Source organism: Primulina tabacum, chromosome 8 (genome assembly GCF_025594145.1).
Source record: "Primulina tabacum isolate GXHZ01 chromosome 8, ASM2559414v2, whole genome shotgun sequence".
Lineage (NCBI taxonomy): Eukaryota > Viridiplantae > Streptophyta > Magnoliopsida > Lamiales > Gesneriaceae > Primulina > Primulina tabacum.
Genome location: NC_134557.1, coordinates 13,316,977 through 13,389,065, shown reverse-complemented (window position 1 = coordinate 13,389,065; position 72,089 = coordinate 13,316,977). Strand labels below are relative to the sequence as shown.

At 37.0% G+C, this 72,089-nt stretch overlaps 2 protein-coding genes and 1 pseudogene across 4 annotated transcripts; 2 read left to right on the top strand and 1 right to left on the bottom strand.

Moving 5' to 3' along the window:
* The first annotated feature begins 22,155 nt into the window (after positions 1 to 22,155).
* LOC142554589 (uncharacterized) lies at positions 22,156 to 22,476 on the top strand. The gene has a single exon (XM_075665251.1). The coding sequence runs from the start codon at positions 22,156 to 22,158 to the stop codon at positions 22,474 to 22,476; it is 321 nt and encodes a 106-aa protein (XP_075521366.1).
* A 5,205-nt stretch (positions 22,477 to 27,681) lies between these two features.
* LOC142554588 (protein trichome birefringence-like 6) lies at positions 27,682 to 30,694 on the top strand (annotated as a pseudogene).
* Positions 30,695 to 30,855: 161 nt separating this feature from the next.
* LOC142553777 (histone-lysine N-methyltransferase EZA1) lies at positions 30,856 to 50,784 on the bottom strand. 3 transcript variants are annotated; one of them, XM_075664276.1, is made up of 17 exons: positions 50,663 to 50,784; positions 50,062 to 50,163; positions 49,317 to 49,615; positions 48,385 to 48,546; positions 43,034 to 43,118; positions 42,681 to 42,836; positions 42,498 to 42,545; positions 42,345 to 42,416; positions 42,012 to 42,178; positions 34,414 to 34,567; positions 33,428 to 33,648; positions 32,487 to 32,618; positions 31,884 to 31,971; positions 31,753 to 31,800; positions 31,547 to 31,675; positions 31,324 to 31,401; positions 30,856 to 31,252 (listed from the first exon to the last, which is right to left on the bottom strand). In XM_075664276.1, the coding sequence occupies exons 1-17, from the start codon at positions 50,663 to 50,665 to the stop codon at positions 31,061 to 31,063; spliced, it is 2,136 nt and encodes a 711-aa protein (XP_075520391.1). In that variant the 5' UTR covers positions 50,666 to 50,784; the 3' UTR covers positions 30,856 to 31,060. The 3 variants fall into 3 exon arrangements, with proteins under 3 accessions (XP_075520391.1, XP_075520390.1, XP_075520389.1); XM_075664275.1 differs by having other exon boundaries at positions 50,077 to 50,163; positions 50,539 to 50,665; XM_075664274.1 differs by having other exon boundaries at positions 50,539 to 50,664.
* Between the last annotated feature and the right edge of the window lie 21,305 nt (positions 50,785 to 72,089).

The following is a 72,089-nucleotide window of genomic DNA, read 5'->3' as shown; positions in this document are numbered from 1 at the left end:
GGCCACTTTTGGCTCGTATTCCCTAATGATTTAAACAAAACCCAAAACATGAAAGTTATAGCCTTATATCTTATATTTCTAACGGAAGTGCCCTCACATCAATTGGATCAATATACAAAACATTATACTAAAAACCACAACTACTGCCACATTTTTCATACCGTTTCTGCACTTCCATTTCCTATTTGGCTCAAGATCAACTTTCTATTCTACCCATTCATTTCTATAATCATCACCAACTATGAACATAATACCAAAACAATAACCATAAACAATGACCATATAATAACCATTCCAATAAACATATTTCCTAAACACCCAACCAAAAATAATATTATAAACAATAAAATGCTAAAAGGTTGAGATATTACCGTCACTATATACCGTGAAGTTGTTGTCATCCTCGGGAAGAATTAGTACTGGTGTAGATGCGAGCTTGGTTTAAGGGTTTCAAAACTTTTCTCGTATGCTTCATTCCAAATAATTTTTTAATTCTTCTGAGTAAGTCTGGTAAGAGGAATGGCTATCGAAGAAAATCCTTCCAAAATTTTTTTATAGTAGCCAGTTAAACCCAAAAAACGTCTTACCTCGGTTACTGTTTTTGGTTGAGGCCAGTCCTTGATCGCCTCTACTTTATTAGGGTCCACTGACACCCCTAATTCAAATATTATATGTCCTAAGAACGCCACACTTTTTAGCCAAAACTCACACTTCTTGAATTTGGCATAGAGTTCCTTTTCTCGCAGTGTTTGCAAAGTGAGACGCATATGATCTATATGTTTTTCTTCACTTGGTGAGTATACCAGAATATCATCTATGAAAACAAACACAAACTTATCAAGGTATGGTTTGAGTACACGGTTCATAAGGTCCATGAATGTTGTAGGAGCATTTGTTAAACCAAAAGGAATTACCGTGAATTCGTAGTGTCCATATCTTGTTCTAAATGTGGTTTTAGGGATATCTTCTGCTTTGACTTTCAGCTGATAATAACCTGACCTTAGATCGAGCTTTGAGAAAACCTTGGCTCCTTTCATTTGATCAAGAAGGTCATCTATAATCAATGCATAGCCTCATGCTTTCGTCCTTTCTCTTTACGAACAGCACTGGGCTCCCCACGGGGATGCACTGGCAGTCTACTATGGCATGTTTTTTAGCTAACCAATCAATTCCAAGAATGATGTCAAACTCAATCATATTGAGTTGAATCAATTCTGCCTCAAAAATCTGTTTACTGATACCAATTTTACAGTTTCGATACACCTTGTGGGTTTCAATTGTTTTACTTGTAGGTGTTGCCACTTTTAACGGTTCACTAAGAATTTTATGCTCAAGTTTTAGCTTCTTAGAAAATCTTCTAGACACAAACGAGTGTGTAGCACCACAATCAAACAAAGTATATGCAGGTATTTCATTGAGTAAAACAGTACCTGCCACCACCTCGTTGGTGTTATCAACTTCTTCCTGGGTTATTGTATACACCTGAGCATTAGTCTTGTTTTCATTTTGTTTGTTGGGTCCCATCCTTTTGTCTTTGTTGTCAGGATAATCTTTAATCCGATGACCCACCTTACCACATCTGAAACAAGCGCCCATTTTCCTATAACATTCCCCAATGTTATTCTGTCGACAAGTAGCGCACCACTTCCCTTCACGGCGTTTGATATCAGTTTCCGTGCTCATTGCCGCGCCCATCAAATCTGCAAAATTTCTTGGCCTGAATACCGCCAAAATCGATTGAATCCGGCTATTCATTCTTTTCTTAAAACGGTGCATTTTCAATGTCTCATCAGACATGATCGTTGGAACATAGGTTCCCAAATCATTGAACCTTGAGGTGTATTCTATCACCGTCATGTCTGGTGTCTGTTTAAAGTTCTCAAATTCGCTAAACTTTTGCATCCGAAATTCCACTGGGTAATATTGCTTCAAAAATTCTCTCCTGAAGGTTTGCCATGTGATCTGCTCCACCTCAACCAAAGATGGTGACACTGTTTCCCACCACTTTCATGCTCGATCTTCTAGAAACGGGGTTACGACCTCCACTCTAAGTCCTTTAGGTACTTCCAATAAGTGCAGCTGAGCTTCAACATTCTTAAGCCAGTTATGACTGACTTTTGGGTCTGGATTTCCATCAAACGTTGGGATTCAATTCTTCCTGAGGGATTCGTAATCATACTTGATTCCTCATGGTTGTGGTTCTGGTGGCGGCTGGATGGCATTGGCAATGAGATTCACCATTCCTTGCAAAGTGGCGGCTACAATGGTAGCTATTGCCATCATGTCCTCTCGACTAAGATTCACCCTTGGTAGTGATTGTGGATTTTTGTTCTCGTTTTGATTAACTCCTCGGGGGTTTCGATTGTGTCTAGGTGGTATAATCAAAGAAATATCTTCAATAATTTTCAAAATTCATACAATCAGTATTTTTAAAGAAAATGATAAGTCTAATGGTTCTAGATACAGTCGCTGCCTAACTAGGGATTACTCTACTCTTCTATTACTTTGTCGTCTCCTATTGCTTCGTTAATTTCTTCTTCTTCAATGGGGTTTCCTCCTTGATTATCTTCGATTTCTCCCATGAGTTCTTCCATGTTGATCATATCATTCTGTAGTTGATCAATATGGTTTTGCAACAATGTGTTGTGGTCGTCGAGATTGTTTACTTGGTCCTGAAGTTATTGTATGGTTGATTGGTTTGCTGCCTCATTGAGTTCATTTTCTTCTATCCTTACTTGAAATCGGTAAATCACCTTGTTAAGCTTGTTCTCTCGACCCTGTGCTGCTAAAAACCTTCCTTGAATTGTCTTCAACTCTCTTTTTGTGCTATCGTGCTGACGTTTAGATTCTAGGTGATAAGCAGCATAGCGCCTAACGTCATCTCGCAGTCTTTTCTCTTCTTCTCTAGCCTCACAAAGATCCTCCATCATTGTGGGGACCCAGACGCTAACTCATTTTCTTAACTCATCGTTGAGACTTAAATGGATCAATTAAATAAACTAGGTCGAGTTTTTTTTAAAAAAAAACTGTTGAACACTTCATACACAAATGTTCAAAATACTACAACAAGTTATGTCCCATCTTATTCAATTTACAAGATCAAGTTCAATATCTACAACATGATCAAAGGTACAAAACTTTTTCAAAAGAAAGTCATAACCAACTAGTGTTTAACAACTACATGTCAAGTGTATAACAACCAGTTTACATCTAATCCCGGATCACCACTCTAATCTCGATCCTTCATGCTCTTCTCGACCCTGATCCTGTCCCACCTATTGTCATGCACACATACAAACACAACAACAGTCGAATAACTCCGGTGAGAAACATATTTTCAAGTATAAAAAATGTATACATGTATTTCATACAAGCATATACAAAAGCATACAACATTTGTAACATAATATGTATCGTAATCTACGAAAACATAAATTGATACAAAGCTGTAAATCAAACTCTTTAACTCTTACTCTTTGACTCGACTCTTATCTAGGGATCCCGGTGTGAATAAGAACGTAACAAGTCTCCCATCTACTCCTCCCTTCTAGATGGTGGTACGTTCTTTTTCCCGGACTTCGGTACACTATATCGAATATCTACAATAGGAGCCGATCTTCTCCTAAGCACATCGATATAAACCAAACGTCCAGTGACTTGGCACCTCTGCCAAAGACTCATAATACATGCTTTTCTATAACTCAATAGACTAAGCATAATAATATCAAGAATTTCAAACACATTAAAGCAATAACAATTTAGTTTGTGGTTTTGGGAAACTCAAGTTATCTCTTACTCGAGTTATCTTTCCTGGTTTAACATTGATTTATACCTTTCTTTTTGTAGTTCTCGGTTGACGCAACAAATATCAATCTGGCTTTATTCGTTCAGTCTTCGAAGCTTTCAATACCAAATCGTGAACGACATTATCGGGAAGTACAATATCAATATACAACTCAAAGCAAGTCTTGATTTGATCAATCTCAATCAAAAGACATTTCGACGGCATAACATCGCAATCTCGATATATCCGGAAACTCAAACATCAACAGATACAAATCACAACTCATAATCAATACAATTACAACCCACAATTACCAAATCTGTACAATCTCATTCAACATAGACTGAAAATTGATAACAATTGAAAAAACTGTACGTTCTTCGATCTGGTTTCGATTACAGGCTTACCATAATCTCAAGAACACATAATCTAAATCAAATTATGATTTCTCCAATACCAAATTTTCGAACCACGCAAGAAAGTTATAAAACTTACATCCTTTCGAAGTTATTGACGAGAGGAGCACGGAACTAAACTCGTATTGAAAATCGAACGGTTCGGATCTTGCACAATCAAAATTTCTACAAGATGAAGAGTTTGAGAATTCAACCATGGAAAGTATCGGTTCTTGCTCTGAAATTCTAAATTCAAATGAAGAAGTTTACATCCTAACATGTATGGCAAGACATGTGGCTCGTTATTCATTCAGCACGTCTCGCGCATATGCGCGTCCAATACTCGCGCATATGCGCGAGACCTACGGTCTCAGCGCTTGTAAATTCCTCTGCTCGCGCATATGCGCGCCTAGTCTCGCGCATATGGGTAAGGTCTTCTGCCTCGACATTAGCAGCTCGCGCATATGCGCGCCTCATTTCCGCGAATGTGCGCGAGGTCTGCTGGATTCCACACTCACATATCCCATGTTTTCCCAACTCTTTCTCGGAGTTGTCCTTTCATAATCACATCAATTAAATAATCTCGATTAAATAATATAATTTTTGGGCATTACAATTCTCCCCCTCTGAGGCATGATTTCGTCCTCTAAATTGCAAGCAATCAAATCACATAAGATAAGAAGACATAACAGAAGCTAAATAAGAACTCTCATTAGTGAAAAAACTCCGTAAATTTCTGTCTAATGTCTGATTCAGTCTCCCAAGTAGCTTCTTCAATGTCATGACGACTCCACTGAACTTTCACAAGAGGAATAGTCTTCGTTTTGAGTTGCTTTTCTTTACGATCTAGAATCTGAAGTGGTTTCTCAAAATAACTCAGAGTTTCATCGAGTTCTGCCTCGTCAGGCTGAAGAACATGAGAAGCATCAGGAAGATATTTCCGTAGCATAGACACATGAAAGACGTCATGCATTCCAGATAGAGAAGGAGGAATAGCGAGTCGATATGCACGATTACCTCTCTTCTCCAGAATCTCATAAGGACCAATATAACGTGGAGACAACTTCCCTCGCTTGCCAAATCTGACAACGCCTCTGAAAGGAGAAATATTTAGAAATAGTCTATCTCCTTGCTCAAATTCTAAAGGTCAACGTCGAATATTTGCATACTTGACTTGTCTATCCTGAGCTGTCTTCATTCTCTGCTGAATCAGCTTTACTTTTTCATTCATATCTCGAATCATGTCAGCCCAAGTTCAGGTACCTCGGATATCTCATCCCAATAGAGAGGGGATCTACACTTCTTACCGTACAACGCTTCAAACGGAGTCATATCTATACTCGTCTGATAGCTATTGTTGTACGAGAATTCACCAAGTGGTAAGGAATCTTGCCAACTAGTGCCAAAGTATAGCACTACAGCTCTAAGCATATCCTCCAATGTCTGGATTATCCTTTCTGATTGTCTGTCTATCTGAGGATGATATGCAGTACTCAAATGTAATTTCGTACCTAGAGCTTGTTGCAAACTGTGTCAAAAGTGTGAAGTAAATCAAGGGTCACGATCTGATACAATGGACTTTGGCACGCCATGCAATCTAACCACTTCTCTGACATAAATCTATGCCATCTGGTCGTGTCTGTACGTCATTTTGTAAGGAATAAAACATGCTGATTTGGTCAATCTGTCAATAACGACCCAAATCGCATCACAACCTCGGGAGGATCGTGGTAACTTCGTAATAAAATCCATGGAAATGTGATCCCATTTCCATTCTGGAATAGATAAGCTAAGCAACAGACCTCCTGGTTTCTTCCTTTCTGCTTTCACCTGTTGGCAATTCAAACATATGGATACAAAATCTGCAATATCTGATTTCATCTGTTTCCACCAAAACTGTTTCTTCAGATCATTGTAAATTTTTCTACCACCAGGATGAATACTAAAACGACTACATTGTGATTCGGTCAAAATCAGTTGTCTCAAGTCTGAAACATATGGCACAACAAGACGATTATTCACATATAACACATTATCACAAACCTGATATTCTGATCGATGTCCTGATCTAACCATCGCAATCGAATTCTGAATATTCTGATCAAATTTCTGTGTTTCTTTAATTCTTAAAATCAGTTCTGGTTCAACTTGAATAGTACAAAGTCTCAGAGGTTGATAATCTGTCTCAAATACTAGTCCATAAAAACAACAATATTCAATAAAATTCGAGACACCAATTGTCGATAGGGATAAAGAACATACCTTTCGACTCAGTGTATCAGCTGCTGCATTTGATTTCCCAGATAATATTTGATTTCACAATCAAAATCTTTCAATAAATCAAGCCATCTACGTTGCCTCATATTCAGTTCTGACTGTGAAAATAGATATTTCAAACTCTTGTGATCAGAATAAATTTCAAATTTCTCACCATATAGATAGTGTCGCCAGATTTTCAATGCAAATACGATGGCAGCCAATTCAAGATCATGAATCGGGTAGCGAGTCTCATGTGGTTTCAATTGTCTCGAGGCATAAGCAATAACATGTCCTCGCTGCATCAAAACACAACCTAGTCCTCTGTGAGAAGTATCACAATAAACAACAAAATCACAAGTACCTGACAGAATAATCAACACCAAAGCACTGGTTAATCTCTTTTTCAACTCCAGGAAACTAGATTTACACGCCTCTGACCAAACGAAATGGGCATTCTTCTGGGTAAGCTGACTAATCGGCTTAGCAATACTGGAGAAATCTTTAATGAATCGACGATAGTAGCTTGCTAAACCCATAAAACTGCGTATCTCTGGTACTGATGTCGGTCTAGGCCAACTGATCACAGCCTCAACTTTGCTAGAATCAACAGAAATACCATCTCCAGATATAAAGTGCCCCAAAAATACAACTTGTTTCGGCAAAAACTCACATTTCGATAGCTTTGCATACAATTTCTCATTTCTCAGAGTCTTCAATACAATTCTCAAATGCTCAGCATGATCAATCAAATTCTTTGAATAAATCAGAATATCGTCAATAAAGATAATCACAAAGTCATCAAGATATTTCTGAAATATACGGTTCATCAAACCCATAAATACAGCTGGAGAATTCATTAAACCAAACGGCATGACTATAAATTCATAGTGTACATACCTGGTTCTGAAAGCTATCTTCGATATATCAGAATCTCTGACTCTCAACTGATGATATCCAGATCTCAGATCGATCTTGGAATAAACAGAAAAACCCTGCAACTGATCAAATAGATCGTCAATACGAGGCAAAGGATATTTATTCTTTATCGTAGCCTTGTTCAATTGCCGATAATCAATGCAGAGTCTCATGGAACCGTATTTCTTTCTGACAAACAGTACTGGAGCGCCCAAAGGAGAAACACTTGGTCTGATGTAACCCTTAGCTAGTAAATCTTCTAGCTGATCTTTCAATTCAATTGGTGTCATTCTGTATGGAGTTTTAGAAATATGTACTGTACCTGGTATCAGTTCAATTCTGAAGTCTATTTCTCGGACTGCAGGCAAACCCGGAATCTCATCTGAAAAGACGTCAGCAAACTCACATACCACTGGCAAATCTGCCAATGAAGGGCTCGAATTCAGTACATCTACTGAATACACAAGGAATCCCTCTGCTCCTTTCTGTAATAATCGAGTCATAGACAAATCAGATATCAAAGGAATTCGAGCTCTAGAACCCTTACCGTAAAATTTCCATTCATCGGCCATTTTAGGTCTGAATCTTACAATTTTTTGGAAACTATCCACGGTAGCTTTGTACTTGGTCAGCATATCAATACCAATAACGCAGTCAAAATTAGACAAACCGAGTACAATACAATCTAACTCTATCTCATTACCATCATACTGCAGCATACAATGTCTAACAGACTTCACTGATATAAGACCTCTCCCCAAAGTGAAGAGACAGATACTACAGTAGATAATGACTCAACAGGCAAATCATGTATCAATGCAAATCGCTCAGAGATAAAAGTATGAGATGCACCAATATCTATCAATACATAAGCAGGGTAACCACAAAGAGAACAATTACCTGCAACCACATTATCAGGTGCTTCCTAGGCCTGTTCCTCAGTCAATGCAAACACTCTGGCCTACTGTCTCGGAGGTTGGCTAACAGTTTGGCTTCCTCCTGGCCTTGGTTGTGACTGGGTAGATGGTGGCTGGAAAGAGTGAACAGTAGATGATCGTCTATCAGCCTGAGCCACTGATCCAAATGATTCTCCTCCCTGGGATTGTTGAGATTCTCGATGTGGACAGACTCTGGCAAAATGTCTCGACTGTCGACATATATTGCAACTACCAAGCACTCCTTGGGCATTGCTCTGTTAGGTGTCTTCCTCCATATGTTCTGCAATAGAACCCTGTATAACTCTGGCTAGAACCGGTCAGTCGTGAGCCACTGGAACTAGATGAACTACTCCCAGACTTCTTAAATTGTTTCCCTCGGGCTTTCAGAATATCTTTCTTCCCACTGCTGCTACCACCACTATCAAATCTGGAAGGTGGTTGGTGGAACTGGGCTGAAGGTTGTTGTTGTTTCTGTGTTGGAGCGACATATGAAGTTCCTCGCTGTCTGATCAAGCCCGCTTCAGCTCTTTTTGCTCTGTTCAAGACATCAGAAAAATTATTTGATCGCCTTGCATTTACCAGTGTACAAATATCTGGATTCAACCCATTGATGAATTGATCAGCCACTGCTTCATCATTATCAGCAACATGAGGAGCAAAACGTAGCAAGGTATAGAATTTGGCCACATATTCTTCAATATTCAGATGACCTTGTCTCAAGTTGTCAAACTCTGCACCCTTGTCCTTTCTGTACGATACTGGGAAGAATCGTTGATAAAATTTAGTTTTAAAGATCTTTTGGTGTGTGCCGTGTATTTTTCTAGTATATTTGGTGTGTGCCTTGTATTTTTTTGCAAGGGGAGAGTTTTATTTGTTTGTGGGTGTGTGGCCGTGACAATGAAGTGGTTGGGGTAGCTTTTAGCTTTTAAATAATGCTTAGAATCCTAATTAAATTTTAATTGCTAGTTTAGGCCCATTAACAACTTAATTAAGCCTACTTAGCCCATTAGTAATTAAATAAAATATGTAAAATAATTTTGGTTAAATAAGTTTGTGAATTTATTAGCCGGGTTGCCAAAACGTTTGCATTTTTGTTGAAAACCAACACCGATAAAAATTACGTCCCGGCATATAAAATCACTGCAAAAATCCCATATTTTCAAAAATAAGAAAAATTTTCACCCATACTTTAAATAATAAAAAACAATTATTTAATAAAAAATAATTATTTAATAAAAATATTTTCTATTTTTCAGCCCTCGGTCTCCGTTTCTCGATCGCAACTCAAATAACCTTTAAAAATACATTTTAATGCAACCATGAAGAAAAATATATTTTAAACATACAAATATGCACAACATAATTAATTAATGCAATTAGAAAAATTTAATTAAAATACAAAGGAATTTAATAATTGCATGCATGTGGTTTGCGTGGACCTTGTAAATTTTCGGGGCGTTACACTAAGCATAATAATCTCAAGAATTGCAAACACATTAAAGCAATAACAATTTAGTATGTGGTTTTGGGAAACTCAAGTTATCTCTTACTCGAGTTATCTTTCCCGGTTTAACATTGATTTATATCTTTCTTTTCGTAGTTCTCGGTAGACGCAACAAATCTCAATCTGGATTTATTCGTTCAGTCTTCGAAGCCTTCAATACCAAATCTGGAACGACATTATCGAGAAGTACAATATCAATATACAACTCAAAGCAAGTCTTGATTTGATCAATCTCAATCTAATGACGTTTCGACGGCATAACAGCGCAATCTCGATATATCCGGCAACTCAAACATCAACAGATACAAATCAAAACTCATAATCAATACAATTACAGCCCACAATTACCAAATCTGTACAATCTCATTCAACATAGGCTGAAAATTGATAACAATTGCATAAACTGTCCGTTCTTCGATCTGGTTTCGATTACAGGCTTACCATAATCTCAAGAACACATAATCTAAATCAAATTATGATTTCTCCTATACCAAATTTTCGAACCACACAAGAAAGTAATAAAACTTACATCATTTCAAAGTTCTTGACGAGAGGAGCACGGAACTAAACTCGTATTGACAATCGAACGGACGGATCTTTCACAATCAAAATTTCTACAAGATGAAGAGTTTGAGAATTCAACCATGGAAAGTATCGGTTATTTCTCTGAAATTTTGAATTCAAATGAAGAATTTTACGTCCTAACATGCATGGCAAGACATGTGGCTCGTTATTCATTCAGCACGTCTCACGCATATGCGCGTCCAATACTCGCGCATATGCGTGAGACCTACTGTCTCAACGCTTGTAAATTTCTCTGCTCGCGCATATGCGCGCCTCGTCTCGTGCATATGCGCGAGTCTCTCTGTCTCGGCACTCAGACATTTCACATGCTCGCGCATATGCGCGTCTAGTCTCGTGCATATACGCGAGGTATTCTTCCTCGGCATTAGCTGCTCGCGCATATGCAGGCCTCATTTCCGCGCATGTGTGCGAGGTCTGCTGGATTCCACACTCACATATCCCATGTTTTCCCAATTTTTTCTCGGAGTTGTCCTTTCATAATCACATCAATTCATCAATTAAATAATCTCGGATTAAATAATATAATCTCGGGCATTACAATCATGCATACGTTATTCCCATCTAACTGATAGTTATCCCTTTGAAGTTTGTTATTTTTCTTTAAAATTTTAATTTCTGCTTACTTTTCCTGGAGCTATTTTTGGAGTTCGATTATAACGCTTTGAGGATACATTTTTTTTATTTCCTATAAAAAAACATTTTTATTAAAATACTCATCAATTTTTAAATATGCAATAATTTAAAGATAATAGAAATTTTTAGAAATAAGTTTTTACATTTAATAATTTTTCCTTTTTTTTTATTACAATCATAATGCTAATCTAGTCTAGTCTATCATATCTCCGTCGTTCCTATCACTGTCGTCGTCAACCACTTTCATTGGCGCTTCCTCCTCTTCTTCCATGTTTTCTACCACTAGATGCAAGTAGTTATTCTGATCCTGAAGCCTATCCATGGTGCTGTGGAGCTTGGAAATGTATCGTTCTTGCTTGGTGTTGAACTCTTCTTGACATTAACGCACCCGAGTAGTGCGTCCTCTCTCTGTCTCTACTCTCTCTAGCAAATCCATGTTCAGTGAAGCCAGACGCGCAATGCGAGCTGAATCAGTAGATATCTGAAGAAGTTGGCTCTCAGCCAAGTCCAGATGGTGAGTGAGTCGTTGTACGTCTGTCTCCAGTACGTTCCTAATCTTGCTAAGCTCCTGCTTTTCTAAATTCTCCCTGGCAAGTTGCGTCTTCAAAGTTGCAATCTCTCTAGCTTGATTATCTATTGTGAGCTAGCGCATACGAAGGGCAGCCTAAGCACGAGTACATGGAGCAGCCATTTCCTAGGGTAAAATCGAGGTAAAATATCAGAACAGTATGAAGGGTAGAAAGGCACAATAAAAGCAAAGTTGTCGTGGAAAATTTGATGCTAAAAATTTGCGGAACGATCGGAGGAATAGATTTTGAGTTTCTTGAAAGTTTAGGGAACATATGAAAGTTGCATTCAGGCTGGGATGCATTAGGATTTTGCCAAAATTTGACTTCGCCAAATTTTGTCTATCAAAATCCCAGCGGGATTATGAACCTGACGGCTCTGATACAACTTAAATGTCACGCCCTGGGACCGAAGCGTCGGTGATATCCAGCATTGTTTAACAATTACTTGAAAACAATAAGCCTTGTATCGAAAAGCCAAATAAACCATTCTTTTTCATAATTATGACATTGTCTTTACAATGACAATAGAACAACAATTACATCAGAGTTTTGCGGAAAATAAACAAAAGAAAAGGTAAAAATATTGATTCTTGATCTTGTCCATCGATTACCATCCCCAGAAAGCTTCTTGTTCCTCCTCATTCAGTTGCTCTTCATTCTTATCTGAAAGTTGTAAGGGGTGAGTGTTTTGGGAAACACTCAGCAAGTGGGGGTCGATCGATCTCCAAAGATACATATAGAACTTAATTTTCTTGAAACATATTTTTAACAAACTTTCAAAACATTTTACTTTTAACTTATCATAACATAACCGAATAAAAAATGAGACAAAGGTTATTAGACGAATCAGAGCAGTTTAGAAGCAAATCAGAACAATTCAGAACAAACACAACACTGTTACTCATCTCATTTCTATGGTCAAATTGTCCCCAATATGTTAGTCTTCTAAGGGGTGAGGCCAGAACACGGTTTTATACCCACTGATGGGGGCCAGACAGAACACGATTTTATACCCACCGATGGGAGCCAGAACACGGTTTTATACCCACCAATGGGGGCCTGAATAGAATTACAATTATCATTCCATTTCAAATCGATTTGGAACATTGTATCACATAATTCAGATTTATCAATCAGATCTTATCAGATTGTTGAACGAATACAGCGGAATCAAAGAACGTCGAAAAACAGAACGAACAAACCAGAAAGAAACGTACCATCGATTGAAATTTTAAAAAGGAAAGACTGAAATTTTTGAAAATAAGGACACACATACATGCATGTCATGGTATATATATTCAAGTTTAAATTACAAACAAATACGTAACGAAAACCCATTTACAGAAATGCGTAGGTATGCTTCGAAATTTGCAGATTGTTGAACGAAGTTTTTTCCGAAGTTTGGACAGTACTTCGGCGTGTTGCTTGAGCAATTTATGCCGTCAATCCAGCAGCACCTCGACGTATTTGCTTGAGCACTCAAACTGCACAAAGTTGGTTCTTATTTCTCCCTTGCCTTGGCCGAAATTTGGTTGCTTTATGGAGGGGAGTAGCCGAAATTTTGTATGGCTTTTTGGTGTGTTTTTCCTTCACATTTTGAGTGCCATTTATAGAGGAAATCTTTGTCCCTTCACCTCCCCCATGACTTTGTCCCTTCATCTCCCCCATGGCCGCCCCTTGCTCCCCAAGAAATGAAATGAATGTAGTCAAGACTATCTCAAGCACCAAAGGTCACATAGAGTTTCTAAATGGTCATTTCTTGCATAATTAATTTGTCCAATCCCTTATCTCCTCCTTTAGCTCCCTTTTTGATCCTTTTAGGACAAGCATGGTTGAGCTTCATTGAGTTGTAAGATTGATTCCTTGAGCTGGGGTTTTACTTCTCCGACGACGATTCTTCGATTGATGCGATTTCCTATAGCATAGTTTTCCGTTGAGCTAATCCCCGAGCTTCAGAGCTACTTCCTCGAATCAAGTTAGCTGAAAATTTAAGTAAATATTTGAGTTTTATAGTTAGAATGAATGTTTTGAGCTTAGTTTAAACTTAGTTTCGAGTTTTTATTTATTACATGATTTGCTTCGGAAATTTCGGGTTCTCACATATTTTTATGTATCTATGCTCTGCAAGTACATGTCAAATCCTTCACATGTAATGAATTTTGAGCCACTGCAGCTGACTCAGAACCTGTCTTATGAGGATAGGCCTACTCAAATTTTGAGCAGACAGGTGAGAAGGCTGCAGAATAAGGTGATAAAGATGGTCAAAGTCAAGTGGCTGAATCACTCGGAGGAAGAAGCTACTTGGGAGACCGAGACTGATATTAGGATTCGTTATCCGAAGTTTTTCATTGAGTCTTAATTTTGAGGACGGTATTTTATTTAAGAGAGGAAGAATTATGACGCCCGAAAATCAGCTCACGTAGACCGCACAACTTCATCATTTGGCGTAGAGGCATGTTTCAAAGCAAGTGACTCATACATAAATATGCCTGATCAGACTAAACCACAGTACTGGGCTGACAGAGAAGATCCACTGTCACATACATTAGATCCCTGTTCATAATTTAACGGGTGGATTGGTCTCAGGTCATACTATACCGCTTTCCAATCCTGATCTAAACTCGTTCATAATTTAACGGGGTGGATTGGTCCCTGGTCATACTTTACCGCTTTCCAATCTCATACATAATTTGGTCACAAGACATTTAGCATACCTCAAAAACTTAAAAGTATTTTTTTTGCACGTCGAACATACTTACTTGGTGTTGAGGGATTCGTTGGATCTCGCTTGGGCCACTGCTGCACATACTAACATGAATTCCAACACTTAACTTGCATAACTTAGACGTAGGTAGCTCGTGCTCACCACCGAAGTAAATAAATAGCTTATGACATTCTAGATCACTCGGGACTTGACCTTGTTTAATTGTCGTACTAAACCATAACATAAAACCCCAAAATAATCACTAAATGTTTTCCCAAAAATGGAGTACACGGACCCCGTGCACCCCTCCAGATACGGGTCCGTGTAGTTACTGTATCTTCACTCTACTGAAATAACTCAGGCACGGACCCCGTGTAAGGGTCCGTCTACAGGTCCGTGTAGGCTCTGGAAAATGACACTTCGAAGGAAACAAAGGCACGGACTCCGTGTAAGGGTCCGTGTAGGGGTCCGGCTAGCCTCGGGTGAAAACAAACCTGCGGAAATTTTTATATTGTGCTTATTTCTCTCAACTCAATTGAATGGACTAAGAATCAATACCTCGAGACCCATCCTAGGACACTACGGTATTGACTCCCACCCGTACCAACAACCCAACCGACCCCAATATAGAATGCAACAACAAAACGACACAAAATCCGAGATTCGACACCATTACTCTTCCTAAGGTTTCTATTACTTCCCAAGCCATCCCCGACTCGAAACGAAACCTCGAATTGTTCCTAGACACATCCAACATCATGTCTAAACGTAGTAGTGATGGCCTAGCGATATCCAACAAAGGCTGCAACTCAAACACTTCAAGGACACATCAATAACATATTTTTCAGAAAAACTCAGATTGAGCAGTCCCACGAAAACGATCATAACTTACTCAATTTGTATCCAAATATTTCGAATTTACTGTAAAATCGAAGGTATCAAAAATTTCTACGTTTCACATGTTGAAAATTTTTCCAGAAAAGCGATCGAAAAAATCGCAGTATTTAAGATAACAATAAATTTCTAGTTTTAGATCTAAAAACGTTTCAAAAATCAATCCAACAATTTTCTGCTCAAACTTTGCACATCACACATGGATTTTTACGCATAATAAAAAACACAACACATAATATGACGAGATCGACGCAGGAAAAATAGAATATACATGCTTTTAAATTTTTAACGTTACCGAACGACGACACCGAAGCGGGAAGGATGCGAGAGACGATCCGGGACGAACGTGGCGCGATTTTCTTTGAAGAAAACTCAACGAAATCTTGCTGGAAAATCAGAGGGAGGGGGTGGCTGCTCTATGGTAGAGGAACCCTAGGTTTTGCTCTTAAAATAAAAATCTGAATTGTGGAATAGAATGTGTGTGTGTATAAAAGTGTGTGTGTGCGTGAAGTTTGATAGTAATTAGGGGAATAAAATTGTTTAATTAAAAATAAAGTTGTTGATTAAAAGTTAATCCTCCCTACCTACACCAAATCCCATAATTTAAAATAAGATGCACACTAACTAACTTTTAAAAGTAGTAAAATCATAAGATCACTTAATAATTAAATTAGACCTTTACAATATTAAAACTAGGTAAATTAATTAAATGCCCCAATCTAACTTAAAATAAAATATCACATTTAAAATTGTCAAAATCATCACCGGTCTCTTTTCCTCGATCCCGTATCGAATAATCGCCTGAAACATGAAACTCAAGAAAACATTTAACGTGCATCACATATACATAAATAATCAAAATAATGCGATTTAAATAGATCATGCATCGCTATAAATAATTTTAAACTTAAATAAATAATTTAACTATTAAATAAATACATGGGTTATACGTGTACTTATTTTAGGTTTTACATAGATGAGCCTTAATTGACCTAATTTACCTAAAATTAATAGGCCTAATTTACCCTAAACTCAAAAACCTAATTTTAAACATCTATATTTTGAAATAAATAAAGCATAAACCTAGGATTCTTCAGCCTAGCAGCAGCCGCACCACACACACTGATTTTTCAAAAATTCAGAGCAAGATTTTTGAAGCCTATACGTTCCTCGATTGCTCCCCATCACTACCTTGCGCTGACGACTTAATTTCGAGATTTTAAACGCAAAAGCATGTTTTAAAACTTTTTTTTTGTACCATTCAAATCATAATATGTGTGTTTTATGTCTTGAAACGTAAAAATTATATTGAACAAATTATTTAAAGTTGAATTATTCTTTTTCAAAGTTTTTGACGTCATTATGCTTGTCGAGTCGTTCTACGATTTCCAAGGGATGTGCTGCCATTAAGGGACGTTTAAGGGTTGAAAAAAGAGTCGTTTAAGTGTGATACGATGGGTGGACTGAATTTAGAGGAGCCATGCATGGAAGGGGTTGAAAACTAGGGTTTTTGAGGGTTTGGTGTTGGGATCATGGGATAGCTGGACCACAGCCGCACCAGGGCTCGACTAGGCGTAGTCCTGGCCCTGTCATGGCTGTGTCCAGAAGCAAGGAGGCGTCTGGAAGGTGGCTCGAAGGGTAAGAAGTAAATCGCAACCCTAGGATTGAAGTTAACGGTTTGTTTTGGAGAGGCACGGTCTAGGGCTGATTCAGGAGGGTTCGGGCTAGTTCAGACTGGTCAGGACAGTCCTAGGAGGGTGCTAGTGGTTTGGTCTACGTCGGGGCTTGGGCTGGACGCAGGTTGCTAGGAGTTAGTAACTCGCAATGGGTTTTTTCTTGGGAAAGTGGTGATCGGCGATGGCTAGGGGAGTAGCGTGGGCTGGCCGTGGGTTCATGAGGTCTGGATCGTGGCTCGCAGGGGTAGCCTAGGGTCAAAAAATCAAGTCTCAAATTTGGGAAAAAGTTATTAAGTTTAGAGTAAAATCGAGTTATGAAACGAAATTGCGGTTTAGCGATTAAGTTGAATAGATAGAAGGTCACGAGTTTACGTCTAAGAAAATTATTATAATTAAAAAATAAGGTTATATGATGGTCCGGATAGGCTCGAGTCAAGAAACGTAGGAAAAAGTTAAAACCGGGAAGTTCGGGGTCCAAGGGTAAAATGATCATTTTATGTCCCCGGGTAGTTCAAACGTCCTGGAAGTCTCCTGATGTGTCATAACACATGTTATATGATTTTTAAAATGTTTCTGGTGAATTTATGATATTTTTACGATAAATGCTACAGTTGAGTGATTTTCTCGAAAATGCTTATTTTATGATTTTGGAGGATAAGATATTTTATAAATAAAAAAGAAAGAGAAAAATATTTTGAAGAATGTGAATTGACTATGACACAGAGGATTTGTGGGGGGATCTTTCTCAAGAATGGGTGGTGAACTTATTTTTTGGCCACGGCCCTATGACGAGAGTTGCTGACTCCCCAAGTACTTGGTGTATAAGATTGATCAATCGAACAGAGGATAAAGAAAAAAGGATAAAAGATAGTCACTTTCAAGGATCAAAATTCACTAAAATGATTTATGATGAGGGAATGCTTTATGATGTTATGTGCTTAAATGAGTTACTGTGACGCCCGAAAAATCAGTTCACGTAAATCACATGCATACAAATTATTTAAATTGCTTAATTATTTTATTTAATTGATTTTAAATGCTTAAATGATGCATATTATATGATTGAAGATTTGATTACATGATTTCGTGGAAATTAAAGATTTTTTCCGAACATTCGATAATAGGCTGAAGAAAAGAGACCGAAGACGACCAAGATAAAAATATTTTTCGTTAAATGTTTTTAAAGCTCAATAATATGATAAAATATGATTAAATTTTTTTAAAAATACTGGAGTCCAAATTATTTTACGAGACAAGCTCGATTTTATCTGAAAAGTCAATTTTAGCCAAACGAATTACTTTTAAAGCCCAAAAATTATAATTTTTGAAAACAAATTTTTGTAAAATTTTATTTTACAATTAAATAGGTCTTAATGAGCCTAATTTACCTAAGATTATTGGGCTTAATTATTCCTAAACTTAAAAGCCTAAAACCCTAACTTTTCAACAACTAATTTTCGAAAATTAAAAAGCAAACAAGGGTCCTAAAAGACTCATAGCAGCCGTTCAAAAGCACACTGAAATTTTCGAGAATTTGGGAGCATAATTCAAAGGTCGTTCGTCTCCCGTTCGTCCCCCTTCGCAACCCACGCCAACGATCTAATATTCGAGCATTTTAGACACAAAGGCACGCTACTAAACCTTTCTTTGGCACCATTCAAATCATATTATGCATGATTTAAGTGTTTTAGCATGAAAATATTTTTGAGTACAAATCGCTTAACGTTTTGATTATTATTTCCAAATTTTTGATGATTCTATGCATATATAAACGTGATATGAATTCCAACGGGTACACTACCAATATAAAATGTTAAAGGGCTAGAAAAAGTGTCGTTTAGGCACGAAACGATGTCTGGACAGTAGCGTGAGGGCAGTGCTTGGTTAGCTTGATGAACCTAGGGTTTCCTCATGGGTTTTAAACCAAGTCACGCACAGGCCCTGGCCAAGCCCTGGTGGTTCACCGTCCTCAACATAAACGGATCCCCCACAAATCATATATCATATCTTTTGTCACAGTCAATTCACATCCCTCAAAATATTTTTCTTTTTCTTTAAAAATCATAAAATAAGACAGCTTTCCAAAAATAACATTTTTGACAATATAATTTGCACAGCTTTACCATAAATCGTAAAAATACATATTATCATCAAAATCATCATAATAAATCATAAAATATCTTTTTACAAGCATTATGATCCTTCGGGACGCTGCCAAGCGTTTTAGTATTTTCCTAAGTGTAAAAAGACCGTTTTGCCCCTAGACGTAAAAATTCTCAAATTTATCTTTTTCTCACTTTTAAAGACATGGTGTTATTCTAAATAATTAATTAAGCTTACATGAATTTTCTCATAATTTTATTTGGCTTAAATCGATGCCTTTTAATTTAATCTTTAAATAAGACTTATTAACGCGTTTTAATCCCGAATTAAACCAAACCTTACTATAAAATTCCCAAATTTAAAACTTAGGCTTTTAATAATTATTTAAGCTTAAACCTAATTTTCCATAATTTTATAAAGCATAAAACTATGTGTTTCAATTAATTCGTTAATTAACGTTTTGTGCGGCGATTAAATCCCGGAAAATTCCGAAACTCGTTATTTTGATCTCAAATTTTAAACATAGAATTTTTAATATTTATTCTACTCTTCCAAGTTATGATCCACACCCGTGGACCCATGGATTCAATTTTTTGTTCTAAAATTCGAAATATTGACACTTAATCGAAACCATCGAGCCATCTCCCAAAATACTCGAGCCACGCCCGAGCCACCTTGAGCCAAATCCTAGCCAACCCACCTAGGGACGCTCCTGACCAAGCCCAGCCCAAAGAACCAGCCCCTAGCTCACCCAATCACCCCTGGAACTTGGCCAAAAATCTGCATGCTGTGTGTGAGTGTCCTTGGCAAACTCTAGAATTCCTAACCCAACTAGGACTCTCCCAGCCGAGCCACCACCGAGCCCACACGACCCTCACCATCCCTGGACCTCGCTCCACCCTTGCCCAGACCAGCCCCGATCCCCTAACCCACGCACAAAGCTTCTGTACCCAAGAAACCACATGCGCGCGTTCTTGTTTCCCTTGCGCCAACCCCTTCCAGTCGAGCCAGCGGCTAACCCAGCCACTCCAACCCCTGGCACAGACCTTGCCCATCATCCTTAGACCCTATAGGACCTACCTTACTCGCCCAAGCCCCAGCAGCAGCCCTCTCCCGAAGCCCCTGCTGTGCGCCGCGCATAGGGGAAGAGTCCCACTTCACGTGGACTCTTCCCCAGCCCCTAGCTCGAACCCTAGCCGCCCTAGGACCCAAATCAGACCTAGACCATGACCCTTAGGACCCAACCCCAAGCCCTGGTCGAGCCCCAAGCCCCCATGCAACACGACGAGTCACTTGAACCACCCAAGCATACACACACCTTTTTAAAAACTCACGGACCTTCTTATTAGCTTTTGCCCCACGGTTTCCAGGCTCTATTTCTCAATTATTTATCATGTTTTGTAATATTTTAATCATATAACATCCTACCTTGGCAGCATATCGTTGGATTCAAAAACGTTTTTCATAAAAGCGTAAAAACGTCGTATAAACGTTTTACCGTAAAATTTATCGAATACCTATTTTATTCAATCATAAACAATTAAAACACACATATTATGATTTGTATGATGTTTGAAAGGGTTTAGAAAACGTGTCTTTGCGTTTATAACGCTCGATTATTCGATCTTCGGCAAGGGTGCGACGTTGGACGACCGGACGACGAAGAACTCCTAGCCTTTTTCTTCTCCTTATTTTCAAAAATTGCAAGTGTGTGCAAGGGTGAATTTTCGGCTGATAACAAAGGAGTTGTGGTGTTTTCAAAGCCTAGGATACTTATTTATAATTTAATTCACAAGTTAATGGGCTTTGGTTTTGGGCTTGCATGATTAAGGATAATTGGGCCTTCTTTAAATCATTAAATTGAGCCTAATAACACTTAATTAATTAAAACATAAAAGTTTATAAATTAGTTTCCATAAAATAATATTTTTGATCTTTTAAAACACACTGATTGCCCAAAACCGGCTTCCCGGGAAAAATCGAGCTCGATTCGTAAAATAATTCGAACTCCAACATTTTTAGAAAATTTAAATCATTTTTAATCATATTAGGAAGTCTTGCCATTAATTAATAAAAATACATATCCTCGTCTTGGTCGTCTCTGGTCTTCTTTTCCCTGCCTATTATCGAATATTCGGATAAAATCCTTATTTTCATTAAATCATGTCATATAATCATTTAACCATGCAATTCTACATTTAATCATATAATAAACATCATGCTAACATTTAAAATCAATTAAATAAAACAATTAAGCAATTAAAATAATTTTGCATACATACGGTTTACGTTGACTGATTTTTCGGACGTTACACATACAACAAATTGTGGATTTGTTTTTTCAATCTCGGTTACTATGTCTCGTGCATAATATATTTACTATTCATGATGATTGATTTGGTCTGTTCAAGGCATGTGCGTGTTATTTTTTAAATTATTCTTGTACTGCTTGTGGTGCCTCTTACGTGATGCACACAATATTTATAATTTTAAATTGTTTAAAATTAAAGGACTTGACAATTTAAAATGTTTAAATTGATTAAGAGTTTTATAAAATAAGAGTTATTCTATAAATTGTATATTAGTGGTTTAAAATGTTTAAATTCACTATTATTATAAAATAAGAGTTATTTTATAAATGAAATACATTTTTGTAAAATAATGAGTGGGAGCGGGTAATATGACAATATTAACCTTTGTTCTCCACCATTAGAACACCGTGAGTTTTTTGTAGCACTTTTCGAGATGTTTTTTTATCATGTCCTACCTACGGAGGGTGTCTACAAATTACAATAGCAAGGTTGTTTTTCATGAGATAAGATTTTAAAATGTATTTTAGTTTTGACCTACCATACGGAGGCAGTTACTAAATTAAGTTTTAAAATCTGATACAGTGGGTTACATTCAAAATAGTTAATTATCTTTTTGACTAAAATTTATAAGAAATTAAAAGATGCTAGAAATATAAGATATTTTAGATAGCATTTATTAATTGAGAAAGTCTTATTATAATTAGCAATTTTTGACCTATCCTACGACGGCATTTAATTGTGGTGATTATAATTCTTTAAGACTTCAAGTAACATGTTTTGTGTATTATCATGTGCTTTTATGCATTCTATTTACTTTGTCTTTAAATTATTTTATGATATTTATGCAACTGCATATTGAAATATTTCTCACTTTTTCAGAAAATATGTCAAATCCTATTATTCTTCTTCTTGCATCGCAAGTTTTGACTGGTGAAAATTTTTCTAAATGGAAAAGCAACATGAATATCCTCTTGATCAATGAAAGTTACCATTTTGTCCTCAAGGAGGATTGTCCTCCAGTGCCTCCAGCTAATGCTTCAAGGACTATGTCACAAGCATATAACAATTGGATTGTTGCAAACAACAAGGCACGTTGCTACCTGTTAGCAGCAATGAATGAAATGCTTAGAGCTAAGCATGAAGCCTTTGATACTGCTAAAGAGATTATGGAATCTCTACAACAAATGTTTGGACTTCCATCTTAACAAGCACGCTATGAAGCTGTGAAAGCAGTTATGAACTGCAAGATGAAGAACGGTTCTTCAGTTCGTGAGCATGTGTTGAAAATGATTAATCATTTCAATGATGTTGATATCAATGGTGCGAACATTGATGAAAAAACTCAAGTTGGCATGATCCTAGAGACAATTTCTCCTGCTTTTCTCCAATTTAGGACAAACTATGTTATGAATCATAGGGCATGTAATGTGACAGAACTCCTAAATGAGCTGCAAAGTTATGAATCTCTGATAGATGATAACAATGGCAAGGAAAATGTTGCCGAAGCTAATGTGTATGTGGGAAAGGCTTCTTCTTCTAAGAATAAAAATAAGAAAAATGTGGGAAAGTTTAAGGGCAAGAAAAAGATTCAAAAGAAGAATTGGAAGGGTGCTGAACCCAAACCAAATGGAAAATGTTTCCATTGCAACATGGATGGCCATTGGAAAAAGGAACTGTAAGAAATACCTTGATGAGCTAAAACAAAAGAAGAGACAAAGTAAATTAGATTTACTAATCATGGAAACATGCTTTGTTGAGAATGATTTCTCAAGCTAGATAATTGATTCAGGAGCGTCTAACCATGTTTTTATTTCTTTGCAGATTCTAGAGTCGTCCATGGATCTTGATGAGGGAGCTTTCATGATGAGAGTAGGCAATGGGGAAAGATTATCAGCGACGGCAGTTGGGACAGTGCGACTGTCATTTAAGAATAATAAATATTTGATTTTGAACAATGTTTATTTTATTCCTGGTTTCCAACGCAATTTGATTTCAGTTTCGAAGTTGCATGAACAATTTATTTATGTTTATTTTGATATTGATTTTGTTTCAATTAGTAAGAATGGTATGAATATTTGTTCTGGTTATGTTGAGAATGATCTATTTTTTATTAAGCCAATTTCACATAATTTACTTCAAACTGAATGTTCGAAGTCGCTGAACCAACCCCTAAGAGAAGAAAAATTTCTGATGAAAATAATGATACATATTTGTGGCATTTAAGGCTTGGTCATATCAATGTAGAAAGGATAGAAAGACTAGTAAAGGATGGTCCTTTGAAAGAGTTAAAACTTAGTACTCTACCGGTCTGTGAATCCTGTCTTGAAGGAAAGATGACCAAAATACAATTTTTGGCAAAAGGTGAAAGAGCTAAAACACCTCTAGATATTATACATTCCGATGTATGTGGACCTTTGAATGTCAAAGCAAGAGGATGTTATGAATATTTCATCACTTTCATTGATGACTATTCAAGATACGGATATGCATATTTAATGCAAAGAAAGTTCGAAACTTTTGAAAAGTTCAAACAATTCCGTGCTGAAGTAGAAAATCAACTCGACAAATCAATCAAGACTCTTCGATAAGATCAAGGAGGAGAATAAATGGATTATGAATTCAAGAACCACTTGATTGAAAATGGAATATTGTCACAGCTCATGGCACCTGGAACACCACAACAAAATGGTGTAGCCGAAAGAAAAAATCGAACTTTGCTCGAGATGATGAGATCAATGTTAAGTTATTCTTCTCTGCCTAACTCATTTTGGGGTTATGCACTAGATACAACAGTATACATTTTGAATATCGTTCCATCTAAGTCAAACCCTAAAACTCCCCTAGATTTTGGAATGGTCACAAACCTAGTTTGAGACACATCCGCATGTATGGGTGTCCTGCACATGTGCTAAGGGGAAAGATTGAAAAATTGGAACCTCGCTCAGAAGTGTGTATTTTTGTAGGCTATCCCAAGGGGACAAGAGGAGGTCTGTTTTATAATGCTACTGAAAACAAAGTGTTTGTATCGACAAATGATACTTTTCTTGAGCATAAATTCATTGCAGATTTCAAACCCAGAAGTAAAGTAGTTCTGGAAGAGTTGTTGGCTGATGAGATTAGCCCCATACCAACAAAATTTTTTGAAAAAGAAAGGATGGAGACCAATACTCAAGGTCCAACGCCCCCGCCTCCACCACGACATAGTGAAAGGAAAATAAGATTGCCTATTCGCTATCGTGAAATAGGTGAAGCACAAGTTGCAGTCACTGATGGAGGTGACGATGATCCATTGACATATAAGATGGCAATGGTTTATGTTGATCAAGAAAAATGGCAAGAAGCCATGAAACTCGAAATGGACTCTATGTACTTGAATTCGGTCTAGATACTTGTAGATCAACTTGAAGGTATTAAGTCTATTGGTAGCAAATGGATCTACAAGAAAAGGAGAGGGCCCGATGGGAAAGTCGAGACTTTCAAGGCTAGATTAGTGGCGAAGGGTTTACCAAAAAAGAAGGAGCGGACTATGAGGATACTTTCTGTGGGGACCCGGACGCTAATCAATTCTTAATCGTCATCAGGATCAATTTACTAATCAAGTAATTAGGGTCATAAAATTTTTCTTTTTAATGCGGAATGTAGTGAAATCAAACTAATATACAACTCAGTATAAAATAAAGTACAAGTCATGTACCGTCTACAAATCAGTAACAACTAAGGTTCAACATCTAGTTATCAAGTGTCAAAACCCTATATACATCAAAGTCCGAAGTCTCCACTCTATCACGATCTCTCCTCATCTCCTGGACCCTGATCCTGTCCCACCTGTTGTCATGTACACATACAAACAAGACAACAGCCGGATAATTCGGTGAGAATATAACCCCAGTGTAAATCAACGAACATGCAATCATATAAAAGATGTACAAGCATTTAACATATATCAATGCCATATATCAAAATCTGAAAGCATAATCAGGATAAAATCGTAAATCACATTCGTGACTCCATGACTCAGACTAGACTCAATCCTAGTCTAGGGATCCCGGTTTCCAGATGTGGTGTTCCTATATCGAATTCCGTAATAGAAGGAACTCTGATTCTATTTACTCGATATAACCAAATATGGTGTTCCTATATCGAATTCCGTAATAGAAGAAATTCTGATTCTATTTACTCGATATAACCAAACATCCGGTGTCTTGACCTAACCGTCACAGACTGTGGCACTATCGCCAATATACTATCTTGTGACATCGTGCAATGCGCCCGTGGCGATCCCACCACTATCAGGCACTTCAGTCACAAGATCACTCGACTAATACCTGCTTTCTATATATCCATAGCACAAGCATATCAAGTCAAATCAATATACATAAGCATAAGAAGTATGTGATTTAGGAAAACTCAAGTATATCCTACTCGAGTCGATCTCCTCAGTACCACATTGACTTGTACCTTTCGTTTGTAGTCTCGGGCTGCAGAAATATCAGTTCTGAACTCAAGACTGTCTCTGTAAATCTGAAATGACATATTGAGAATCATAATATCAATATTCAATTCCCAATTCAACACTGAATCTAATTAATCTGGATTTAATTCAAATCAAGGCATAACGGCACAATCTCAGTATCCCCGTCAATACCATATCAACATACATCAATTACAAATCATAACTCATATCCGATACAATCTATAATCCAGTCATAATCCAAATCTGTCCGATTTCAAATCAATATAATCAGAAAATCATAACAATTCCATAATTAGTCCGTTTTTCAATCTGACTTCGATTCTATGATGTCTAACATGTCAAGAACATCATATATGAATCATATCAAATTCCTACAACATCATAATTTCAAATGATACCAAAACGTAACAAAACTTACGTCCAGTTGTAGCCTACGTCGATAGGAACATAGTACTGAAGTCGAATTACAATTCGGACGGACGGATTGTACACAATCGCGACTCCACGATTCCAAAACAAATTTTACAACGTTTCCTTCGATTTCCTTTTTTCCTGAGGCTTAAGGAGACATGTGTGTGTGTGTGCGTGTATATATATATATATATATCTACGTTACATGCATTAAGGCAAGTGGCTCGCTTCTTTGCAACCCACGTCTCGCGCATATGCGCGTACATCATTCGCGCATATGCGCGAGACCTACTGGTCTCGGCATCCTGTATTAGGCAGCTCGCGCATATGCGCGAGACCCTCTGGAGTTGTGTTTGAACCTTCACACAGCTCGCGCATATGCGCGCCTTCCTGTCGCGCATATGCGCGAGACCCTCTGCCCATTTCGCGCATGTGCGCGTCTCATGTCACGCATATGCGCCGATGGTACTGTCCTCGCACATACATTTTCACATGTTACCTCAAATCGTGTCTTGGTTAATCCCCTCGTAATCATATCAAATTATAAATCAATAATTACAGATTACTAGGATTAAATTTTTGGGCATTACACTTTCTCTCCAGTTGCCATGCTAAAATCTATTCGGGTTTTCTTATCCATTGCTGCTCATTATGATTATGAGATATGGCAAATGGACGTTAAGACGGCTTTTCTGAACGGTCGTCTTGAGGAAACCATTTATATGGTACAACCAAAAGGTTTCGTAGTTAAAGGCCAAGAGTAGAAAGTCTACCAGCTGCAAAGATCTATTTATGGACTTAAGCAGGCTTCTAGATCATGGAACATAAAATTTTATGAAGCTATAAAATCTTATGGTTTTCAACAAAATATAGGTGAACCTTGTGTATACAAGAAAATCAAAGGACAAAAGGTGGTCTTCTTAGTTCTTTATGTAGATGATATTTTGCTCATTGGGAATGATGTGGAAATTTTATCTAGCATAAAAAATTGGCTAGCCAGCAAATTCCAAATGAAAGATTTGGGATAAGCAAGTTACATTCTTGGGATTAAGATTATTCGAGATCGGAAAAATAAACTTGTGGCATTGTCTCAAGCATCATACATTGACAAGGTACTTGTCAGATTTGCGATGCAAAACCCCAAGGAAGGAAACTTGCCTTCTAGACATGGAGTTCATTTCTCAAAAGAGCAGTGTCCCAGAACATCGCAAGAAGAAGAGACAATGAGACGGATTTCCTATGCATTAGCAGTTGGTAGTCTCATATATGCAATGTTGTGTACAAGACCTGACATATGCTTTGCAGTGGGAGTGGTTAGTCGATATTAGTCAAATCCAGGATTAGATCATTGGGTAGTAGTGAAGCATATACTCAAATATCTGAGAAGGACAAGAAACTATATGCTAGCATATTCTATTGGGGATTTAATTCCTGTTGGATATACAGATTCTGATTTCCAATCAGATAGGGACTCTAGAAAGTCTACTTCCGGTGCGGTGTTCACTTTAGGAAATGGTGCCGTTATATGGTTAAGCAAACTTGTGTTGCTGATTCAACTATGGAGGCCGAGTATGTAGCAGCTTGTGAAGCGGCAAAAGAAGCAGTTTGGTTTCGTGAGTTCTTCAGAGATCTGGAAGTTGTTCCAAACCTGTATGAACCAATCAAGCTCTATTGTGATAATAGTGGAGCGGTGGCCAATGCCAAAGAACCTAGAAACCACCGCAGAGGAAAGCACATGGAGCGAAAGTTTCACTTGATAAGAGACATTATCAAGAGAGGAGATGTATCAGTTCAAAAGATCGCTTCTGCTAACAATGTAGCTGATCCATTTACTAAGACATTGCCTGCTCGAAGTTTTGAACAACATCCTGAAGGGATGAGACTCAAAAACATGTCTCATTTGCTTTAAGAGCAAGTGAGAGATTGTTGGGATTTGTGCCCAAAAAACAAATGATTTTAATTCATGTGAGAAATATTTCAATATTGTTTTTGCATGCATGTTATTTGATGCTTTATAAATATCTGAAATACCAAGATTATTATTATGTGATTTTAAATATTTCTATATAAGTGTTATATACATGAGGATAATATTTAAAATATAATGATCTAAATATGTCCTCAATTAGAAATTAAAGTTGGGATCATTAATTTAAAATTGTTAGCGTAGTTTATTTTAGAATGATCTTATCCGGATTATTATTAATGAGATTATTATGAAAACACTTTATATAATTTGATTATATAGGATTGGAGCATGATTAATTTTGAATCTTTTTAAATTTCCGTACCAAATTGAGATTTCAATATTAATCAATGATGATCATATATGAGTCAATCTTAATTCTGAGTAATTAATAAACACCTATTTATGATATTGTGTTTTTTGACATATCGAGTAATGAAACAAATTATATGGTGTCAAAGTTCTTGGTACATTGGAAACACAATAAAATAAATAGCTGAGAATATTAATATATAAGACGAAATCCATTCCTTCGTAAAAGAAGATAGATAAATGGTTCCCTTAAGTGTTGATTCGGGACTTGAATAATAAGAGCGCTCAATTTATGATTAGATCATAAACATATTATTCATTAGAGAATCAATGGGACTTAGGGAAAAAGATATAATTAAATATGTTAAGCGGAAATTACTTAACTTTAATTATGGACAATTTATGGAGGATTAATTCACATGTAGTGATTATATCAATGGACTATTCATTTTTGTTAAGTAATTTTATATCTATTTTTTCAAGAGTGCAATTCATATAGTGGAATAACTTTGGAATTAATAAAATTAATATATGTAAATTAAAGATTTTAATTTATTATCAATTTTATTGGAGCTTGAAATTATAGGTCCATAGTTCCCCATGCCATCTTCGATATACATCGAACACTTATTTATTAACTTCAAATTTTTGAATTTTAAGTCATTGCTCAATTTCAATTTGTTTGGAAAATCGTATATCGATACATTTATCTCATCTCAATCAATTAATTTTGAATTAATTGAACACAGATCACAAAATGATTTGATATTTTCTCTTTGAAATATATATTAGATAAATATTTGAGAAATTTTTTTGAATTATGGTGGAGATGAGATCTTCTCCACTAATCATGGTGATCCTTGTGATTTTTTGTTTGAAATTCGGTTTGAGAAACCAACAATACCCCATCTGATGGGCAACATACGTTAAGCCGAAATAGGATTGAGGAGAAGAATGAGGTAGGTTGTGACACTACAAATGGGAAGTGGGTTATTGATGAAAACTATCCCTTGTATACACATGCGAGCTGTCCCTTTATAGACGAAGGGTTCAATTGTCAGGCTAATAATGGAAGGGCAGACAAAAGAGTACATGAAATGGAGGTGGCAGCCTCGAGATTGTGACATTCCTAGGTATTGTTCATTACGCGATAAAACTTGGTGTTTTTGACATTGCATTTCAAGATTGAATGGGAAAGTTCTGACATCCGAAGGAAAATCCAAAAACTTTTAGGTTCAATGCAACCAAAATGCTGGAATTAATCAGGGGAAAGAGGGTAGTGTTTGTTGGCGATTCAATAAACAGGAATAAGTGGGAATCCATTCTTTGTTTATTAATGGGTGCAGTCAAACATCCGAAGAAGGTATATGAAACCCATGGGCGCAAAATAACCAAAGAGGGGGAATTATTTTTTCATGTTTGAGGTAAAATCTCCCCAGATTTCTGGAGCTTGTTTTCTTGAATCATTATCAATGAAATTCCTTTCTGGATACAAATGTACGGTGGAATTTTTTGTTAGCTGTTTCTTGTTTCGTGAGAGTGCGCCAAGAACAGGTGTGAGGCCAGTGCAGAAATTGCGTATCGATAGGATTAACAAAGGGTGTCATCGAGATGGAGAAGGGATGATTTTCTGGTATTTAACACTGGACATTATTGGTCTCGTCACAAGACAGGCTGGGTCAGCTTCTTTCTCATCCTATTCAAATCCATCATATATTTGCTTCTGTCTTCAACTTTTATTCTTGAATACAAACAGGATTAATTACTACCAGGAAGGGGACCAGATCCATCCTCAACTCCATGTTAATAAGGCTTTTCACAGAGCTTTGTCGACATGGGCTTCATGGGTCGATAACTACATTAATCCAGGCAAAACACGCATAGCTGCCCCTTCTCATTTCAGGTACACTGCTGATATGTATTGAAAAAATATGTCTATCTGTATCGCTTTAACAGAATATTCATGACTACTGGAGGTTTGCGGAACGCTGGTGGTCACTGCAAAGTAGATTTTCATCCCATGACTGGCACTTTTAGCTCTCGGTATTCTGAAAAAGATTTGATGGTGAAGGAAATAATGAGGCAGATGATGAACCCTGTTACCTTATTAAATATAACAGGTTTATCAGATTTTAGACCAGATGGTCACTCATCCATTTACGGAAAAAAATCTTCAAATGGCATCCAACATTGCAGCCATTGGTGCCTTCCTCGTGTCTCATATAGCTGGAATGAGTTATTATACTATCATTTAGAACACAGGATAGTTTAGTAAATTAGAAATCTACGTTCTTTCATTCTGTTTTGCCTGCTGATGCTAATTTGATTTGCTACCACATTAACGAACAAGTTCACACCTGCATTTGTTCACCTATCTCTCACCACAAAAAAATATTATTTTTTGGAAAATGCTTCCAATGAGATTTTTATTTCATTGTATCAAATTGTCAGCTCAGTTTCTTGGCATTATGGCTAAATACATATATGAGTACTTCAAAGGAACAAGTCATGACATATTATCCCGTGACTCAAACTTAATCTCAATAATTCACTATACGATCTAATATATAACAGGTGAAAAAGTACAGTGGTTCTGGGTATCATATGTAGTAAAGATAACTGGACCTCAACCAGATTGGTGCTTTTTTGGTCGACCCTGAGTTACAGGTGAACCATCTCTCTTTGAACCCTCGGGCTTCCGAGCCCATGCAGGTGCTTGATCCGGACCATAACGATAATCATAAAAGAGCTCTTCACCAGCTTCAATACGCTCGTTGGCAAAAATGCCGACACGGTGATCACCAGCCACCAACATTACCTGTTGAGACCATAATGTATCAGCTCATTGAAAGCAGTAGAGCTATTAAAAAAAAGAAACATAATCACTACCTTGGCGTAACAGTTGGGTGTTGATGAATGGTTAGCAAATTTCAACTTATCTCCTTTGCGGTAAGCATCAAGAACATACTGAAACACGAGAACAATTCATACCTTTTGCATCGTTTGAGGATAACAGTCAATATATGGCAATTGCAGTGGCTCATTCACTACGTCAATTGCAATAAAAATTTTAAGGAATGGTTTTTAGTCTAAAACTGGAGATTTTACTTGCCTGATCATTCAAGTCAAAAAGGAAAGAGGAATTTGCACGATCATAGATTTTTCCCCGCTTATCTGCTTCTCGATGGGAGATCAACTCACCAGTATATTCTCCAAGGTAATCATTTTTATTGACAGAATTCTGGAATTACTTTTCCAGCGTTAGCATAACAATTTGACACAAGAAAAATCTAGGCAGGAAAAAAATCTCCCTCTTACCTTTAAAAATGCTCCCCATCCAGCAACATCTGACTTAGCCAGTAGGATCTGTGACGGGGAAAAAAGAAGTGAACGAGGCTACCGAATTTTGGAATTAGTGAAGAAATACAGTGAATTAGAAAATCTGTTACCCTTTGCTGCTGCCTCAGAAAGAGTCTCATGTTTCCACACTGACCATCTCCTTGTTTTGGCGGCTCACCTAATGAACCATCACCACAGCTGCACAATGTTGAAATTACTTTCAACATAATCAATGTTGAGCGTAATAAAATGCCAAATTAGTGCGTGCGCGCGCATTTTTTCTTTATGTTATTTTCTCCGGAGGTATGCGGGGGCTGGGGGTGTGTAATAATAGGACACTGAAAATTTTTGAGCTAATATCTAATGGAGATCTTTGGCTGTCCACAAGGACTTCAAAGATCAACCCATCATGAAGAGAAAAGTTTGCAAAAAATCCATTCCAAGTTGGTTATGGAAGTAAAGGATTTTCATAAAAGAACAGGAAAATTTTCAAGGCTCGGCAATGCATTTAATATAAAACCTAAACAGCCGGAAACTCTGGTGACAAGTCAAGAAACAGTGGAGATATCAACATCAAGAACTTTCCAAAAATTTAAAAATGATCTCTTGGCCTCATCTTTCTTTTTCCTTGAATTTAAGTTCGGCACTAAGCCTATACACCAAAAAATATCTGTCAACGCAATAAAAAGCGAGTGAACAAAAAGATAAAATACCTAACCCAGCAATTTCGGCAAACATCGGGGTCACATTCGCGTCCAGCTGCAAAACAAGGACATTGCCGGCTTTTGCATTGACTTTTAGCACAATGACATCCTCTAAATCTATTTTTACACCCTTTTGAGCACCTGAGAATAAAAGGATACACATTATTCTTTAACCTTGTCAAAATAGAGTGGATAAATGTGTCGCTAGATTGGTTTTAAGCTAATTAACATTTTAAAAAAATTCACAGATAGCTAGAGCTCTTTGAATACATGAATGGAGAACAAGCTTATTCTTCTAGCTTTAAAACTGCATATCCTTTAAAATGCATTGCTCTACATCATGTTGTCAAATTAATGGAGTAATAACTCCAAAATATACAGATTTATCCATGGCTAAAAGAATTTTGAACTAAAGTGGTGTCAACTTCAAAAGATTAATGAAATCACAAGGAACTATATAAAGCACCATGACTAGCATGCGTGCAATTTTTAGCAGCAATGAAAAGAACCAAGTAATTTATGCACTTCTTTACTCGAGGAAAAATTATATCTTGATGATATTTTTGTTGAAATATCGTAACTTTCTAGTTTTATACTTATTTTGAAGTAAGAAATGAATTCTCCTAACACAGAACTCCTTTTGTTCTAGATGCTGACAGTAACTCTTGCTCTTGTACGAAGGTATTAATTTCAAAGAGAGAACTAAAGATGAATTGACTGGAAAACAATGTTCAATATCCTAGGAACTAGCCAAACTATTGGTCCAGGCATTCTCCAGTTTTGTAAAATTCGACTTCATTCTATGCATCGAGCTCAAACTACATGCAATCAAATCTACAGAAAACAGCTTTACGATTTATTTTTCTGTTTCCTGAAATTGTCTCTGATCTTCATGTATGAACTAAGTATTCCAAAGATAGACGTATGAACAAAAGATGAACTTGACACACCCACAGTATTTTTCACAGCAAGTTCCGATTTGTAAACAAGGGCACTGCTTTCCACACAAGGATTGGCATCCGCATGGAACATATTGCTTATAAGGCTCATCTTTCCCTTCTGCTATCCTTCTCCACAGGGATGGATGGCCAGCAGACTTCCAAGAGGATTTAACTTTGCGGGCTCTGCCTCTTTTACGACATATTCTTGTTTTGACAGGAAACTCTGGCTCCTGGTAAAAAGTTGGTAAAATGTGGCAATTGCGTCTGAAATTTTTAACCATCCACTCACACATTTGCAGAATACAAATGGAAAAAGAACACTAGATGGAATTTCTTTTTGTCTGAAAAGAAAGGTTTCAGACTAATGATAGATGTTAAAACAAGAAATCCTAATTGGCTGTATCACACTGAAAATAAAAATACCTCAATGATTGAATGAAGGTTTAGATATAGGTAAATTCTAAAATAGTCACAACTACTTATCAGATGGATCGCAGAATAATTTCACATTGAACTTTGTATTCCATGAAACATAATTCTTATAGGACTAAATACCTATGGGTGGTTCTTGTGAAAAAATTGAGGGACATTCAGCTGAAAGCATACACCAAAATATCAATTTAAGAGAATTACTTCCGTCTGAGAATTTATCTAATAAGTGATCCACGCAGCAGAATTTTGACTAGATTGTACCATGAAACACAATCTTCAAATAGTTTAAATATTCAGCAAGGCTCCATAATTGGAAAACATACAAAGATAGTGGTGGAAAACTCATGACTGAAGGAATAACTTATGCGAGACAAGTAATACCAGTGGCATCTAGTAAACAACTAATAAATTATTATTTTGGTTCAGTTTTTACGAGAAAATTAATTCCTATGGCATGTGGTATGCTAATAGATATATTTTGGTTCAGTTTAATTTTAACTTTTGTATAAATGCAAAAAGTTGAATCATATAACTGTTCGGTCAGGGGATAAGCTAGTACAAACCGAATTATCCATGTGCGCTTTGCCTACATCTTTAGAAAAGTGGCTCATCACAGATGAAGATCCACGAGGTACAACCACTCCATCACCGTACATATAAGTGGATACTTCTTTGCAAGTTTTCAGCCCAGGGAGCAAATTCCTGGCTATAAGGCAACTGTAAAACGGACGTCACAATTAGCTTAACAAGGTAGAGTTTGCACAATTGTTGTAATTGGAAAATTTCCAGAACTTAAGGAAAAACCAAAAGAAAGAATGTTATTATCGTGCCAGAGTCTTGTGGACAATGTTATAGTTCAGGCCTACCAATTACTATTGCTTCTATTCAAATGACCGTGCCTTTATCACCACGGTGTGAACTTGTAACGTCCCAAAAATTTGAAGGTCCGCGTAAACCGCATGCATGCAAGTTGTCAAATTTCTTATGTATTTTATTAAATTGTTTTAATGCATTAAATGCATGTTTGTTTAATGAATTTGTGTTTTAATTCATGGCTTATTAAAGTTTCATGCATAAGGGTTTTTAAGTTCCATTTCGCGCTCGAACAAGTAACGGAGACCGGGGATAGTTGGGAAAAATATTTTTATTAAATAATTAATTTCAATTATTTAATATATGGTGTATTTAAGTATAATTTTTGAAAATGAGTCTTGGTTGGGTATTTTTACTCGCCGGGTCATATTTTTAACCGATATGCAAATTTTAACTACTCGGAGGACATTTTCAGGGCTCGGGCAAATATTTTCAAAACCGTACCTAAATGAAATAATTTTCGGTAGTGTTATTGGGCTTGATGAGATTATTTTATTGCTTAATGGGCCTAAAATCCTTTTAACCCCTTTAATTTTAATTAAGGGTCCATTATACACTAATTATTAAATTAAACCCACCATCCAAAAACCCTAATCTCCTACCCATATGTTGGCCACCCCTCCTCTCCATTTTCCAGTAGCAAGTTTCGAAAATCCAGCAGCTTCCTCCTTAGGTGTTCTCAAGCTTTTTTCAAAGAAATTGTTCTCCGCCTCTCCGGTGCACGTTCTACGCAAATGTCTTCAGGTTTTCGAGCGTATAAACGCAAAGGCACGCCCTATACCTCGTTTTTCTCATCATTCACATCAATATATACTGGTTTATATGTTTTTGCATGAGGAACCATCGATCTAGCACGTTGTGTAAAGTTTTATACGGTTTTTGACATGAAATATGCGTTTTCCTTGCATGTAACTCACGTTTTTGTGTATTTCTGGTAAGGGGCTGCCTGGACCGTCGTGTGGGGACTCATTTACAGCAGGTTTTCATTGTGTCAAGTGGAGGATTCAGTTCGGGCAAGGGCTAGACGAAGGGGCCGATCATTTGGGTCACATGTTGCACATATCGGCTAGATCGAGTAGAGGGGAGGAGAGCAGCCGTGTGTGTCTTGTTCCGGGTGCTGGTTTGGGTCATGAGGGTTCCATGTCAGGGCTGGGGATGGTCCTTGGTCGGCTGGTAGGGAGGCTAAGCGCAGATCGAAACTTGACGGCATGTTAGGTCAGGTTAAGGCTAGATCGTGCGCTCCTTGAGGAACCGAGGGATTCACATGCATGGGACTGTTTCCTAGGGCTAGGTCGGTCTAGAAGTGTCTAGTCAGGTCCTAGGGGGGTCTGCTCCGAGGCTGGTCCAAGCCAGTCAGGTACAGGGTTGAGCGTTTAGCTTGTTAGTGTGAGTAGGGTTCGGTCCTCTAGGGTGCAAGAAATTTCCAGCAGCTGAGGAGTCTTTTCCAGGGGTCCTAGGTGGTCGGAAATAAGAGGTTTAAGGGCTGGTCATGTAGGTTCAAGTCATGGTTTAAGTTGGGAAAAATATGATTAAGTTTCGGGTTGATTCGGGTTAAAACCGGGACCCCGGTAAAAGTTTAAAATGGATCGTATAAGTTACGGAACGGAATCGAGGTTACCTCTAGGAAATGCTTATAAATATGTTTTGAGGTGTTTTAAGGAGTTTGGTTGGCTTAGGGTTGAAATTTTGAAGTACATGGGTAAAATGGTCAATTAGGGTTTCTAAGGGTAAAATGGACATTTTGCGTCCGAGTCGAGTTTTTACATCTGACAGTGCCCTACACACGATTTGACATGTTTTAAATGCTTATGTTATCAGGAATATGATTTTTTATGTAATTATGAAAAATACGTTGCATGCTTGATTTTAAGAAAAATTTACGTGTATGCATGGTTTTATTAAGTGATAAATATGATGACATGTTTTGAAGGACAAGAGTTGGTTGTGGCTAATACGATGACACAATGACATGTAAGGCCAAGGCTCGGTGGACGGGTAATGTTGTCGCTGATGTCCCCACTGCCGGGTACCACGGTTACACGTAGATGGATCCATCGCCTGACACGATAATACGAAAGTCACAACTAATGAACGGAATTCAATTAAAGAAAATGAACACGTATATGATGATATGTTGAGACATGCTTTGACACGTATGCTTTATTACGTTTACGATACGCTTTAAAGATCATGCAATATATTTTTATTACGGTACTTTTCACTGTTGCCTCCTATGTAGTACTTGCAATAATGGTTCGGGTGTGTTGAGTCTTTAGACTCACTAGGTGTGAATGATGCAGGTGAGCAAGTTGATGTGGATACTGGAGGCGCTGAAGATTGAGTAGGCGGAGCTGGGTAGTGCACTGGATAACCCGAATACCTTGCGTTTTTTCGCATAATATGTTTATGAGACATGGGTTTAAGCAATATGATTAAATATTTTTGAATCTTGTTATACGTTGTTGATTCATCGGATTTATGTTATCGGTTCGAGTTTCTCTTTTAAATCAGTAGACTAGGAGATTGATTTTATTTTAAGATTTAATTAACTACAGTTCTTTTTATTCAGAGGTTGGATGACCTTTTAAAACGCATATTTAACTCATTTAAATGTTGATGTGTGTGTGTATGTTCGGTCATACCCTTTTTAAAAAAAAATATTTCAGTAGAATTTTAAATGAGTAGACGTTTCAGAACTAGTCTCAGAATTTAAAGCTAATATTTATAATTTGGAATCATTGTTTGTTTAATATCCACAAATCGGATAATGACGAGCATTTGAATTATAAGATATAACTTTGATCTATTGTTTTATATTTTAAACTTTGAATAGATTAGATCAAGTTGCTTTCATATGTTGATTTGTATAAATTGTACTCCTCGGTTCAGAGAAAGGAATAAGATTTCTTCTTCTTCAGCATATATATTATTATATCAAACTACATGGTATCAAAAGTCGGGTTCGGCCAATGACTAAGTGTGGTATGGCCTCCTCTTCCGACAACGCCTCCACTCCGGTGACGACGACCCCGAGCTTGGGCGATGTCTACAATCTCCTTCACGTGTCATAAACTTAATGGCCATAATTTCCTCTCTTGGTCGCAATCTGTGATGATGTCCATCTGCGGCCGAGGCAAGGAAGACATCCTTACGGGATCGGCGACCCACCTGATTCCAATGATGCCAAGGTCAAAACATGGAAGGCTACGAACAATTTGATCATGTCATAGTTGATAAATTACATGACGTCTGAGATTGGAGAAAATTTTCATCTCTGCTCCACTACCAAAGATATATGGGACGTGGCTTGTGAAACGTACTCATGTAGGGACAACGCGACAGAGCTCTTTGCGACGGAATCTACTATTCACGATCTCTGCCAGGAAGAGTCCACGGTCACTGCTTATTTTTTTGCTCTCACCTGCCATAAGCAGTTTATTGATATGACCGAGGCACGACTGGAAGTGCACTGTGATGTTTTTTTGCATTTTCCTCATTGTGATGTTTGTCAACTGTCTAAACATACTTGCAATGCATTCAAACCACAATCATATACACTATCCAAACCCTTTGCCCTTATTCATAGTGATATTCGGGGCCCTTCACGTGTGAAAAACATAACGGTTACACGTTGGTTCTTATTATTTGTTGATAATCATACTTGTCTATCTTAGGTGTTTCTCATGAAGAAAAGAGGGAAACTTCCACAATTTTTAAAACCTTCCACGATATAATCTAAACACAATTCTCAACCAAATTCAAATCCTACGCACTGAACGTGATTTCTTTAACTCTGGATTGGGTGATTAGCTAATCGCTAGTGGAATTGTTCATCAAAGCTCATCCGTTGACACCCTCAACAAAATGGTGTAGCCAAACGAAAAAAACCGTCATCTCCTAGATGTTGCATGTTCCTTGTTATTCACCCGTAATGCCCCTCATCATTTCTGGGGTGACGTCGTCCTAACAGCCACTCACCTCATCAATCAATTGGATGTCTTCTCGTGTCCTTAACTTGCGAACACCAACACAAACCCTCCTCGAGTCTTACCTCAATTCCCACCTTCTCTACAACTTTCACATGTGAATATTTGATTGCCTAGTCTTTGTACACATTCATTCCCAACTTCGGGGCAAATTTGATCCTCGCTCTCTCAAATGTATCTTCCTTGGGTACTCTCCTAATCAGAAATGCTACAAGCATTATTCTCCAGTCACCAGGAAATTCTACACTTCCATGGATGTCACTTTCAATGAAGCTGAACCTTTCTTTCCACCTTCCTTGGTTCAGGATGAGCTTGTCACGAATGAGCCTCAGAATTTGGAGCTCATCACCCCAGATGCACCATGTATGTAACAAACTCCCACCAACATACTATATAACTCACAGACACATCCTACACTCCCCCAGCCTCATCCTGAATATCCTATTCCACTTTATGACCATGTTTATTCTCTCAGAAGGCCACTTCAACTTGAGAATTATCAGGAACACGCACACAATCAGCCAACCAACAGTACTTCTTCGCCGCTAGATTATCTGAAAAACAATCCAGGTACGATGAGTTCTGACTCACCTAAGATTGATGAACTTGATGAATGGCCCATTGCATTGAGGAAATGAGTTAGATCATGCACCCAACACCCTACAAGTAACTTTATCTCACACGATCTTTTATCTCCTGCATATCAAGCCTTTGTTATGATTTTAGATCAGGTACATGTTCCATCAAGCATCACCGATGCCCTCCAAAATCCAAACTGGAGGACTGCTATCTTTGATGAATACATGCTCTCGAAAAGAACAATGCTTGGCAAAACATTGAACTTCCACCTGGAAAACAAGCTGTTGGTTGCAAGATTTTAACAGTCAAGCATAAGACTGATAAAAGCATTGAACGATTTAAAGGACGGCTAGTATCAAAAGGGTATAACCAAACATGTGGGATCGATTATCAAGAAACATTTGCATCTGTAGTCTTTCACAAAGAAAATATGTTTTGGACCTCGTGAAGGAAACAGGGATGTTGAGGGTACAAATTTGTCAATACTTTTACGGACCCAAAAATAAAAATTGGAAGGAAAAAAGATAGTCCATCAGTCGACAAAGGAAGATATCAGAGATCAGTGGGTAAGCTGATAAATCTTTTTCACACGAGACGTGACATTGGATTTGTTGTAAGCATCGTACGTCAGTTCATGAATAATCCAATAGAGGTGGAGGCTGTTTTTCGAGTATTTAAGTACCTAAAAGGATCCCCTGGAGAGGGACTATGTTTTTGCAAAACTACCACAAGAAATATACAGTTATATAGTAATGATAAATGGGCATGATCTTCTACTACCAGACGATCCACATCTGGGTAATGCTCATTTGTATGGGATAACCTAGTAACACGGCGCAGCAAGAAGCAAATTGTAGTGGCAAAAAGTAGGGCAGAAGTGGAATTCCGGTCCTTGGCTAATGGGATTTGTGAAGGTATATGGCTTCAAGGATTGATGACTGAAAGGATCGGTTAGAAGGTGATAAGTGTTTAAAAGGGGGGGTTTGAATAAACACTCACGGATTATGTATATTTTTCGAAAATTGGGTTCAGTTTAGTGACAAACTGACACTCGGTATCTCGTCAATCGATAACAATCAGTTTAACTAAGAAAACAATTGCGGAAGTAAACTGACTGAGAGATAGAATAACCGACTGAAAATAATAACTGAAATAAAATGCACACGGTTTGTTTTTGGATGTTCGGAGAATAGAATAACTCCTATGTCACCCCTTCTATCACGAAGATAGGATTTTCACTAAAAGACTTTGATCGAATACAAAAGTTGTACTGACCCACTTCAGTTTGGACTTGACACTGCCAAAACTGAAACTCTTAGTTCACAAAAACTTTTATAGTGCGTGACTGAATTTAACACGACTGAATGAATCTAACAAAGATTTCAAAGTGCTAACAAGCTCGTAAATGTAGCCTTGATTGCTACTGATCAATCTGATAAGAGTGAGCTTTTGATATTTGAATGCGAGTAGTTATTTTAGCAGCGTAACAGCAAGCTTGAATAGAATAGTTGTTCGTTGTTGTTTTCTCTGCTGCCCTCTTCACCTATTTATAGGCTTCTCTTCCAACGGTAACAATAAATATAACTTGAATTTTATATCCGTTGATTGCCATGTCAATATTCTCTGACATTCGTACATTGTAGATTCTGAAACGCGGCGTTCCACTCCGAGTTGCAGTCTGCTTTGTACTATTGTCGGTTGAATGTCCTTTTCAACTGATGGCGTGTTGCAATAGCTTGTGTGTTTTCGACTGAATATATCGACTGATTGGTTTACGACTGATCAGTCAGTTGACTTGAAAATTCAGTTACGCTGGTATCAGTTGTCTTTAATATTATGCACATTAATCTTCAGTTAGGCAACTGATAGTTGATTTGCGAAGCCTGGTTACTTGATCAGTTAGTCCAATAAATACGATGCTTAGTTTTGTCAAATCACTGAAATTTAGTTTCCAACAATGACTTAATTGAAATGGGATTTGCGAAAGTATATGGCTTCAAGGATTGTTGACTGAATTGAAATTGGAAGGCCATCAGACAATAGGACTAAAATGTGACAATCAAGCTGCATTAAGTATTGCCAAGAATCCAGCTCATCATGATCGAACCAAACATGTTGAGGCCGATCGTTGTTTCATGAATGAAAAGATTGAGAATGGAATCATGAAATTCAGCAACGTTTAGAGCCAATCACAAGCTGCAGACATCCTAACAGAGACCCTGTTCTGACCACCGTTCGATGACTTGGTGTCCAAGTTGGGCATGATCGACATATGCAACTCAACCCGAGGGAGAGTGTTGAAAATTCAGAAATTATATAATGATGGGCATTTGAATTATTAGATAAACTTTCATCTACTGTTTTATATTTTAAACTTTGGATAGATTAGATTAGGTTGTTATCTTCTTATTTGATTTGAATAAATTGTACTCCTCAATTCAGTATTTGATTTGAATAAATTGTAGTACTCAGTTCAGAGAGAGGAATAAGATTTATCTTCTCCAGCATATATTTTCTTATACTAAACTACATTGTTGTTGGAAAATGAAGTGAAATGCTCCAATCTCTCCATCTTTCCCCATTACTATTGGCCCGGAAAAAAGATTGAAACTTAAGAAGTTATAACATTATGGATTCTAATTAGGATTGCATGCAATTTATGCAGCTACATAATTTAAAATATCTGCAGGAAATAACTATTGAAAACAAATAGAGTTCCATACCTATTTCTTCCAAATATGAGTGTGCCCTTCAAGTACAAGTCTTCCTCAAAAGGTCTCCATTCACTTTGTTTCACTGAAGCTTCTATGGACTTTCCAACCGAATCTGATAAATACTTCAAAGGGACTTCCGTGACCTCTTTCCCCTTATATTTGATAGCATCCCTAACCTTAATACCAGCAGCATCAAGAAAACAAGTCAAGCGATCTGAATGAAAAAATGTGTGTAACGGATGGTGCAGTGAAGCAGTGCAAAAAAAAAAATTGTTTTCTTGTATATTTATGGCTGAAGATGTAGTCTCTTTACTATTTACAAACTCCTCAATAAAGTCATACCTCAAGATAACACTGATCACCACAAACTTTACGGTCCTCCTCGGTATCAAATGGGCAGTATTGCTTTTCACTCTGTCAATCAATTATTTTCTGAAATCAACAAATGGAAAAATCTCAAATATTCTTAGTACTTTCAAAAAACCTTTCGCTTACAGGATAAATTAGATTTTGTGAACAGCCATGCAAAAGACAGTCAAATATCTGTGAACGAAAAAAAAGTAATAAAATAAATAAATAAAAAAAGTAACAATAACATAGTGAAGGTGGGAATATTAATGAAAGTGAAAAAATATATACAAACAAAAAAAGAAGAAAAAGATCTGTCAGGTCATCTACCAGACAACGGCGACAAAATAGATTATCGAAAGAATCTAAGGCAGCTGTGAGGCTTTTGACCAGAAATGCGTCATTTTCAGACTTTACTTCTCCAATCCTTTTCAAATTATGTTCCTCAGTCACCTGATCTTTTTCCATGAGCATGTCGCAGCGCTCCTGCATATACCAGGAGTGAATACATCTAAACAATAGAGAGAGACAGTTGTAAAAATATAGGAAATACAATTAAAAAATGACAAGTAGAATACCTCTCAGAGGAAATATGTACGCATTTATCAAAACGAAACACCATGATTTGTGAAGTTTTATCCCTTCTAATTGTTAAAACTTTTAAAATAAAATATATAGATCACCTCAATTTCCACTGCAGTTCCCCCAACAAATTGGGTCAGTACATTGAGAATGTCAGCACTAACTCCATACTCCTGAAAGGCCATCCTATAAATTCACAAATGAGCATATAACATAATTCTGGAAACTGCCAATGGGCTTTGAATGCAAAAAATCAGCAAAAAGGAATCACACCAATTCAAAAGGTTAATCCAAACTATGCTGAAACCACATGTCCCAAAAATCCAAGCTCGTGGAATGATGTACAATTAATAGTTTAATATTTAAAATGCCCTCACTTGTGTAACCAGGAGATCAACAAATAAATGCCTGAAATTCATGTCCAAGGTGTATAGGTATAAGTTGGCCAGGCTTTATGCAGCAAAGGCCACTGAAAGCCAACTAATTGAAACCGCTTTTCCAAAGCTCGAGCTCATAAAAACAGCGAAATGAATCGGGTTTATATCTAATAAACAACATGCATAATTTTGTTTTAACAGTTATTCTATGTGGTTTTGACCAGGAACCAACAAGGAGGAAAGATTACTAAACAGTAAAAATGAGACTTCGGGTCTCATGAACATGCAAAATGACTTAAATTCTTTCACATTTATAATTACACAGAACTTTCCTATAAACAGATTCAAGCCAAATATGGTGAAACCGAGTCAACAGGATAAATACATCGGCTTTCATAAATAAGGGTTACCATTTTGATTTCATGTGCAAAGATCCACCACCACCTTCAAATAGAAAAAAAATGAGAAAATTTTCGATATGTTCGTTAAAGCCGTACTACTACGCCAAATAGAGTGACAAAAGATAAAGGTAAAAAACATGTGTACAACATTGGGTTGGTGTCAAATGTTTGTGTAGTTTTCATTGGTTGAACAGGTTTTCATTGGAGATCGAATATTTTGGAATAACTTTTTGCAATAAGGAAAGGGCTTCAATTTTGTGCTGACATTGTTTTATTCCCTATTTGGTTACAGGCTCTCTTACTTCTTTAAGACTCCTTCAAGCTACTGATCGCAAATGGGACTTGTTGCACCTAGTCCTCAAGATAAGGAATTAATTTGCCAATTTAGGATTTTTTTTTTTCGCATCTTTATTTGAAAGGCAGTTCAGTTCCATGGCAAGTGCTTTAGTTAACTGCTTAATAAAGTAGGAACCCGGTCAAATTTTTTTCTGGAGAAATTCATCAAGCAGATATCCCTGCTCCTATAAAGTTAGATAGGTTTGGGATCTAATATGTTACAAATTACTATCCACTCTAAGACTATCTTGTATTTATTTCGGCGTTTTTGGTCTAGTCTCCCGATTATATATAGCCTTTTCTTTTTTATCCGTTTATTGATCCCCACCTACAGGCACAAACACTATATTACTGGTCCACCGGTCCAGCACAAGTGGTCTTTTTCCTTGTGTTTCTATTCTTTTTTCTTTTTAAAAATCAAAATCAGAATACATTAAAGCCCTTTATATGGATAAAACCTAATTATACCAGTGTTCTAAAAAACGCTAGGTGGTAGGCCGGCGGCGGATGGCACCTAGGCAGTTTTTTTTACTATATCCCTAATTCTTCTTTTAGTTCATTTCTATATTTCTCCAACACTCCACCTGTATCGGATTCAAACTCAAAATCCATGATATTTTGAAGTACAGATCAAGGTACATGTTTTTTTTCGAAAAAAATATTGACAAGCATGATGGTATGATAATAATGTATTTGAAATATTCTGATAATAAAAATTAGATTTCGAGGTGATGTGCTTTTAATTTTATTTTTTTTAAATCTGTTTTTTAATATATATATATATATATATATATATATATATATATCCGCTAGGCGACCGATTAATGAGGCAACGACCAGAAGCGTCAACTTTGTATTCGGGCGGTGGGCGACCTAGGGGGTCCTAGGGTGACACCTTTTAGAACAATGATTTATACAGTTGATAGATTTATATTTTCATATAATTTCCTTGATTCAATTTCATATAATTTCCTTGATTCAATTTATAGTATTTTGGTCAATTTCAATGGCTAAACTGATACATATAGCTAACTAATCATGATTTGTGTTGGTGTAAAGCTGAAATCAAGGAATAGAGTCGAAATGTCGGAAAAAGGAAACAATTGCATTGTTTAGGCTCCTTGGAGTCGCCCAATGGCATCACAACATGAGGAAAAATATGAACCAGATAACCTAAGGAGTAAGGACCAAATACAATCAAGTACAAAGTGAGAAATTGGACAATACAGCACGACTATGTTCCTTTTATTTGAATTGTGTATTCCACTAGATCTCAAGTAGCCCTGCAATTTTGTCTAATTATTAATTGAATGAATAAAAGATTCAAGTACCATGTCCAAACAAATCTTGACATATCTTCATGTTTTAGGAAATAAGAGGTTCCAATTTCCTTTAGATACTTTCATCAAAACTCATACGTTCGAGGAGAAGAACATAAAGGGAGCAATTGAGAAGATAGGGAGGAAGAAAAAGATTCAACGGAGGTGACTTTGAGAGTTTATTCATCTTCCTAAACTTTGTTTTTATTTTATTTTGAATTGATTATGTTTGGATTGTTGAGAAGCATTTTTAAACATCATTTATACTTATGAACTAAGTTTATTTTATCAGATTAGAGCATCCTTTGTTTGACGTATGATTTTATTGATCTTATTTGATTGTACTCCTGAATTTTCTGATTGCGTGCTTGTTTTTAATGCTTTCAAAAAGTAGCTACCTTTGAATGATTTTATATACTACAATTGAGATAGAGATGACATAATATTACATATTATGGATTTAGATTGAGATCAAATGATAAAATAAAATAATTTAATCGAAGGGTAGTGTTTTTCATAGAATTTAACAGAATATTGATTGCTAAACAATTTAAAGAAATGCAATTGTTGCAAATTAATATTAGGTTTGATATAACTTCAGATAGTATATTAAATAAACTAGGAAAAATTGTCATCCCAGAAATAGATGGAATTTCAATAAAAATAATAATAATTGAGAATTGTGGGGACTGGCATTCTGAACTGAAATCTTAACAATCTTTTCTCAACGAACTTTCCTTGCTATCTGATTACTTTGGTTGGTATTTGAGAATTATATTTTATTTTATTTAAATTGTTCAGTTTTTTTCATATGTTAAATATAGTCACATAATTTTATTTGGTGCTTGCTAGTTAGTCCGGGTGAAACGACAACCCGATTCTCATGTCTGTATTAAAACTCGACATTGTATTCTTACGATCAAATCAAGCTATTTTATTTAAAATGGGCATTGTATTTTTATTTAATTATTTACTGTGAAATAAAGCCCAATCAAGTTTTTGAGTTCCAAATAGGCCTAACCATGCTTTCAAAACCAACGGTTTTGGTTCCAACAAAAGGTAAAATAGGTAACGAACCGCTTGGATCGGTTCCTGCTTCTAAGGTTTCGGATTCGGTTTTTAACGGTTACGGTTTGAACAACTTTGAACAAACATTTATTGTTGGAACTTTTCAAGTTCGCAATCTCAATTTTGATGTTAACAAAACTTGTTATTTTGTGATACTAATGATTTACCTTAGTGTGCAGAAGCTAGGATCAGTTACGAGTTATTTACATCGCAAACTGAAGACCCAACTGATCGCACAAACCAAATCAGGTGAACTGATACGTCAAATGAGCAGTTCAGCTGATCGTCCAGTTGATAGGTGGTTCAGCAGGAGAACCTCAGAAGCCTGACCAGCCGAAGGAGTGTTCAACTGATGAAGAAGCCCAGCTGATCAGTTCAACAGAACGAGAGTGAAATCAGTTTGACAGTTCAACTGACGAGTCAACTGATTTCACCAGCCCAACTGAAGATCAGTTCAGCTGACTAGTTCGGAGCGTCAGTTAAGAATCTTTCAGATGTAGATGAAGACAAACTCATTCAGTGGTTTCCAGTTATACACAAAGGTACAAAGCAATTGTCCAGTCAAAGGACAATAATGAACGTTGCATCAGAGCATTAAAGACAAACGTTTCAGAAGGACAGTCAAAAAGTCGAGACACAAAGTCGAAGGAACGAATTCAAAATACAATGGATACAATTATTGTGTCTCACTGTACGATCAGTTTCCCGCCTATATAAATATAAGATCAGCGAAGACTCTAGTAGTGAAGAGAAATCAAAAAGAAAAGAGAGGGCACGCTAAATGCTTATCAGCTTTCAAGAAGCAAATCAGCCCAGAGGGACACTTCAACGTGTTATCAGCTTAGTTTAAGAAGCTTATTTCCCTCAGTGTGTGAGAACATCCTTGTTCAATTCTCACACACGTACATACTCACCACCACCCAAATACAGTCTTGCACAAAGACGTTAAACTTGTGTAAGTAGTCTTTCTCACATAGACGTTAAAGAAGTGTTGGCTGAAAGGTACTGCCTTCAGTCTAGACTAGGAGTTCAGTTAGGCAGTGGATAAGTCCTAAGCTGGGTGGGTTTGTACAAGTAGTTGTATAAATCAAAGTTTTTTAGTAAATCCTACCCGAGGTGGTAGAAGGGGTGACGTAGGAGCAGTTGAAGTCTCCGAACATCCATAAACATATCTCGTGTATTTAACTGATTAACTGTTGTTTTCAAACTGACTTGATCAGTTAGAGCATCCGTCAGTTCAGTTATTGCCATAACTGAACTGATATATGTGACAATTGATCCTCTGCTTTTCAGTTATTCAGTTTACATAAATTAAAACGTTTTCTAATTTAACAGTATTCTTCACGAAGGATTGCATCGAGTTTCTTCCGCTTGGTTTTTAACCAAACTCGATTTAATCATCGATGTTGACATTCTTAGAACACGAGCTATTGCAGCTCATTGGAGAATATTGTGTTTGAAATGCCTTCAAAGGCACCAGCACACAATCCTTCATTTATTCTTTTAAATTTAAAGGAAAAAAGAAAAATAATGATACAATATGAGAAGTGAAATTAGTAGTCCAGCAATCATACTTAGTTTTTATCAAAATAAAATTAAAAATAATGGGTTAAATTTAATTCATTTAGATCAAATAGTTTAAATTACATAACTTACAGTGCTAGGTATGATACAAGATCTTAAAATTTAAGATAAGTTACGGCTGCAGTTCCGGTTCCTTATTTTTAGGAATTGGAACTGAATTGTAAGTTCACAGTTCCGGTTTCAGTTATTGGATGTGGACATGTGGTTCCTGGGAACCGTGGTTGGGCTTAGTCCCATTCATTCAATAAAAGGTGATTCATGAAGACTAGTAAAGTAGTTGACAAGTGGCAAAAAGTCAAATCACATGAAATATGGTACATAAACATGGACATGGCATATTATGTACATCAACAGTAGACAAACTAACCTCAAAATACGATCTTCTGCCTCAGAAAATTCATGTTTCTCTCCCTCCAATCCTCCGAGCTCTTCTTCGCTATCGCTACAGATCAATGCCTCACTACCATGTTGATCGTAGTAAATTCGTCTCCTTCCAACAACTGATTGGTCTTCAGCCATTCTCTGATTTCTGTGGATAATGCAAAGTATTCATGCAAAAACAATACCAAATATAAACTTTACTTCATGTAAGACCACCACAAAATGCACATAGGTTAGCAAATTTTAATCACAAAAACAAAAAGGTGAACATACACAACAATTAAATCTATTGCCCCAAAAGCAAAAGTATACAATGAATTCAAATTCAACACATGAACGATGTTCTTGTAATCTCGCATATAAACAGCCATTTGGCCTAAAACATTCAAATTATCAAACAAGATTGCACAAGTCCTGTCAATAGCATTATATCCTTCAATGCTCTTATAGAAAAGTACAGAAAAAACAATATTATATGCTTTATGGGGTTAAAAATACACAGTTAACTAATACCATCATTTATCAAATGCAAGTGGTCTAAACCACTTTCTTTGTGGTTCACGATTTTGGACTAACGTCAACTAAAACCACTAGCGGCATGTCACAGCTACTGATACAATATCCAAATCAAGGTATTGCAATATGCTCCCATAAACAAATTAAGGACAACAGAAAATCTTCCTCGTATGATTTGATGCAGGCATCACTTGACAGTTATATAATAAACTTACCCATTTCATGCCATAAATATGCTAATTCTCACACCTGTCCAGAAAAACTTCAATTTTCATAACATTAACAGGTACTTATTTCTTCAGGAAAAAAATGAAGATCTACAGAAAAACTAGGTACTACCTCCTTCTAGAAAATAAAATGGTCAAATAAACCACATAGCAGAAGTCTATAAGATTATGGTACCTATCTAAGAAAATCCAAGTGGTATATGGAAGCAACTTCTCAACAAGTGGAAGTTTCGCAGTCGCAGAAAATGCAATGTCTTCACTGCTAGTATTTTCTCTGCTATTGTTAATGGCATCTCTATCTGCAGATCCTTCAGCAAGCCCGCTTACTTTGCAGAGAGGATTAACCATTCTCAGAGATAGAAAGTTTGCAGAATCATTACTCCTTACAACAGTAAGATCATTCCTTGATTCAGTCAATGTTTTAATATCAGCGACATAAGCTTGAACCTTCTGGCTATTTTTCTCTAGTTTTTCCTGAGCAAAACAAAAAATAAAATAACCACCTCATCTCTAAGAAAAGTCGTTGTTAGAGAAAATTAGCAATTTAAAGTGGAAATGTTGATCAAGTTTATTCACTTAAGATATCAGGATTCAAGCTAATGGTCATGATAGTTAGTCATTGGTCGTTGTGAATACGGGAAAAAGATTTCGGCTTTACAATCATGTTGATCAAGTTTATTCACTTAAGCTTGAACCTTCTGGCTATTTCATGAGGCTAACTTCTCATTACGTAAAAAGCAAAGTTAGTCATTGATAGTGGTGAATAAAGGAAAAAGATTTCGACTTTACGGAGAATTAAGATCCAGTCTTTAGAATTTGATGCCTTAATCTTGCTATTGGCAGAGATAAAACTAAATTCAAGATGACTAGAATAAAACAGCAGATATCATACGATACGAGGCTAAAATAATGAAAATTACACCAACAAAAGCAACCCTTTCAGACTGAATCTGCTTTTCCAGTTGAGTCAGTTTATTCATCAATTTTGCAATAGCATCACTGCTCTGTTCCTCATAAGATTTCTGTTGAATCAAATCCAAACAGTAAAAACAATCATATCTCCAATTGCTGAAAAAAATTTGCCAGACCAAAAAGAAAACATGAAAAGTGATACCAATTTTAGCATGTTGGAAGTAAAATTTTGCATATTAATTTAATCAAAATAGACGATATTAACAAAATTCAACCCACGATGACAAAATCTGATCCCTGCAATCGGAAAATTTTCCATAGCATACTTTAAGGACGAAAATTGTTGGAAATTACACCCCACAAAAAAAACGTTTTTGCCAATATCAGTTGGCCTTCCCTCCTTTTTTTTCTATACATGACCAGAGAAAATGAAAACATGATCATCAACGAAGAATCAACAGAAAAAATGAAAAACCAATCAATACCAAACGATGATCAAACATCTCGAAACAGGAAAAATTATAGAGATCAAACATGGAAAAATAATTCGAAAGATAAATGATCGGAAGGGAAAAAAACTCTTGATTTGGAAGCAAACGCGTTGGATACCATGATGTTTATTGGTGTCAAGACTTGAGAGTGGGAACAAGAAAAAGATGAAGGGGAGGTGTAGGGGGATGCTGACGACCACTGTGTACTGATTCTACCGAAGGATCGTGTGGTGTGCTCTAAATTCTTGTAAATAATAGTTAATTTTTTGTCTTTATTATTATTTACATCTAAAATATATCTCTTTTAAAAAAATATATTTATATTTTTATAATGTGGAAAAAATCTGACGGATTTGTCATAACATAGAAATCATTATTGTTTATTAAATGATATCTATTTATTTATTTTATCTATACCCTGCTTAAACATTAGGCATGTTTAATTGATCCGTGGGTTTGGTCCAGCCCGGTTCAGACCGATTTTGGCGTCGAAAGGTCGGGAACGGGTTAAAAATTGGTTCTGTTCTGATTTCAAAGTAAAAATTTGCGACCAATTTCTAACCGTAAGTCCAATTGGATATCATCATATCTGTTTCGGTCTGATTATGATGATCGTTTCCGAGCCCATATATTATGAAACATGGCTTGAAGAGCGCCAGCACTCCATGTTCTGTTCGGAAAATCCCCATACAGAAGCTGGAGCAGAGGCGCACCCTGAAATGGGCACCCATGCACCTCCCATCTTTTCTTGCATTGCTTTCAATCGAGATTTTCTTTAATTTTTTTTTTGATTAATTTCAATTCATTCATACAATAATTCCAATAAAAAAGTAAATATTCATTGATTGAAATTTCAACTTAGAATAATATTTAAACTTAACAAAAAAAAATGCATCCCAACTTTCATCATAATTAATAAAAGCATTTTAAAAAATATTATTCTTCTACTTCATAGTACTGGCTTACAAATTCAACGATAGTTTTTGTCGTCCTAATCTTTTTTTCAACATAAACCAATCTTTTAGTACTAGATGCATGACAAGCAACTCTGAACAGATATTGTATATACGATCTCCAATTTCTTGGCTGTATGTTGAGAATGCGCACATGGATGCTACACTTGAGCACCGAAGTGAAAACATGTCGCTTGAAATTGATAATAAGATTACGTAGTCTTGAATTTTTTTTCTACCATTGTAAAAGATCAAAATTTTCTCCCATTTGAAAATTTTGATTCATAAAGAATTGTAGTTCATTGATGAGCTTGTGGACATTGTTTTTCCTAGTGATGACAACTTTCCCCGTGGGTTTGGGGCCCCGTGGGAAAAACCCGAAACGGGGATGGGGATCCACGATTTTTTCAGGTTCGGGTTCGGGGATTTAAAAAAATCCCCGATGTAATTCGGAATGGGTATGAGATTATTATCCCCGTCCCCGAAATCCCCGAACCCGCCCCGAAAATAATATCAATAATAAATCTCTAATAATAATAGATTAATAATAATAGATAATAATAAGTTTTGGTTTGAGAAAATATCCGAATTCGTTATCGTCTTGCAATATTAATATTTTTGAAACGGGGATGAGGGCGGGAATGGGAAGTTGATCCCCGAAGTTTCGGATTTGGGGATTCCCCGAATCCGAAAAACGGGGATTGAGGCGGGTATGGGGGTGATGATGGAATTCGGGGATGGGGATGGGGATGACAAACCTGCCCCCGCCCCGGCCCATTGTCATCCCTAGTTTTTCATTTATATTTTTGGCGTCCTAAATTTCGTAGAAATTTAGTTTCGACTGATTTCTCAATTGAAGTTTTTTCAATTCTAGCTCTTTCTCCAATCTATGTTCACTAGAATATAATTGAGACATTTTCTGAAGATATTGCATCTCAGACATCTTCTGATCGTCAATACTTTTCTCCAAAAATTTAACATAATATTCAAAAAATATTTTTACTGGCCCCTCTCATATGGAGTTATCTTCCAATATTTTGTAAATTTCTCTTCCATGCTTGCAACAAATTGTGACAAATTTCGTCATCTTTATATCTAACAAATTTATAAAACATATTGAAAATAAGATGAATGAAAAGGGAATGGTAGGATAATGAAATACCATAAAATCTTTCAGCTGTATTTTCAAATGTTTCTAATAAAATATTACATTTAATAATAATATCTCAAGCATTTTATTCATGTTGAAAAGAAGATGTTGCAATATAATTATAAAAATGGATTGATTAATTTTTTATATGGTAATATTGTATTAAACAAATTATAATGAGAATTCCAATGAGTTTAAGCAATAGTAGAAAACATTTTATGTTTAATACCATTACTTTCACATAAATGATTAAATTTTTTACTATATCTTTTTTGGCACATCAATTTACCACAACATTTTAATTTTTCAATCATATTTAAACTATTATTATGAAATTCATCTTGAACACATAAATTAATTATATGACATGCACATCTAACATGAAATAATTAACCATTTAACATTGACTTGAGAATATTTTTAATTGTCTTATCGAAGCATTTTTTTATGCATTGTCTAATGTGATGAATATAATTTTATTCTCAATATGATAATATCTACAAATATCTATGATGTATCTATAATTTATATAACAACTGTGTGTCTAAACTAAACATTCCAAAGCTAATTTTTTTTTTTCAAACACCAAGTATCATAAATCCAGTGACATATAATTACAAGATAAGATTCATTTTTAATACTAGTTCAAATATCAGTTATCAAACTAAGTATGCACTTAATTTTTGGAAGATGATCAACTAATGATTTTTTTATATTCTTAATAAGTTTCAAGGCAATATTTCCTACTTGTATGCCTAAAAACATTAAGAAAACTTGGTTGGATAGTGGTGATAAATCAAGCAAAACCGCCATGGTCACAAATGAGAAAATATTGTTCACATCTAACCACAAACCTAATAAGAGTTGTACAAGAAATTTTAGCAGTTATGATAAAATTTGATCAAGTTCTAGGAATTAGTTATTGTTGAGTTGGTTCTTTACCACGTGGTTGAAAAGTTTGTTAATCAAAGGTATGTTTTTTAACCAAGTGTTTTTTGAATGTTCACATGCCACCACCGGAACCACCCATTTTATATAAATAATAAGTCTTGAATAGTTTACAAATTGCAAAAAATAATTATACCTTGTTTTCGTTAGATTTCAAAGAGATCACAAATTTTTATTTGTTTTGCACTTCTAGTTGCCCTACTCTCGTCGGTGGCTGTTGGATCAATTAAGTTTTTGTGATTTAACAAATAGTGCGCTGACTTAAGTTGAAAATTTAAACGAGCCTAGACAGACTGAATTCATAAGAGAAAACTTCATGCGTAAATGCTTTCCCAAGCCTAATTGAACATTTAGGAAACTGAACTCAAGCGTACCGATTGTTGGAACTCAATTGAATATCAAATGTCATTGATTCACAAGTTCAACTGATTTCTCTATCAGACTGAATCAGTCACGTATTTCGACGGAAATTCTCTGAAGTTTTCCATAATTTTCCTTCTGAGGATCAAATCCCAGGTGAAAGTATTAGATGAATATCCTCCGTACCATAATAAATTTTTAATCGGTTAAAGTGTCATATTACATGCTCACTACCAGAGTACTTTTTTTCAGAAAGGACGATGACATGACACAATGGTTACCATATCTGAAACTATTATCCGATTTAAAAAGACGACCATTCATTCTTTGTTTATATCTAGATCAGCTGTGTGTACATTCTAACTCTACATTCTTTACAAAAGACTTGTACATCTTGTATATTATATGATCCAAGTTTTTTGAGCCTAAGTGACCAAGCATATTTTGAAGCACACGCTTAGTGTTTACATCAGATAATTGAGGATAAAATTTTCTAAGTATATCTTGTTAAAAAAATATGAAAAACTGACAGTAAGAGTCTTGCTAATTAGATTGTTTAAGCTTTGAGTTAAATTAAAAGTTTCAGTAGGCCAGAGAGAAGTGATAGGTGTGGTTTTTACGTGTTTTATTGCATTAGTTTGTGTGTGTTTGCATTGTGCATGCGTACATTTCGTTTAAATTTTGTTCGTTTTAGAGTAAGCATATGCATTTGATCATTTCTCACTTGTGCGTGACAAATTTGCAAGAAAAATGGCCGGAAAACTAAAATCGGTGCCAAGTGCCAAGCTAAGAAGATAATGTGCAGAAGAGGCAGCGCTCGGGCGATGAAATTGTACCGCCCGGGCGCGAGAGGTGAATTGCCAAGGAGAAGTCCAGAAATTTTGGCGCTCGGGCGGTAATTTTCTACCACCCGGGCGCGAGAAAAATCACCCAAAGAGCTGAAGTCCAGAGAGGTCGGCGCTCGAGCGGTAGTTTTCTACCGCTCGGGCGCGAGAAGTGATCCAAGAAGAGAAAAGTTACAGAAGATGTGGCGCTCGAGCGGTAATTCTCTACCGCCCGAGCGCGACTGCCGCACATCCCAAGCAAGATTACAGAAGATGTGGCGCTCGAGCGGTAATATTCTACCGCCCGAGCGCCACCTATTTTTGGAAAAATATATTTGCCGATTCCTTACCTTAGTTGGGAGAAGGAGAGGATATGGGAATGATTGTTGGACGAAAAAAAGACATTCAGACATAATTTCAGAGTCGCCACAAGCTTTGGAGATTTTTTGCGCTAGAAGTTGAAGATTTGAAGATTTTCGGGCGTCGTCTTTTCGATTTTCGTCACGCCTAGTATTTCTGATCTAGTTTCTATTCTTTAAACTTTGTTTTGTTTAGTTTTAATATGAACTCGAGTAGCTAAACTTTTTATTATTTGTTGGGATTTAAGGGGATCCTACTCCAAACTTTGATCTAATTAATTTATATTTCGATTGTTGCGTTATTCTTGATTATACCACTGTGTTATCGTGTTGTTAAAGCGTATCTAACTTTAATAACGATTTTATATTGCGACTGAGTTCGAGAGAATAACTTGTGATAGGAACGAGTAGTATAATCCGTGGATCTACAATTTACATAGATATATGAAATTGGATACGCGCCGATAGTTATAGTCATAAGGGTCGAAAACTAGGGGATTTCATAAATCGACATGCGATTCACTCTTGATAAATAATTAAAGACATTTAATTACTTCATTGAGTAGAATTAGTTTGGCATAGCTCGAGAGAGTGTGTTCAATTGAATAGAAAATCCTGTCGGAAACATATAACCATTATCGAACGAATTAATTAATTAACGAGGGGTAGATGAACCGATATTCCCAACAAATTCATTTCTCATTGAATTTTAATCAACTATTTTAGATATTATATTTCATTAACTAATTTTTGACTCATTTTATTTACATGTTTAATTAAGTATAGTAGAAATAATCAACCAATCAACTTTCGTTGCTAAAGATTTAATAATTGAAAATAATAATTGTTAAATACAGTCTTCAGTGGAACGATACTCGTACTTATGTACATTATACTATTACTTGACATCGTGCACTTGAGATTAATTTTTGAGCATACAAAACCATATTTTATTAAGAATTCCACAGTGCAAGTTTTGCTCGATCAAGTTTTTGGCTCCGTTGCCGGGGACTGTTAATCTACAATTTTATTTTCAATTATTTACTTTAGCATTCTCTATTTTCACTTTGGTTGACACCTTCGATTTTTTTCGCAGATATCTCTCTTGTGCATGCCAAGGTCTCTAGAGTCTGAACTAGAGACATTCGATCCCGAGAATGAAAGAACCTTACGTAGAAGACGACAACAGCAAAGACTAAGAGACATAATGAACAGGAACGAACGTGAGGAGGAGCATCACGAAGATCCAAGGATCGAAGAGCCAAGGCGCATACCCATGCTTGAGTATGCGCAACCATCGCATGATGGAGCACGTCCAAGCATAGTGCGACCAACTGTTAGGGCAAACCAGTTTGAGATCAAGCCAGCAATAATTCAAATGATCCAGAACACTGTCCAATTCGTGGGAAATGCGCTAGATGATCCGAACACTCACATCGCCGACTTCTTAGAAATTTGCGATACTTTTAAATTTAATGGAGTTTCAGATGATGATGTTAGACTACGTTTATTTCCGTTCTCTTTGCGTGATAAAGCTAAATCTTGGTTGAATTGTTTGCCTGTAGGTTCAATCACAACTTGGGAGGATATGGCCAAGGCATTCCTCTTGAAGTACTTTCCTCCTTCAAAAACCATGAAGCTGCGAGCAGACATAACCACCTTCTCTCAATTTGAGCAGGAGTCACTCTACGAGGCTTGGGAGCACTACAAAGACTTATTGCGAAGATGCGCACATCATGAGATGCCTCTTGGGTTAGTGGTCCAAACTTTTTACTATGGTTTAATTTCATCTAACCGAACCATGATAGATGCTGCGGCCTGCGGAAATCTGTTGAGGAAAACGGCCGAAGAGGGGCATGAGTTACTAGAGGAGATGGCTGCTAGCAGCTATCACCCTCAATCTGAAAGGAACACTCAGCGAAGGAATGCAGGAGTACACCAGGTAACTGACTTTTCAGCTGTCACCGCACAATTAGAAGCACTCAACAGGATAATAGACAGCATGAACGTAAACGGGACAGCGATGCGCCTGCAAGAGATATTTTGTGAAAAATTCGGAGGAGAGCACTATATTAAGGACTGTCAAGACAGTGGTCTTTTCTATGTAAATGAGGAGGCACCAGTGAACCAAGTGGGAGTCCACAACCATCCGAGGAATGATCCGTACTCAAACACATACAATCCTGGATGGAGGCAACATCCCAACTTCTCATGGGGCGGTCAAAACAGTCAGAATCGACCGCAAGGAGGATAATCATATGGGAAACAACCGATGTAAAGATCTGATCCTCCTAGAGAAGAGAAGTTCAACCTGGAGCAAATGATGTCTAAGTTTATTTCATCCACTGAAACTAGACTTCAAAACCAAGATGCATCGATAAAAGGGCTCGAGAATCAAATTGGACAGTTGGACAAGATGATAGCAAGTAGAGAGCCGGGCACCTTGCCAAGTAACACAGAGACAAATCCAAAAGAGCAAGTGTAGGTTATCGAGTTGAAGAGTGGGAAAGTTTTAGAGTCAAGAGAAAAAGAGAAAACTCAAAAATTGGATGAGCATTCTGAAAGATCCAAAGGTAAGTCTTCTAACTCTACACCAGCACCCACTGCACAACTTAAAATTGTTATTCCTCCACCTTTTCCTGTAGCACTGAAAAAAGCAAAACTAGATGCACAATTCGGTAAGTTTCTTGAGGTATTCAAAAAATTGCATATCAATATTCCTTTTGCCGATGCTTTGATGCAAATGCCTAGTTATGCTAAATTTTTGAAAGATATATTGGCAAATAAGAGGAAGTTGGAGGATCACATGACAATGAACTTAACTGAAAATTGCTCTGCTTTGGTGCAAAACAAAATCCCACTGAAACTAAAAGACCCAAGGAGTTTTTCTATTCCTTGCATGATTGGTGATGTTGTTTTTCACAAAGATTTGTGTGATCTTGGTGCAAGTATTAATCTTATGCCTTTATCTGTGTTTAGAAAACTTGGGTTGGGGGAACCTAAGCCAACGAGGATGTCTTTACAGCTGGCAGACAGATCTGTCAAGTATACACGGGGAGTTATTGAGGATGTGCTAGTGAAAGTAGATAAGTTTATTTTTCCTGCTGATTTCGTGGTGCTCGACATGGAGGAGGATATGGAGATGCCATTGATTTTGGGGAGACCATTCCTTGCGACTGGCAAGGCCCTAATTGATGTTCAAGAAGGGAAGTTGAGATTGAGAGTGGGCGAGGAAGAGATTACTTTTGATGTTTTTAATGCACTTAAGCACACACTGCATTCTGATAGTTGTTATAGAATTGATGATGTTGATACTCTCGTGTCTAACTATGTGCAGGATGCTCTTGGGGACCCTTTGGAAGCCACCCTCACAACTGAATTGGAGGATGACGACTTGGACGAAGAAAAAGCTGAAATAGTGGCATACTTTAATGCCAATCATCCATGGAGAAGGCCGATGAGGATGAGACTGGAAGATCTAGGAGAGCGCAGAGATTTGATCCCTCCAAAGTCAAGCATCGAGGAACCACCGATGCTTGAACTCAAACCCTTACCTCCGCACTTAAAAAGGATGATGCCCGTTTCCCACAAGAGTGAGGTGCAGAAAGAGAGGGCAGTGGTACTTTTCGCGTTGTCTCAGGGCTACACAATCAACTTGGGCAAGCTCCTACACTCTCAAATTATGATGAGCATAAATAGCAGCCACATCGGCCTATTCTTTCCTACCATCATATCCGAATTGTGTGCCCAGGCGGGGGTTACTTTACGGGAAGACGAGGAGTGGCTACAACCGATGAAGCCTATTTGTGTGGATGACTGGCGGCGAAAGAAGGCGAAACAGCAGGCAGAATTCCCCACTCAGGAGGAGGAAGTAGGAGGATCAAGCGTCGCCGTCCCTCGTCGCCCACAACCCCGCTGGCGCACTCAGAACGACAAAATGGACGAGAGCCTTGCCTTCATGGCTCACCAGGAGCAGGTCAACGCCAATGTCGCCACACATCTTGCTCATCTCGACTCCATGATGCGCACCATGCTCATCCACGGGGGCGTAGATCCAGGGACCATACCACCACTTCCACCGTTTATTCCTCCCTACCAGTTTCAGTATGACTATCTTCCACAGGGGGATGCCGCTGGAGTGCCACCACCGGAGCACGATGAGGAGAAGCCTTGATCAGGGGAGTTTACTGTTTCCCCTTCTTTGCATTTTTATTTTTTATTGCGTTATGTTTATTTCTTATTGATTGTTTCATTAGTGCATTTATTTTTGTGTCTCCATTCGTGTTTGCATTTTTGTGTTTCGTTTTTTTGTGCAATGGGGACATTGCACACCTTTCGTATGAGGGGGTCGTTTTTCGTATTTGTCATGCATGAGTGTCAGATGATGGTGAAACTAGTAAATTGGTAGCAAATGATGATTGTGGGATAAATGAACTGCATGTTACTTAGTCTGATCACTCGTTATGAATCCCTAGGTGAATTGAAATCGTTTTATGCACACATAGTGGATTTTAATAGTGGTGCCAATGACAGTTAAGTTCAAAATAATCTGTGAGGGGAACCTGAGAAACATAAGATGCTAGTAGAACTTGAATGATTACCTGTTGAAATGAGTGACTAACCAGTAGCATGAACTCAAGTAGAAAATCTAAAGTAGTCCTCAAACATCCTCCATCCAATCGTGCATAGGACCTAAAAATTCATCCTTAGGCCAGATTAATAAACATACACTATATCCAAAGCCTAGGGAGTACGCATGAGAAAACTATGCACAAAAAAAAATGATGTAATAAAGGGGATGTAAGGTGTGGGGGAGCCAAAAAGGGATGAAATCCTTTCCCAAGGCTAAAAAGATGGAGATGTAAGGTGTTGAGGGATGTCAGAGAAAATTTCTGACAAGGGCATAAGGAAAATGATCTACGTACCCCCAATCTTTCTGAGCCAATTGAGCAGTTATAGCTATTGACTCCCTATATTTTGTTGTTCTACCATGAAACTCTACCGCTTTATGTGTTTACTGGTTGGTCCCGAATGGAAACAGAACTCAGGAGAGCGAAACTTGCGTTGACTTGTCTTTTTGGCGACCCACATGAGTTACGAATAAAACTGTCTGAAACACAAGCTAGAAAAATCCACTGCACACATGACCACACCTTTTGGGAAAAATACAATTGTGTAGTGATATTCTGCAAGGGGTAGTAATGTATGTTGTGATTTGACTAAGTGGGTGTGGTTTACAAACCCGTTGAGGCAGGAGATGCCAGTTTGCTACTTCACCATCCGTTTAGTTACTTTAATACACTCCCTTTTGTGTTTGTTTCATGTTTTAATTGTAGTCTGTAACCTATTTTGCTTGAGGGCAAGCAAAATGTTAGTACGAGGGGGTTGATAGGTGTGGTTTTTACGTGTTTTATTGCATTAGTTTGTGTGTGTTTGCATTGTGCATGCGTACATTTCGTTTACATTTTGTTCGTTTTAGAGTAAGCATATGCATTTGATCATTTCTCACTTGTGCGTGACAAATTTGCAGGAAAAATGGCCGGAAAACTAAAATCAGAGCCAAGTGCCAAGCTAAGAAGATAATGTGCAGAAGAGGCGGCGCTCGGGCGGTGAAATTGTACCGCCCGGGCGCGAGAGGTGAATTGCCAAGGAGAAGTCCAGAAAGTTTGGCGCTCGGGCGGTAATTTTCTACCGCCCGGGCGCGAGAAAAATCACTCAAAGAGCTGAAGTCCAGAGAGGTCGGCGCTCGAGCGGTAGTTTTCTACCGCTCGGGCTCGAGAAGTGATCCAAGAAGAGAAAAGTTACAGAAGACGTGGCGCTCGAGCGGTAATTCTCTACCGCCCGAGCGCGACTGCCGCACATCCCAAGCAAGATTACAGAAGATATGGCGCTCGAGCGGTAATATTCTACCGCCCGAGCACCACCTATTTTTGGAAAAATATATTTGCCGATTCCTTATCTTAGTTGGGAGAAGGAGATGATATGGGGATGATTGTTGGTCGAAAAAAAGACATTCAGACATAATTTCAGAGCCGCCACAAGCTTTGAAGATTTTTTGCGCTAGAAGTTGAAGATTTGAAGATTTTCGAGCGTCGTCTTTTCGATTTTCGTCACGCCTAGTATTTCTGATCTAGTTTCTATTCTTTAAACCTTGTTTTGTTTAGTTTTAATATGAACTCGAGTAGCTAAACTTTTTATTATTTGTTGGGATTTAAGGGGATCCTACCCCAAACTTTGATCTAATTAATTTATATTTCGATTGTTGCGTTATTCTTGATTATACCACTGTGTTATCGTGTTGTTAAAGAGTAGCTAACTTTAATAACGATTTTATATTGCGAGTGAGTTCGAGAGAATAACTTGTGATAGGAACGAGTAGTATAATCCGTGGATCTACAATTTACATAGATATATGAAATTGGATACGCGTCGATAGTTATAGTCCTAAGGGTCGAAAACTAGGGGATTTCATAAATCGACATGCGATTTACTCTTGATAAATAGTTAAAGACATTTAATTACTTCATTGAGTAGAATTAGTTTGGCATAGCTCGAGAGAGTGTGTTCAATTGAATAGGAAATCCTGTCGGAAGCATATAACCATTATCGAACGAATTAATTAATTAACGAGGGGTAGGTGAACCGATATTCCCAACAAATTAATTTCTCATTGAATTTTAATCAATTATTTTAGATATTATATTTCATTATCTAATTTTTGACTCATTTTATTTACATGTTTGTATAGTAGTAATAATCAACCAATCAACTTTCGTTGCTAAAGATTTAATAACTGAAAATAATAATTGTTAAATACAGTCTTCAGTGGAACGATACTCGTACTTATGTACATTATACTATTACTTGACATCGTGCACTTGCGATTAATTTTTGAGCATACAAAACCATATTTTATTAAGGATTCCACAGTGCAAGTTTTGCTCGATCAAGAAGTTCTGCTGAAGTGGGTTGTTGCAAAGTGCTTGTTATCACCAAAGTCTTTTAGTAATATTTTTTCGAAAAATAACTAATGGGTGACATATTAATTATTCAATTTTCGAACATCCATAAAAAAATAACGTAATGTATTTTATTTAAATTTACCTAGACTAACTATTTTCGAGCCTAACTATTTATATTGTTCAAACTGATTTAGTGTGTCTATTTCTGCGCATTTATTTTATTATTGATTTGTTGAAGACCAACCGACAAGAGTAAAAACTTCATGTAGCTAACCCAAAAAAATTTTGGATATTTCGTGTAGATTGCTTATTCACCCCAATAATCAATCCCCTGATCCTAACAAGTAGTATCATAGTAGGTTAATTCTTGTCTCTGAACATCATATATAAAATGGTTTCTTTAAGTAAGGTTCTTATGTCCTCAAAGGAATATTTTGAAGACTTAAAGATAAGGATGTAGGCTCATTTAACTGCATATGATGATGATATATGTTACGTAATAACAAACAGAAAATGAAGATTTTGAAACCAAATATAGGTGTTTCCATTATAGAATATGCACCTCAAATGATTGAAAAACCAATGATGGAATGAACCAGTGAAGACAAGAAGAAATTTTTATTTAGATAATGTAGCAAAAAAAATTTATACAAAAAATTGGACAAGAACATATTTCGCGAGATTAAATGTTCTCAACTGATAATGATATTTGGGAAGATCTGATTCAGCAATGCGAGTGTGATTTTGATGATAGAGTCAGCAGCGTCGTAATTGAATTGGCTGCTCTGGGTAAAGAATACGGAAAGAGAAAAATTAACTTGAAAGTGATTAGGGAACTCCCAATAGACTGGGATGTTAAAACAATGAATATACGAGAATCAAAAGACCTGAACGAGCTTGAATTGCATGATCTGTTCGCCAATCTTAAAGAGTATGAGTTTGAGTTGTAATCAAGGACTGATGGTGAGTCCACTTCGAAGGTGACTAAAGCAACTGGTTGTTGCAACAATTGAGTCACCCATTTCAAAATAAAAATACGCTGAACAACTGAATAATGATGCAATGTCATTATTCGTAAGAAGGTCATAAAGTTTTTCTGGAAGAATCACGACAACTTTAAGATTTCTAACCAGAGAAATCATTACAAGAAAAATTAAAATGAAGAACATAATGCACATTTTAACTGTGGAAGAACTGGGAATTTCATAGCTGATTGTCTCGAACCGAAGAAAGACGAGAGAAGATCCACTAATAAATGTAGGAGGTCTCATGACAAAAAGAAGAGATTAAAGGATGATAAGAAACCAATCAAGAAGAAGAGGGATAAAAAAGTGTTGGTGGCAGAGGAAAACAAAAGTAAGTGGACAGAGTCTATGTCACGCCCTGAGTTGTATGGCATGGACATCGGCAATGTTCTCAGAGTTAACAATTTGAATTTATTTCCTAAAATAACACTAAGCCAAAGATAAAGATATTTATTCCAAAAATTAAATATATAATTGCTTTAAAATCTCAAACATAAAATCAACAATTCACTTGTTTGAAACTTAATAAAACAAATATCCAAAATATTACTTAAATATTCCCAAACTACAAACAAAGAAAGAAAAACAACATGTTCAATCTCATGGCAAATCACCAACCCCAAATTCAACAGATTCTTGATCTTCAACTATATCATCATCTAAAAAGTGTGTAAGGGGTGAGGGATATGATCGTCACACAGTAATATGGATGGAGAATATTTTCAGGTTTAAAAATATTACAACACTTTTTCAAATCATAAATCAAATCTATTTACAAGTAGATTTAATATTTCATACGTGATAAACATAAAATATCTGGCTTAACTCTCATGATTGGATCATGAGTTTCTGGCTTTACTCCAAGAATTGACCATAATGTCTGGCCTAACTCCCAAGACTGGATCATAATGTCTGGCTTAACTCTACAGACTGAATCATAGGTGTCAAGTTTAACCTTACTAGACAAGGTCATAAGCAAGATCAAAACAAACAAAATATTTGTTGAAAACTATCGTCATGCAATAGATCATAGATTTAAACTCGACATACCATGAGGATGAATATTATAAAAGTATCAAGAAAATACATGTTCCACTTACAATCTTCTACTATAGTTGAATTTAAGGTTGATTGCAAGAGAACTTGAATCCCTCCAGATGACACTTCACGTTCTTTGTAGAGAGAGGAAAAAAACTTTGAGAGTGAGTAATTTTAATATAGTGTAGAATGAGAGAAATGAATAATTTTAAGTTTTATATAGTTAGGAGAGAGTTGGAACATGGTGATAATTGGGCCCAACGGCTTGAGTCTCACATTCCTCCCTCATAAGAAGTTTTGACCTCGAAACTTGGGTCCGGGAAATCTGCAAAGATGTATGAATAGTGTTGGTGCATCCTCTTCTCTAACTCCCACGTGGCTTCTCGAGCAGTGTGATTTGACCATTAGACCCTGACATAAGGAATGGTTATTCGCCTCAACACTTAATCTTTGGTGTCCATAATTTGGATTGTACTTTTTCGTACACTAGATTTTTGTTTATATTCCCTTTTCTCACTAATGGTTCTACCTATAGAATGTAGGTTGGATCAGGTACATATATTCTTTGTTGTGACACGTGGAACACGTTGTTAACCCTTTAAAGATTTAGGGTTAAAGCCAATCGGTATGGAAGTGTACCGACTTTGTCTTGAATTTAAAAAGGGCCCACATAGCTCGAGCTCAGCTTGACGATTTGAAATCAAATAAGATTTTCGCCAACTTGAAAATCTATGGGTCGTCTCTTCGTGTCGGCCTGACTCTTTTGTTGATCCTGAGCTACTTCAAGGCGTTTTTTGATGATTGAAACTTTCTCTATAGTGATTTGGATCAAATCCGATCCTGTGACTGCTTTTTCCCCAACTCCATCCCAATGTAGGGGCGACTAAAACTTTCGGCCATACAAAGCCTCGTACATTGCTATGTCGATGCTACTGTGGTATCTATTATTATAGGCGAATTCAATGAAGGGTAGGCTCATGCTCCAGTTAACACTGAAATCTAGTGTGCAAGTTCTCAGCATATCTTCAATGTCTGTATGGTTCTTCTAGCCCGTCTGTTTGATGATGGTAGATTGTACTAAGTGTCAATTTCATGTCCATCGCTTGTGGGAAGCTTTTCCAAAATGTTGTTGCAAACCTCGGATCTCTGTCAGATAAGATTCTGCCTGAGATGCCATGTAATCTTACTATGTTGTCCATGTTGTTAGGATCAAGCGCTTACCATTAGGGCAAAAGCTATAACTGTTAGCCAAGGCGTGACTTTATTTCCTTTTATTTGTGGCAGGTAGAGTGCATATACTTGAGTGCTAATGGGTCGAGCTGTTAGGCCCATGAGTCCAGAGAGGTACGTGTCTATCTACTGGTACAGTCTCATATCCCTTAGAGATCAGTCTTACTCATTCCCTACTGTCGACTGTCCCCAACAGAGACAGTATTACCTGTTAAGATCTGATGTTACTCTTTTACGGCCCACTTAGCCAACCAGATCAAGCGGCACAACGTCAGCAGCTTGACGCATGAGAACTTCCCAGGAGGTCATATATCTCAGTACTACTATCACTCATGCACGCTTAACCCAACATTTCCTCCTCCAATAAGTATAGAAATATGCTTTTTGGGAGACTTGAACCCATGACCTTTCTTTGATACCAATTGTTAGGATCAAGTGCTTACCACTAGGCCAAGAGCTATAGCTGTTAGCCAAGGTGCAACTTTATTTTCTTATACTTGTGGTAGCGCAGAGTGCACCTACTTGATGGGTCGGGCTGTTAGGCCCATGAGTCCGGGGAGGTACGCGTCTATCTGCTGGTGCTGTCTCATATCCCTCAAAGATTAGTCTTACCATTTTCCTACCGCCGGTCCTGTCTCCAGCAAAGACAGTATTACCAGTTAAGATCTGGAGTCACTCTTTTATAGCCCACTTAGCCAACCAGATCAAGCGGTATAACATCAGCAGCTTGACGCAAGAGAAGTTCCCAAGAGGTCACTCATCCTAGTACTACTCTCACTCATGCATACTTAACCCAAGACATGTAAAGGTTGCTAGCTTGTCAAGATTTTAGTTCATGCGTATGGGTAGGAAGCTTGTAGATTTAGTCAATTTATCCACCGCCACTCATATTGCATCATGCCCCTGATTGATCTTTGGTAATCCCACTACGAAGTCCATGGATATATGTTTTCACTTCCATTATGGAATTTCAGGGGTTGTATTAGTTCTCATGATAATTGATGTTCCGCTTTCACCTGTTGGAACAACAAAAATCGTGTGACAAATTCTGCCACATATTTCTTTATACCATTCCACAAAAAATTTTGTTTCAAGTCCTTATAAATATTATTATTTCCAGGATGTACTGAAAATTTTGATTTGTGTGCCTCTTATATCACCTCTTGTCAAAGTACCTCTGTCTCTAATACACGTAACCTTCCTTTAATCCATAATATTCCGTTGTTATCAATACAGAATTCAGGGGTCTTTTTGTCCTTCGGCTGCTCTTTCAGCTTGGTCGAATTTGAGTAGTTTCCTTGACTCACCTTGATGGATTTCATCAAACAAGGATGCACCATTAATGATGTCATAATCACTTTGTCTGCGTTCTTTCGACTCAAAGTGTCTCCTACTTTTTCCCCCCTTCTTGGGTGACAGTTGATTGTCAGGTCATAATCTTTTAGAAGCTCTATCCACCTATTTTGTCTCATGTTGAGCTCTTTCTGTGTGAACAATACTTTAGGCTTTGATGGTTCATGAAAAATTCTCACTCTTTTAATTAAAGTTAATGCCTTTAAATTTTATGCACGAAAGCCAATGCTGCCAGTTCAAGATCATGATTAGGGTAATCATGCTTGTACATCTTCGGTTTTCTTGATGTGCATATGATCATCTTTCTGCTCTACACGAGCACACACCCAAGTATTTGCTTGGACACATTGTTTTATATTTTGAAGCTTTCATCTCCAAAAGGTAGCTCCAATATTGGGGCTGACACTAGCTTTTGTTTCATTGTCTTGAAGTTCCCTTCATATGCTTCATTCTATTCGAATTTTGAATTATTCTATGTGAGTTTAGTAAGAGGTACAACTATAGAGAAAACCCCTCAACGAATTTTTGATAATAACCGGCCAAACCTAAGAAGCTCCGGATGTTGGTCACGATCATCGGCGTTGGACATTCCAAAATTGCCTCTACCTTGTTTGGATCTATATTCACACCACCTTCAGAAATGATGTGACGCAATAAAACAACACTCTTGAGCCAAAATTTTCTCTCATGAAATTTAGCATATAGTTCTTTCTCCCTCAAGGTTTGGTGTATGATCCGAAGGTGTGGTTTTTGTTCTTTCTCTATAGGAGAGTAAACTAGGATGTCATCAATAAACACAAGAATACATTAATCTTGAAAATGTTTGAACAACCGGTCCATAAGGTCCATGAAAGTTGCTACGTCAATTTTCAACCCAAATGGCATCACCAAGAATTTTTAATGTCCATATCTAGTCTGAAACGATGATTTCAAAATATCTTCTACCTTTACTTTTAGCTGGTGGTATCTTGACCTTAGATCTAATTTGAAAAATACTTTATCTCCTTTAATTGGTCGTACATATCATCTATTATGGGAAGTGAGTACTTGTTCTTAATCATAATTCTGTTCAAATTCTCGGTATTTGATGCACAACCCATGCTGCCATCATTCTTTTTCACAAACAAGACGGGAGCTCGCCATATTGATGAACAAGGTTGGATCTGCTTCTTGTCGAGAATTCCTGAAGTTGTTCCTTGAGCTCTCTCATTTCTGCTGGGATCATGCAGTAAGTTGCCTTGGATATTGGGGGCGGCCTATTGTACTTGGTTTATCTCAAATTCGATTTCCCGATCTGGCATTAAAATTGGAAACTCTTTAGGAAAAACGTCAGGGAATTCTCGCACTATAGGGATGTCGTCGAGTTTCACCTCTTCATTTTCTTTAACTTCATCGATGAATGCCGGAAAAGCTTCATTCTCCTCCATAATATTCCACATCCGAGAAGTGGAGATAGATTTTTTCTTAAGATTTTTGTGCATGTACATCTCCTTTTCCTAGTCGATCGCATTGGGGAGGCTGGAATTGACGGCCCAACGCACTTCGCTAGCAGATTTTTTTCTAGTTTCTTGCGCGCGCTAGGGCAGCTGAAATTTTCCACCCAGCGCGCTTGGCTCGCAAATCCCCTTTGTTTTTTGTTCTTATACACTCTAGGGCAGACAATTCCCCCACCCTAGCGCGCCCATATCAAATTTCTGGTCTATTTCTTCATGTGCGCGCTGAGGCGAACATATTCACCTACTCTAGCATGCCTTTCTTGTCTTTGGACAATGAAATCCACTTTCTTGATCACATTGCCTACAATTCAACCCAAAGACATGAAAAAAAATTATTTTTCATAACATATAATAAAAAACTAAATATTGACGCAACTTAAACGAAACATAGATGAATGAAACTTGAAATGACACAATGAAACATACAAAAATTACACACGTCAACATCCCCATATGAACCTTTTTGTACGCCCGCAAGCAAAATAGGTTATAAGACACAACGCAACAAAATAAAAATGTAGCTCATTGGTGCATTCATGGTTCATAGTTATGCCTCAGTGAATAAACAACATATTTCGCATCCATCAACACACAATTTCCATGTTTGCACATCCCATTAAGCATTAAAATGTTGGTTCCAGAGTCATGTATTTCAAATACGTCTATTTTCAAAGGTTGTAAGAGACTTCAATCAACATGTCGGTGGAAATTTCTTTCTCCTACATCACTTGCACAACTAATTACCAACCATCAGACACATCATTGGGACTTTTTAGGCATATCTGATGGCCAAATTGAGGGTTACCAATGGCAATTAGGATAGATAAAAGTCAGGGAGTACAATGATAGATCAAAATGTGCACATTCAGATTTTTCATATGGTTTTTTTCAACTTCACACAATCCCCCATTTAGCCAGGAATAGGATTTATTTCTTATTAGTTCCCTCACACCTTATATCTCCGTTTTACCAAAGTTCTTTTTGCAAGAAACTTTGTTCTTTCACACGTGCAATTTTTTTTTCATTTGTACTCCCTCAGACGTAAATAATAGGATGTGTTTTTAATTCATTCCAAAGGGGTATTACTATATGGCTTGATGTGTAGGTGAATTGCATCAATAAATTTAACAAGCTAAGCTCAATACAATCCATAAGCTCAAAAGAGATTTTTCCTAACTCGTATACACGCTGCTGGTAGGTGTTCGTGTGAACGGACATGATCGATTTCAACCCACACCTAATGCCTTTCAAATTCTCCAAATTTTTTTAAAATTTTCCTATATCATACAATTTTCTATTGCCAACACATGTGCGGAAACTATTTATCATTCAATAGAACATTTCATGTTGTAATGATAACGTCGTGCTAAACAAACGGAGTGATGCAAATGAATAGGCCAATATACTATCAATTCATAATCATCATCGACTATCAATTACCATTACTAGCACCACCATCTAACTTTTTTATTTGACTCTGCACACGCAAAAATTCAATACGACGCCAACCAAAAAAATAACAAAAACACCAAATAAAAAAAATATAAACAACTACCCCCTTCGTGCTCAATGCAACATGCTAAACAAAATTTTAAAAAACACTAAATAACAAAAAAGAAAACTCCGCTCAACGATCCTCGTCCTCCTCAATGTCTGGTGGTGGCATTTCGGCCCCATTCTCCCATGTAAAAGCGTATTGAAATGGGAATGGAGGGGCAACTCATCGGTGGTGGTGGGTAGTTCGATGGATCAAGGACCATCTATGTGTCCGTCCCTCTCAACTATGCATCCATCGAGGTCTAATAAGTGCTGTTAAATATATGATATTGTGTCTGGTGGTTCGTCCAAGCACACAACTCATCAATCATCTGGGTTTTAATGCAATGACGGGGTAGTAGAAGTGGTGGTGCTGGCTACTCCCAAGAGGTAGACCCCAACACAAATGGTTCAAATTTGGGAAAATCTACATTACTTTTATCGAAATTTCTCGTCCATCTCGAGTCATCTACCGGTTTCATCGGCTAGTGCCACTCATCATCATCCTCAAATTCAACTCCAACATTGGTGCATAGTTTAGTGATGATCGTGGGGAAGTACAATGCCACATTGCTGTTGTTGACGATCAGATTGATTTGTGAAAAAAAATAAATTTTCCCATATTGATTGGGATGTTAATCATCAAAGCATGCACTGCCACCGCCCGCTCTTTCTGTAATCCATTTTATGACCCGCTGGAATCATTCGCTTCACAAGAAACGTATACGATAGAGAGGGATACACCTTCAAAAACCTTTCTCCAAAACAAGTGTACGTACCATGTGTCTTACAACTCGATCCCGGATAGCAAACAATTTTTAATATTGCATTCATAGTCTAGATTTTCTATCCAAGCTTCAAAGACGGTGTCATCAACTGGTGGTGTACCTAATAGCTTGTTGATAGTTTTGGAATCATACGGCACCAAGCGGCCCCTAACAAAGTCTTTAATATCTATACGCTCTGCGATATTTGCATAAAACTCATGGCAGACTACTACCACCACTGCTTTAGGGGGTTCACAAAATTTGTCCCAACCTTGTCTCACAATTTGATTTTTCACCATTGTAAAATTATTTGAAAATTGGAACCTACACTCCGGAATCGGCTTTCTATTGATCTTAGCATGTTCAAATAATTTTTTAGCCTCATCATCAACAAATGTACAAGATGTATTAGAGGATGAGGAAAAATCATGGGTTATGTTTGCTCACTTCGGTGCCATAGATTGGTAGAAGGAAGAGATGCCGGAGAAATGTCGGAAAATGGCTAGAAACGCAGTCAAAAATGGCGGAAAATGTACGGACCTCCCCGGTGGTGTTCCTAACCTTGGATCTTCAAAAAACTCACTTGTCAACCTGAATTTTAAGAGAATAAGGCGAAGTAAGGCCAAAAAAGTGAACAGAGGAAGAAATTATATAGAAGAAGCCTAGGGTTTTGCGTGAGAGAGGAAGAGGAAATAATCGTTACGCAATTGAGTCCTTGTTTCAAGTATATTCAAAGAATATTTTTTTTATTTAAGGCTTCAATTCTATTTATAAATTTATTTTTCCATTTTTCCTTCTTTGTTTATTGATATAAACCTAAGACCCCTCCTCGAATTTATTTTAAAAAACTGCAGACCTAGGCGCACTGGAGCAGATGAAACCATCTTCCCTGGCGAGCTTCTTGTGCAATTTTTTTTTATTTTTTTCTATGTGTATTTATATATATCATAAAATAAACAAACTAAAATGAATTACGAAGAAATGAGAGAAAAGTAGTTCTCAATTTATAGTTTAGAGCTCTACTGCCTGCCCATCTTATTGGTGAATGTCTTTGAACCAGGTGATTCCAATTTGTGGCTTTACTTCGTCACCTATATAGTGCTTCCACCATTGGGAATTTTTATGTACCATTCTTTGCGTCTCTTAGTGTAATAGCCCCATATGGGAACACCTTACTATTGACTAATAGTTCCGACCATCCTGACTTAAGCTTTTCTGGGATGAATATTTACCAGAATAGTGATTTTAGCATGAGTATTCCGCAGATAAAACTCCTCAGCAAAATGGAGTTGTTGAATGAAGAAACAAAACCTTGAAGGAAGCTGTTCAGACAATGCTTGCTAATTCTGGTTTCTCACAGAGATTTTGGGGGGAAGGAACCAACAATTATTGTTACATAAAAAAACGATGATAAACAAGAAGGTTGGTAAAACTTTGTATGAAAATATGGAATGAGAGTAAGTTTAACCTTTCATATTTCATAATTTGGTTGCAAATGTTACATTTACAATAATGGTAAAACTCATTTATGCTTTTTATGCCAA

Excerpts from the sequence above, each read along its gene's own strand:
- LOC142554589 (XM_075665251.1), top strand. The coding sequence starts at position 22,156 with ATGTCAAATCCTATTATTCTTCTTCTTGCATCGCAAGTTTTGACTGGT.
- LOC142553777 (XM_075664274.1), bottom strand. The coding sequence starts at position 50,589 with ATGTTTGATCTCTATAATTTTTCCTGTTTCGAGATGTTTGATCATCGT. Across the intron at positions 42,179-42,344 it reads GTGATCAGTGTTATCTTGAG|GTTAGGGATGCTATCAAATA; the intron begins GTATGACTTTAT and ends GCTGGTATTAAG. Across the intron at positions 31,402-31,546 it reads TTTTTGACTTGAATGATCAG|TATGTTCTTGATGCTTACCG; the intron begins GCAAGTAAAATC and ends CTCGTGTTTCAG.